Raw genomic sequence first — 72,089 nt, 5'->3', positions numbered from 1 at the left:
TTGAAGAAATCCATTTCCACAACACCATCTTTCCTGAATCCCAGAGCCCTGGTTGGGCCTGTCTGTAGCAGCACCTCCTTGAGTAAACAGTGACACGAGTGCCCGCATTTCCCCCTACAACTGCTGGTCACAAGGAGCACCTGAGCAGAACAAAGAGCAATCTGATCCCCCTTTTGTCTAAGAGCAACACAACCAACAATGACAGGAACCAACTTCCTTCCCAAGGACCAGCTCTGCACCACACGAGCGACCTGGTTTTCTCCTGTGTTAGAGGCAGCGCAGAAAGGATTTTCTGACAAACTTGTCTGAGAGCAACCACATCAACCGCTAAGCACAGAACTGTAACTTTGTTATACGGCTGATGTTTTAATGGATTGGGCTTTTTAGTCCTTGAGAGGGATTCAAGCAGCCTGTCTGCTTCTTCTTGCGTGTTCGCACCTTTCTGTAGGGGTCCACCTAGGCAATGTCACAATGAATCGATTAATCATGATCATTTTAATGAGCTCGATAACTTTTCCAGCCGTGATCATTTCCATGTTTCCTGGTGTCCCTCTATCAAAGAGACTGGAGTACAGGAGTTTCCACTAAGCCTCTCTCTTCCTCAGTGTAATGAGGAGTTAACCCTCATCTGGTGTCGTGTCAGTCACTCGTCAGCAGCACAGCCTCTGTGTGTGGGGAGGTGGACCCCTGGAGTTACCCAGAGTGCAGCAGGAGAGCCCTGTGAGGAGCAGCTTAGAGGACGTGATAGATTTGGAGGTTTAAAAACAAAGATAGAGTTGGTTTCAAAGCCGAACATGTCAGCTGCCTTGTGGGAGCACTTCAGGTTCAAACCCAATGAACTCAGTGATCCCCTTCACCTGAACGAGCCGCTGTGTCGCATTTGTTTAAAAACAGGAGCAACTAAACGCGCTAATGTGTTGAGTGAGAGTCCATTTGATTCATTGTTTTTGGTTGTTTTGTTTATTTATTTTGGATATTTAAAATGTCTTCCAGTTCTAGTGCTAAATATTCTTTAAATAAACATTTACTGATCTTTGAAAGGTTGTACTTGCATTATTTCATCATTTTCAGATCGATTTCATTTTTACACTTTTTTGTTTTGACTATCCCTGTTGCCTCAAAAACATTGTTCCCGATACATCTCATTTGCACTCACTCAGAAGCTCTGCTCAGTCACTTTTTACAGTTCCATACGCTCAAACTATCTGGTAAAGAAAAAGCTTTTCTGTTTAGAGCTCTCTCAAACCCACTCACGTCCGCTTGCTTTCTTCATTTTATGAGTTTAAAATTAATTTGATTTCACACCACGCATATTTTTTCAGTAGCCCATTGTACCATGTCACCGTCACTGTCTCTGCTTATTCTTAATGCAGGTTTATGTTTTACTCATTGATCCCCTTTCTTTTTAATTTTTCTTAATAATAAGTCAGCTGGGATCGGCTCCTGCACCGCCCATCCCCCCGCGACCCGACAGGGACAAGAAGTTGAAGATGAATGAATAAATGATTATTTATCTTAGTCATTATGTCTGTATTATTGTGCTGCTTTTTAGTTGTTTTTATCTTTTGATTGTTGTATCTTTTACTGCTTTTTGTGTTTATTTGTCGTGTGTGGGAACCCTCAAAAACGAGTTGGTGCAACTCAAGGGATCAATGAGTAAAACATAAACCCAACAAATGAATATTTTTCAAATGAATAATAATTATGACATTAGCATGATACCAGAAAACTGTCTCAAAATGACAATATTATCGCTTATCGCAATTATTTCTGGGACAGTTTATGGTCCAGCAAAATTTGTTATGGGGATAGGCCTACACACACACACACACACACACACACACACACACTCTCTGTTTCTTTAATATTACACAAAGATGAATGTGCCAGCCTCTTCGAAGAAATTAATTTTAAAATCCTTCAACTGATTAAACTATTACATTAATCGGTGTTCAACCCTTAAATAGTAGTTTAATATATTAAATTAGACTTTTACATTAGTTTTCACTTCCTTCATACCTTGAAGGTGGTGTCCCTGAGGAACTCTGGTTTAACTAGAGTCATTTTTATTATTAGTGATAGCTAATATTTACTTGATTAATGATACATTTATTGAGAATACTCAATCTCTAATCTAATCTGAACGTGAGTCAAGGCCCTACATAACTTAGGTAAAACTTGTAATACCACACTGTGCAGTGGAGAAGAAGTTTTAACTAGTTGATGAGCTGTCTGAGGTGGAATCCTTTTTTGATTGACAGCTAAATGAGCGAATCAGCGATCTTGAAGAATAAACATCCAGCGGAGCATTTTCCAAGTTTTTCATTCCGTTGTTCTGAACTGATCCGGAGACTTTACCGATCCCCAGAGACTTTGTCTTTGTTAAAAACGACTAGCGTTGTGTTTGGCGACTCTGTTCTGTCACTCTGTGGTTTCTTTCCCCAACGAGCAGCAGCAGCTGTGGAGCTTCTCCCCCCGTCACTCACACTCACAGGTGGTCACACTTCACAGTAGCCTGGCGCAGCAGCTCCAGCTAGGACATGGCTGTATAAGCAGCCTAGCTCTGCTGCCATTGAGAGGACACCGGTCAAGTCCCTGGTAAAGACGCCTAGTTGGTACAAAAAGGTCACAGATCATTTTCTTGAAAAGGAATGAAGGGTAGAATTTACATATAAATAAAAAAACACATTTATGATGTAGGCCGGAAAAATAAGCTTCCCCTTCTTGAAAGACCAGCAGCCACCACTGATCGAGTGCTAGTTTATGAATTCCACCAAGAGTCACACTGAAGAGATCATTCGCACCTTATGGCCTCTGAGAGTGGTTCGATTGCCAGTGAGAGTAATAGAGGGGACAAGAAGACAGCCTTGTCTTGTACCAGGTATCAAATGAAAGGCCTTTGAGGCACAGCCATTGACCAACACTCACCATTAGGGAGTGGTGGTCAACCTTACCCACTTAGTAAATTTGAGATTTTTCCACCCTTAACAGTACTTTCAAGATAAATTGGATTAAACTGTTTCTCTGAAACCTGAATTCAATTTGGAATTTTATTTCCAATTATTTGTTGTCAAAACTTGGAAGCTTAATTGATTTTACTTTGCAGGTACATTGTTGAAAAAGATCAGCTTGTCAATGTCAAAATGTACTGGTCTTTAATTATAAACATATTTTCTACCCTTACACAGGTATTACATCTCAAACAATACATAAACAAATCTTATGCTTGAAAAACTGGAGTGATTAACAAGCTTCTGAATTCTAGCCGTGTTTTGATGCCATACTTGTGAACAAGACAATACAATGCAATCTCTTCTTGGAAGGCATTTTCACTTGATTAGATTTGGAAAAGGACGATTTTCATTAAAAAGCAAAAACCCAAGTACATAAGACACTGCTAGGAAGTGACATTTAGTTACCTTATAGTATTAACATGGTCCACTCACAGTCAATACTATTACAACGCAAACCAGGGTAATGAAAAGCACGGAAGCCTCGGAACGTACTGGTGCGAGCAATGCACAATGCAGAGCGTTGTGTACCAGTTTAAGTCAATTTGTTTATTTTATTGCATGTGACCATTACTGACAGAAGACCAACTAGTAGCTACTAGCTTACCACTGTAGGCTAGTAGAAGCCAACTAACAAGGGTTAGAAGGGAAATCATTTATTATGCCTCTGTAACTGTAATAAGTATAAATTTGTTAGCGGTACAAAATGATTCCAACCAGTGGCTCCCGAACCTGTGAACCGACAAAGGCTCATGGTATGGTGAGACATAAAACAACAGCAAAAAATGAACACAAACAACGTCTTCGAGAAGAACCATCACTGTCATTCGTTGTGACAATATAGGGTAACTACTGTGTACAGTCTTACACACCTGGGGAATTATTAGTGTTCTCTTTTCCCAAACCCCTAAAAGCTAAAGTTTTGAATCGGAAAGGCATCAATGAGTTACACTGAAACTAAACTGTAACTAGAATGTTCTAATGTTTACAGTGATAATATTACTGAAAAAAACTCTTATTTCCAGTGTCATTAACCACTCACAATGACAAGGTTCTGGCTTGGGCTGACACTGTTAAAACTCTTCATCCTCAGCTTATAAAAACATATATATGTAGAATTAGATGACGCATTTCTTCTTTCCTTTAAGCCTCAGAAACGTGCTGAACAGTTGTACTATCATGTATTTAAACATGTGCAGGACTGGGATTATTTTTTATTAGATCAATGTCTGTTTCCGGAACAAAGGTTAACTGGTGGTGGCACAATACCTGGGTATTACAAGTTACGGGAAGACCAGACAACATTAGATACGAGTCGAGTATAAAGGCCAGTACTACCAACAACTTCCAAAAGCACATCATAGTCTGCTGGATTCTTTTAACGTTCTTTCTTTCACATCCAGGCAACCTCTCGTGTCTGTCTTTATTTCTGTAAAAAGCATGAAATTCAACTTGCAAACACAGTGAACATGATGTCTGATTGTGTTGTTATTGTTGTGATCACTCTAAAACATCATAAGCTACTTTGGTAAAGGGTTCGTAGGAATGTGTAGTGGAAGTACACAAGATTAGTATCAAATGAAAAACACTGGATTGGCCTTTTTGATTGGCGAGCTAAATCTGTGTTTTATCAAATATCAAAGACATGAAACATCTGGAAAGTATGAAATACAGAATAAGTGAAGATGGTAACTATTTCACACTTTCTATCGTTGCCTTATCACTATTTAAAGCAATTCTTACCTTTCTTGCAAGTCCCACCCTCTTCCCCTGCCTGACCTCTGACCTTCCCCAACAAATGCTGCATTCAGTGCCATGGGAAGTCTGAAGTTTTGGACCTCCAACTAGGCCAAGTGCACTAGAATGCCTGTCAAAGTGGAACCTCATACTAGCGAATTCGGGGGAGATCTAGCTACCCCAAATACGCTTTCCAGTGCACTTTGCCTAGTTGCCTTCAGACTTCCCATGGAACTCGAACACAGCATAAGTGAAGAAGTGCAACGGATGACAGGCAGGAAGCTCAGCAAATAATTTTATTTGGACCAGTTAAAATGATTGGTCAGACTTTTATCAGAAATATATGAGAACTGAATATCGATGAGTTTCAACACCTGGTGGATTCCTTTTACATTTTACTGTGCCATACACTTATTAGGAGCATTTAAGTACTCATTTAAGTAAACATACAGACTAGAATGTTTTTTTTGTACCAGGCCTTAAATAGGTTTAGTTAGGCTGTGAAAATGGCCTGTTTAACATGGGCGTCAATGAGAAACTGTTCTGTTATGCAAAATACTACTAGTGGACACTCGTAGAGTTGCAGTTTTGGGCGCTTCTGTATTGGATCCACCAGGAAGTCGCTGTGGTGGGGGCTTGGAACAGACGTGATCTAAATGCCCAAGATATGACCCCTTGTTTGGAGTTAAGGATGTCACACTGTCTCCTCCATATGAACAGAATGTTACTATTGGCCATAACACAGGCAGCACTACAATTCTCCTAAACAAATTAGCGAGTGCAGATTGTGCATAAATGTAATTCCTGGGAAGCAGGGTTTAGCACAGAAACTCATCCATGTGCCTCTCTTATTTTGAAAATTCTGTCAGGGAGGAGTGATTGGAATAAAGATCGGCTGGATTTGTGATCTGGACAAATCAGATGACCAGTGTAACCCCTCGTACTCATTTACACGACTGGATGCCATGTCACAAAAGAACGCTGTCTCACCCGGCTACAATTTCAGGTATTTAGCAAAGTGGTCCAGAAAACTCCACTAGAGAACTCAACAACTACTGGTCAGATTGCCATGAAAGTTATTGCAGATTATTTCTAATTTTTTTTGGAGACACCATGGACTTTACTAAAATGTCCACCTTTACACCAGTTTGAGAGTAAACCATGACAATGTTGAACAGTCTTTGAGCTGGTGTGTACTTGATTATCTAGCTCTCAACTCAAAATGATTCCTTGTTTCTGTAGCCAAACAACAGACAACCCTGGCAACCCATGATGCCCAACACTATTGGCTGGTACAATAGAAACAGAACGCAACAGAAAGTCAAAATGTTTTTAAAATATAAATTCAGACTACATATATTTTTTCATGGAAAAGCAATACTTTCACTCTGTACTCCTCAAAACGCCCCGTGGGTGTATTTAATTTAATAAAGATTCTACATATTCAACCTTTAAAATAACTTGTTAAGAAGATATCATCAACACATGGCCGGGTGCAAAATGTTTTTTTGCATATTCATGGTTCTGAAATATCTGAGCCACCTATTTATGATTGAAAACACTTCCAGGTTGTAAAAACAGATTTTTTACAGAAAATAATTTAAGCATTGATGAATACTGCAGTAACACATGAATCAAGAATCAATCAGACTACATACTTTCCAACATATTAGAGATTGATCATGTTGGCTAGTCCAGATCTGAGTATCAATAAAAGGACAAAATCAGACTTTTGCATCTGTAATTCAACATCAACAACATCTGCTAGATTTTCATACATGTATTGACTGATATGTGAAACTACTAAATAATTTAGTTAAAATGGTTAATATCAACATCATGTGCAACACCTCCATGTATTGTTTTTTTTATGGATTTGATAACATTTTCTATCAGACTGTTGGAGCTCTCTTGACCCTTTACCCAGTGCTTTCATATATGCTTTTAAGTGATAAATAAGCATTATTGATTATGACATTATTTCTATTAAACCAAAAAGTGCTTCTTAGTAGCTAACTGGTCCATAAGAAATCCATCAGTCCTTCTATAAAAATTGAGTGATTTTTCTGTCGGTACAGGTTTGCCAAATACTATAAGATGGCGAATGGGACGGACTACCGCACACTGGTCAAAGCCTATGCTATTAGGTTTGATGTTCTGGTCAATGGAAATGTGAGTATATATTTAACATATAAAATTCCCCACTCACACCATACTGGCCGATCTTTCTCCTCCAAGTTTGGGTAAGATGATCACAACTGAAGGGGGACGGGGGGGGGGGGACGGGGGGACTACCAGAAGGCAATATAGCAGATGTTAGGGACAGATATGAATACCTTGGATTGGTAAATATAAATCTTAGGAGGCCACAAGGAAGGCGGCAACAGCCAAGTATCTACACAGAGTAAGGCAGGTCCTGCAGAGTCAGCTGATTGGGAAGAACAAGGTCCGAGCCATCAACACAAACGCACAGACCATGGTTCTGGACCCATGGTCCCATCTCTCAGCAGCTGGTTCAATGGTATGATGTAAACCATTGAGACATAAGAGACAGTGGGAAAGGGAATTACAATAACAGAAGTAATTTCATGTACTACTATTTGTTTAAAGCGTTGTGATACCCAGAGACTGAAACCTACTCAGATTAATTACTATTGTTTCTTCACAGGCGCGGAAGTTCAACATGATTCCTACGCTCATCAACATGGTGGCAGCCTTCACGTCAGTAGGAGTGGTGCGTTGACACTGTGTAGAAGATCATTCTACACAGTCATTATTCATTTAGTAGCTTTGCGATTTTTTTTTTAATCAGAACTGATAAATGGAGCAAAACATACATCTGTCTTATCTTGTATCATCTCAAGTATAATTTGACCTTTGTGGTACTTAAATATATCACAAAAATATCCTTCCATCTTAGTGGGGCTTCTGTGAACTGTGTTGAGCTTTAAAGCATGAATAGAAAGCTTTGAGAACATGTGGAAATGTTGGGATGAATATTTTAAGTTTCATTTCTCCTCTAGCTTTGTTGTTTTATTATTCCTATGTAGGGCACGGTGTTGTGTGACATCATACTACTGAACTTCCTGAAAGGAGCAGAGCAGTACAAGGCCAAGAAGTTTGAAGAGGTAACATACCTGGTTCTTCAGATAATGGATCGCAATCTGATGCACACTTCATTAGATTTTTAGCCATTTGGGGGGCAGTGGAACAAGCTGTAAACCCAACACTGACTATTATCAGTTTGTATTGTTAACTATAGTATCTCTTTTAGCTGGGTTTGGCTTCTCCTGTTGGAAATATCTGTCTTTAGCTGCTAAATGCTCCACTATGTTTCCCAGCTAGTCTCTAAAGGCGTAATTCCCACAGACGCGCGAGAACCGCGTTTCATCAACATCGCGGCTGGGTTGGGTGATAATTCTCTGCAGCTTTGTCACTACGAGCACCACTTTTCATGTTAAATTGAATTATTCGATCACTGTTGATTAAAATAGATTATTGCACCTTTAACCCAGCAAAGAGCAGCTTATTAACTGAAATCGCAACATACGTTTAAGTTTATGAATAAGGTGTGTATGTGTATGATAATAAACTAAAGAGCAACATGTCTCTCTGTCATATGTACTGTAGGTGTCAGACAGCCCGCTGGATTCCAATGGGTTGTACCGCTCCCAGCTCTCACTCAGACACAGCGAGACCATCATGAGGTCCAGTGACTCAGGGGCATTTTCTATCGAACATTACGCCTAAATGGACAGGAGCTATGTTGTAGCAAAATGTATGACGATTAGGAAAAACTACCACTGAGACATGTCAAGATTTTGCACAGTTGAATTGTTCTTTATTGGCTTCCGGGAGCACGGTCACCAAAGCAAACTCAAAAGCAATGGTCCAACAGAAGCCTTGATCTCCTTCCTACATTACCATTTACACCCCTGCACAAACAACTATGACGTTTACTCATACGTCAGCATTTTATAAAGATATCGTTCCTTTTTTGGTATGTGCTTCACATTGTCCAACTATCTGCACCTCTTGAGTTTCCGACAAATTCTATCTGTTCCTGGAAAGATACCTCCTACCACGATCTCCAGCTCCACTCTTGTCCTTCGGGAGGGTATGTTCTTTTGCAGGAAAAACTGTTCCTGGCACACTGTGGCCTATTTATTGGAAACGGCTGGATGGTCAGGTCGAAATGACCTGATACTGCCACGTTCCTTCAACAGTCGAATACGTTTATTATCATTTATAATCTACAGCTACAGCCAATGGTCAGGGAGCAGTTGACTGAGGAAGACAGATGTGGGTTGGGTCCCTCTTAAAATGTTAATACTCTAAATTTATATATAATATATATATATAATCCAGTACCTCAATGTTACCAATATGTTTGTCAATGTCAAAAAAACATATAAAAAAAAAGAACCTTGAATTGTTGCCATGTTATTCTTAAATGTTGCTAAACAATATTTTGTTTTAAAAGTTAAAGTTTTACGTGAAGCCCTTGTTATACATGAAGTCAACTTTAGAATCACCGTTTTATATCGATGCAGAAATTGCCTTACGCATAGAAACTTTCCTCTCAACGTATTCTTCTGATTCTTGACTGTTCTCTCAAAGCATCTAAATCAGACCTTTTTCTGATTAACGCAGCATATAATAGACTCTGCAGATTGGTCCTCGGATGTCCTTTTCTCACTCATCACTGTACAATGTATTATGCACTTAAATGGCCATCTCTAAATGTAAGAAGACCTATTCACTGGCTTTAGCTCATTTAAATGTATTGTATATTGTACCTTTTAGTTAGTCCCTCTGGTCAGGTCTAGTATTTGTTCCTTGTGTCAAGAACAAAATTGGGAAAAGAGCTCTCATGCTCAAAGCCCCAGATCCATTTGGACACTTGGTTGGTTTAAGCATGCCCTATCTTATTTGAGATGGACTCTTTATCTATTATCATTGAAGCTGCCACTATCTGTACTTACTCTTTGTACCTTATGGTTATATCTTTATAACGTACCTTGTTTGGTGATCCACTAACAACTACTGTATATCTATTAGCAGCCACTTTCCTGTCGTTGTTTTCATCAATAATTTGTCTGTAATGGCTGTATTTATAATTGCATTCAAATGTTATGTTTATCCTGTCATGTCTATGTAGTGATTGTGATTCATGTTGGCATGGTACATGTGAAGGGACTTTATGCTAATAAATATATTTGAATACTGTATATGTGTCTTAACATGGTGACACTGTTGGCATGTGACATGTGCTCAGGGTTTCCTGTGCAGAAAGAAAACTTTAGTGTTTCAAAAAGATGTTTGAGCTCTCTTTGCTCTTTTTGCCCCTTGCATTGGAACTACTATGATGCACCACAACTACATGATGAAGGCCTTTGTACCATGAAAACAGGAATAAACAAGATAGCTGTCATGAATGTGTTCACTTGCTTGGCCTTCTTTAAAAGCTCTATTGTTTGTTATTTTCTGATAGATGTACTGTGTATGTGTGTGGATATAAATCAGGACATCCCTCTGCACATCCAAACAATTGTTTTAATTTAACCTGCAGGACCTTTGCTCAGGTTGGTGCAATGTCAGGAACTACATAAGGAAACCCCAAATCCTTGCACTAACTACTAATGCTGAAAGTGTCAGTTGTCCAACTAGCATCAGCTCAAAATGTTTTACATACTTGCAAAGTTCATGTTGCACTTCCTCAGTACAAAATCAGGCAACAACCATGACAAGAGGCTCTATGTGGGTTACTGTACAGGTGCACCTAATTAGTCATCTAGGGCTTGATTGAACACACATGCAGTGCATTGCCAGCAGGACAATTCATTATAAATTAGAGCTGGGGCTATACGTTGGAGCTGGGGCTATACGTTGACACAGCCAATTTCAGAATAGCTTGACTTGCATTGCATCAGCAGTGGGCAAGATAACTGTGCGAGCAAAAATTCCTCTTGAGAACAAACTGCTGCTAAAAGACTTTGCCCACAACACTCTAGACTTGAAGTATTTTAGACAGAGAGCCAACAACGTGGTCCAAGAGGGAAACCCTTGGGGACTTCTAGTACTTCAGAGAGGGCCCAACATATCAGCATTTTAAATGTCATGCTTAATTTATTTCAATGAATAATTATTATCATTTAATTCTAATTTTAGCCTCCTTCTATTGACTTTGCTTCAGAAATAACAGTGTAAGTGTCCTCAAACCTCGAAAATAGGGTTATCCAATCAGATTTAGTTGTTGTTGTCTCTAGGCAGAGAAGGCTTCCAGCTCTCTGCTCATCTAGTGTGATAATGTAGTAAGTGATGAATGAATCAGCCAATCAAATGTTGCTATTAGTAAGTGGGACAAAAACAACATCGGTCTACGCCTTCCAGCAGGCCACTGGCATGAAGCCGGGGGGCTGTTGCACGAAACCTAGATAAGGGATTAAGCCGGGATATTCTGGTTATCCTGGCTTACTATATCAATGAAAACACAGGCACCTAATTTATCATGGAGATTTATTCTAAGCAGGTCCAGACCAGGCTTGATTAATCCTGCTGCTTTATCTGTTCAGTCAGCTGTCACACCAGTCTGTATATAAACATATTTCATAATTTTCTATATTCTCAGAATATAATTAATTATTGATTAATGTTTAAACCTACTTCATTTTTTATTAGCCTGTATGAAAGTTCCAGGAATACATTGTCAATTAAATGGTCTTTTAATATTTTTATTTTAACAGAACCCTTTAGGCATTATTATCAATCATGTGATAGTTTGTTCATATTGCTGTCAGAAGTTTGATAAATAGCTAGGTCTAGACTCTAGGCAGAATACAGAATAGGCTATATGAAGTTGTTGGGATGATTATAAATGACCGTTTAAGTTGCAGATGTGCTTTCAATAAGTCAATGATGAGAGCAATCGGAATGTGATTCAATTCAATTATATTTTATTTATAGTGCCAAATCATAACAAAAGTTATCTCAGGACATTTTACAAACTAGGTATAGACCACACTCTATGACTTATTTATGATTTACATAGACCCAACAATTCCTCTGTAGAGTACGGTGGCGTTGAAAACCTTCCTTATTACAGGCAGGAACATCAGACAGACTGTCTTGACAAAATCAGCTTAAAAATAACAACATAGCTAAGGGCTAATAAGCCCAAACTATGAGCTTTATGAAAGAGGAAAGTTTTGAGCGTACTCTTAAATATGGGGACGGTGTCTGCCTCCTGAATAACACTTGGGAGTTGGTTCCACAGGAGAGGAGCTTGGTAGCTGAAGGCTCTGCCTCCCATTCTACTTTTGGAGACTCTAGGAACGACGAGTAGCCCTGCATTCTCAGAGCGCAGCGATCTAGTCGGGTAATACGGTACTATGAGCTCTCTTGAAGTTGAATATACTTACATTTGATAGTAATGTCATGAATGAGTAACTTTAAGTTAAGTGGACTGAAAATTTTAACTTGGTCATGACCATGCCCCTTAAATTCTCGCTGCATTCAAGTAGTTTAGGAAGGTTTGGTGTTCCTGAGGTAATTTTTCAACACACTCTCGTCAGACCCAGAGCAGAATGGTAATTAACAATTAACAACCACACGGCACACAGCTGATTGGCGACTCATTTCTCGAGGATCTTAGAGAGAAAAGGAAGGTTAGATATAAAAGACTGTGGTACATGACCTGCTGATAAAGACATGTTAATCATATCTAGTACAGGAGTGCTAATTAAAGGTAACACTTCTTTAAGTAACCTAGTTGGAATAGAGTCTAGGAGACAAGTAGAAGGTTTTGATGCTGAAATAGTAGAGGTTAATTTGTTAAGGTCGACTGTAGAAAAGCAGTCCAAGAATACATCAGGTCGTACAGTTGTTTATAAGGTTCCTGGGTTTGATGAAAAATTGGTGCCAAGCGAGTTGATTTTGTCTCTAATAGTTATAATTTTGTCATTAAAGAAGGTCATGAAGTCGTTACTACTGAGGGTTATAGGAATACATGGCTCAATAGAGCTGTGGCTCTCTGTCAGCCTGGCTACAGTGCTGAAAAGAAATCTAGGATTGTTCTTATTCTCCTCTATTAAAGATGAGTAATAGGCTGCTCTGGCATTATGGAGGGCCTTCCTATATGTTTTTAGACTTTCATGCCAAGCTAAGCATTTAGTGGAACACCATTTACTTTCTAATTTTCGCGATATTTGTTTTAATTCACAGGTTTGTGAGTTATACCACGGAGCTAACTTCCTCTGTTTCATTATTTTCTTTTTTAAAGGAGCAACAGAGTCGAGTGTTGTTGGTAGTGAGCCTGCAACACTGTCAACAAGGTGATCAATTTCAGAGAAACTAACGTTAGTGCAGGAGTCTTGAATATTAGGATGAGGCATTAAAGTAAATGCAGATGGAATCGCTTCCTTAAATTTAGTTATAGCACTATCAGATAAACATCTAGTGTAGACACTTTTGCCCAGAGGTGAGTAGTCCTGTAATATGAATTCAAAAGTTATTAAATAATGGTCTGATAAAATAGATTGATTAATTGATTTCCACACCATAAGCTAAAACAAGGTTGAGGGTGTGATTAGGTAATAAAATAATAGTAAAAATAATATTCATCACTCTGTCATTTATCTTGTCAGAAAAATAACAGTTTTGTTTTCACTTAACAGTTAGCCGGTCTTGGTCATCGGTTGTGCCCCATCATGTCTGACAGCCCTGTCAGCTTTTCATATTTTATTAGTTATGTTTGGGTTTTTACTGCACATGATTAACTGATACTTTAGAAGTTTCTGCACTTCCTTGTATGCTGCAATAGTTACTGTATCTACCACATGTGACACAAGAAAAAAATGTACAACAACTGACCAGTAAATGTAGATCTTCAGTGTGTTTCAGAAGACTTCAGAAGGCACTGAAAGGTCTTCTGAGGACAGATCACACAGAGGGGTTATCCGTCAATTTAACCCGTTCCATTACAGCACATATAGGTCCTTTCTTGGGTTTCAAGTTGACATTTTATTGGTGTCTCTTGATGGACAAAGAGGTAGACATGAATATATATATATATTTTTTTCAAGCCTTTTATTATACAGGAAAGACAGGAAATGAGGTGAGGGGGGGGGGGGGGGGGGGGCATGCAGCAAAGGGTCGGAGTCGAACTCGCGCGTCCGCTGCCTCGAGGACCTTCAGCCTCTTTACATGGGGCGACTGCTCCAACCACTCAGTATACTTTTAAAGGGGCAATATGCTGAACCCCAAGACTTTTCTAACATTTCTTTCTTTGTTCCAACTCCCTTACAAATGCAGTCTAGTGTAACAGCCTAGCCCTATAAAGCCTGACCCATGAAAAAATAGTCAGAAAATTCTAATTTTTTGGGACTGAAATGTTTATTAAGCCCTAAAACAAAATCCCATTTTTTTTTTTTTGCCACATCATTTTGTTTATGATATATTTTTTGTATCACATTTGATACATGGGGTTGTTTTGGCAACTTTTTGTTCACAAGTTATGTTAATTTTAGATACAAAAACAGATCTTTCCCACACCATTTTGACAATATAGAACATGCCAGGTAGTTTTTCTCATTGTTTTGTTTACATTCAACTATTTATAGCCTTTTATTTCATGTTGTGGTAGGCACAAATACATTTACGGTCCTTGTTCTGGCAAAGATGCACCTTACATTTCTCACAGAAGACATGTGAGAAATGATTGCCGGTGCAGTGCTTGCATCTCTGACGGGTTTCTCATGTTGGAAAATGATCAATGCCATCCCTTCTCACATCAAGAGGCACACTGCAGCCTGGCCTTTTACGGGGTGGTGTTGGAGTCACTTCTGGAGAAGATAGTGGTCTGAGTTTGGCCTTTCCTGCCCTTGTGAGACCAAGTGCCAACCAAAGCCTGAAACTTTGACAGTGCCATTGGTTTCATCTGGGGCTTTACCACTTTCTGGTCAATTCTGTAGAGTTTCCACGCATTGATGACAGCCACTGTAACAGTGTGCCACCAGATGTACATGTACCATCTTCGTGATCTGTAGCTGAACGTGTAAAGTGCAGACAGCATATCAAGGAGATCAGCATCTCCTATGAACTTGTTGTATGTTTCAACAGTGGCTGGTCTGGGTACCATTATGTAGGTTTTGGAATTGCAATCCCAGCGTTTCACATTTCCCACAGGTTCAATGCCACCAAAAGAGGAAATCAGGTGCACTGCTTTCGTCAATTTTTTTTCGTCCTTCATGGTGCAGCCTTTCATCCTGTTCATCCAGATTGTGCCAACATGGTGAATTCCTCTCTCTTTTAGGTGTTGCACCAGGGGAACTGATTTTAAGTAGTTGTCTGCAAAGACCTTGTGATTCTTTTCCTGCAGGAAGTGTTGATGTCATATTGTCGCACAACTTCTCCTGTAAGACCTACTTCAGAGTTTTCTCTGGCTGGATTTTCTGCACCTTGACAAACATCAAAGTCATAAAGAAAGTTTGTCCAGCATGTCCCCACATCTTAATACCCCATTTGTGAGGTTTTGCAGGCATGTAGACACATAGATGAGATTTCCCTTGATTGGTACCATAATTTCACCAACTGCATGGAATTCTTCTGGTGGTATGCAGAGAAACTGTTCTTGCATGGCCTGAACTTCCACAAATTATTTTTTTTAGCATCATCAGACACACTGAGGTGGTCCAGAAAGTCAATCGGTGTAAGCAATTTCAAAAAACGATCTCCAGACATCACATTACAAACTGTAGGGAGCTTTGTCTCCATCCCATATGCATGTACATGCCTAGAGCCTGCTCTATCTCTTTGAAAGTTGTGTTTACTGACCTGCCCTCTTTTTGTAGTCTGTACAGGTTTGTTTATTCTGTAGTTTCATCAGTGACAAACTGTTTGAAACACATGTACGGTCTCCCGTCACACCTCCCATCTTTGCCTTCCTCAACACATGCAATGAAATCGACTGATTGATATTTATTTTTCTCCAAATCAAATGTAATTTAAGATGGCATTTCAGCCATTAATTAGAATAATAAAATCATCAAGATAGTCTGTGTATTGTAATACATGTATTTATGTAGATTATATTACAAAATTCTGACATGAGTGTTCAGGGATAAATCACCTTATATACCTACAGTATCAAATTTGATACACTCATTTTTAACACGATTTAACTCTAATAAAAATAATAAATAATTATGCATTATTTCAATACAGAAGATATTTATCATGAAAAATGAGTAACAAAAATGTTTTTATTCTTACTGTAAGTTCTTGAAAATGAGTAAATGTTTTCCTAAAAAAGGTGTGTGGCTGATCTGATGACAGCAGCCATTTTGAAAAGGTCAAAAAAAGCCCCTCCAATGACTGCATTGGAATGATAATCCACTAGGGGGCAGAGTACAGGTATCAAGTCGTATACAACAGGTTTTTAAGGAAAGTATTGATAATGTTGATAAAATAGAGCTCTCAGAAATTAGCGTAGCAAATATGATACAAATGGTTTTATAGGGCTAGACTTGCCCTTTGAATAACCTTCTTGTCTTTAACTTGTAAAATCAGTCTAAAAAGTTTCTCTTTGAAATCCAAGTTTAACTTATTTTTCATAACTTTCCTGTATTTCCTATAGTGCCTGCATGCCATGGAGACTCATGTTATCATCAACTTTCTACTCACGGTGTCCATGCAGCTGTTTGGGGTGCTCACAGCAGCGGCTAAAGAAACCCATGTGATTGCTGTCAACAGCAGGTGGCATACTTGCCCATAAAACAGCTCATCATGTCCTCAGAACAGTAGGCGAATGTCTGTCCTCAAGCATGTAGCTGCTTGTCCTGACCTGTTCTCTTTGTGACATATTGGGAAATATCCATAGTGTAGTGGTCTTTTATCCCTTCCTGTAGTACTCCTGGTTCTTCTTTGAAACCGTGGCCAAATCCATGGCCCAGTACCTGCAGTAGGGTACAAGGTTGGTACTGATTTCTTTGATTTAGCAGCTTATCATCGTGTTTTTCCATGTTTGTGGGTTTAACAATGTGAGTCTTTGTTGTGACACGACTCAAAGTCACAAATTGGGTCTACATTTGGCACAGATCTCACAAGCACATTTATATCATGCAAAATATCGCCACATGAAAAAAAAAAACTCACACACTCAAAGACAGGACAGGCCACTCATAATCATTTAGCTGTGTGCAGATACTACAGCCTGATGTCATGGGTCTGTACTGCCAGGTGTCCAGCAGTAAGCAAAGTGATGGTTGTCACTGCTGAATACTTCTGTTCAGCGAAATTGTATATCTATGACTTTATCTATATACTCATCATCTGTCTTTGTGATGCTGAACTTTTTTGTGCCAACCGTTGCAGACAGTTAATTTGTGTCATTTGCTCTATTTCCAGGATCGTCCTCCGACTGCGTCGCTGCTCGCCGCCTCCTGATGCAAGTGACACTATCCTCTTCCTGTCTGCGGCTGAGCGTGCAGGGCACACAGAGACAGACAACCATTCACACCTACGGGCAATTTTAGAGTCATCAATGAACCTAACAACTGAACTGAATCATGTTTGGTATTAAATCGAATCTGCACGTTGGTTCCATCATGTTTCACTTTCCCATCGAAAACCAAACCTCAATGTGGTGCTGCTGTAAAAAAGTGGAAACTGCTTAGACGTAGCTTTGACAAATGTAGAAAGTAACTGTTAATAGGAGGGTATGCGCAAAGCGTTCACATGTATCTGTCCAATGTCGAACTTGTTTTTAATAAAGGGATTTGTGCAGTAATGTTCACAATGTGTGATCAAAATCATGCCAAACGCTAAAACCCCATCAGTGTGACCACTTTAACTGATTCCAATCCTCTGCAAGGATCTTTTTTCCTTTTGTCTTCTCTTTTTCTTTTCTTTTTTTAAAAAATGTAATTTTTATTGCCTTTTCACATCATGGTCAGGGGACTACAGATGAAAACTCGCCTTCTGGCTAATCCTGGCTTTTTTAACCATGTGTAATCATGTGTTTTATGAAATTGCACTGTCCCCTTTTAAATACCTAATACCTAGTCTATTGAGAAAATAATCCCCTGTGTTTAATGATGATCTGTTTTTATAGATAATGAAATCACATATAACAAACTTGTTCAATCGCCACGCTGATTAAAGTAAAACCTCTCCTGTATCGTCTGGAAAGCTGCAGCTTTTCTCAGCCGTCGGTCTTTTGGCTCGTCCCTTTCAGTGCTTATATTGAAACTTTCTTAAGAGCGTAAGTGAAGAAGGGCGTAACACTCCAGCTGTAATCCGACAGGTGTGAGTTCATAGTTGAGACTAGTTTACCTTGAATCTGGGGGGAGACGACATCGAAGGCTGCTGGAGACCTTCAGAGTCAACAGGTAGGTAAAGGGCGTTAAGGACTACTGAAGGAGAAGGTACTACACACAGCACATGCTCTCATTGACCTTTTCTTGTTAAGACAGGTTTGTAACAGTTTAGAGCAACTTAAGGAAAATTACTAGTGTTGGCCAGTTAGGTGTTTTTCCTCCATGGCCTGTACACAGTTATTCATTCAGCTATCATTCTGCTCATTATCTCCATTGTTTACTGGGAAATAATTAAAGCTATGTATAGTTAATTATTACTTAGGCACTGCCAGGATGTTGAATAAAGACTACAGAGTCCTTGAAAATGAGACATTAAGAGAAGCAGTCAGGATATCTAGAGTTGGTTAAGCTGGACAGGATTTCAGTTTGAATGGTAAATCCTACTCATGGTCTTGCAGACATACACAATGTTAAACCTTTGTGAAACATGAAGTTAATTAACAAAATTAAATGTCTATAGTTACTGATTATACACAATTTTGAAGGATGAGAAATCCACAGTACTTTGCCTTGTATTGCTGTTTTGGAAGAGGACCTGCATGAATAAAATATTAAAAAACAATAACGTGATGTCCCTGTTATCTAATGTACTGTCATTAAAACTGTAGGTGGAAGCGTGCACACAAATAAATAGCATCAGTGTTACTGTTTTAAGGCATCGCTTCATTTGAGAATAAAGGTTCTTGCATCTAAACACATGTTCTAATATCTCAGGGAAGAAGACATCACACGGGTGCATTCACAATGTTAATTCAGCATGAACACCTGGAGGGTCATGTGACACTTGTATGTGAAATATGGTTATATTTCAAACACTGCAGGCTGCTGCCTGATGCTGCATACATTCGTTCTGAAACTTACACTGACACACTGAAATGTCTTTGGTTCAAATTTGGACAGGGTCGAGCTTAAAAGTTATAAAAATGAAATCGGTATGATATGAGTTTCAGGGCGGCACAGTGGTGTGGTGGTTAACTCTGTCGCCTCACAGCACTGTCGCCTCACAGCAAGAGGGTTCCCTTCTGTGTGGAGTTTGCATGTTCTCCCCACTTCCTCCCACAGTCCAAAGACATGCATGTGTCAGGTTCATTGATGACTCTAAAATTGCCCGTAGGTGTGAAAGTGAGTATGAATGGTTGTCTGTCTCTGTTTGTCTCTATGTGCCCTGTGATAGACTGGCGTCCTGTCCAGGGTGGACCCCGCCTCACGCCCGATGTCGGCTGGGATTGGCTCCAGCCCCCCGAGACCCCGATAGGGACAAGAGGCTGAAGCAGGATGGATGGATGGATGGATGGATATGAGTTTCAGTGCTTAAACCAGAACAGTACTTTTTTCAACACCTTGAGTTAAATAAACAGCGTTTATCTAGAAATACAATGTTATATATAATATTACACACACATATATGCAGGCCGTTATCGGCATTTTTTATTTATGTTTTATTTTAAAATTTTACAAACCACTTGGCAATAAAATACATTCAATACGTGTTATTTAAGTTACACACACGCTTTCATTTTGTTTGTTTGATCATTTATTCATTCTTTTTTTATGCAGAGTGAACCGGAGCACCCGGTGGAAACTCATGCAGTTAGAGGAAAGAATGAAGGAAAGTTTCAGGAAGAATAGGGGAGTTAAGGTTTCTTGCAGTGGTTTCAAACTGGATCACCCAGAGTGAACCCATGCAGTTGGAGGAAAGAATGAAGGAAAGTTTCAGTTTCCCATGCATTCGGGGAAAGAGCTCATTGCCTTTGCAGGATCCTGTGAGAGAGTGTGGGCAGAGCGCCAATGCGAGCCGATGGTCTTGAGACTCCGGTGCTGTTAGGACTCAGAGTGAGCACCTGAAGTCTTCTATGAAGGACGCCATTCTGTCGGTTCAAGACGCGTTTCTCCAGTCTCAGGAAGTCCTGTGCGTTGTCCAGAGCTGTTTCATCTTGGAGCGTTATGTTGAGCTCCTGAATCCTGAGCAGAAGAGTGCTGTTTTCACTCCTCAGGGCTTCGTTCTCTGACCTTGTCACTGCACTTTGCTCCTCCAGAGTTTGCTGTTTTGAGAACTTCTTCTCCAGCTCTTGAAGTTGTTTTTGCAGAGTGTTATTTTGGTTGATCAGAACTTTTTTATCTCTCTTCGTTATTTTATAACCGGCCTTAATATCACTCAGATTTACGAGCCTGTCATTGGCACTCTGTATGTCGTTAGCCAGTCCGTCCTTCTGTAGCTTCAAGGCGTCTGTCTGTTCCATCAGCACGTTGTGCTTTTGCTCCCAGTCTTGTTCCAGTAGAAGCTTGTTGAGGACGTCAGAATGGTTTTTAGTCAGGACTCTGTTTTCTGCCATCAGGATTTTCTCACCAGCTTCAAGGTGTGCGTGTTGCTCCTTGCAGTGGTTTCTGATCTTGATCTGTTCGTTGACAGCTTGGATTTGCTCTTTCAAGTTGTCTCTTTCGTCCTTCAAGGCGTCCATACGCTCCAGTGTTTCCCTGCAAATGTCAACCCCGCTTTTTATATTGTCCAACTCTGTGTTGAGTCCCCGGAGTTCCTGCTCTAGGATGTCATTTTTGCGTTTCATGTCGTCGTTTACGGCTTCCATTGCGTCTTTCATGTCACACATTACTTCTTCTTCCTCGATCCTTTTGTAGGTCTCCTTGAGCTCATGTTCCAAAACGCAGTTCTTGCGTCTGATCGCCTCATTCTCAGCTTTTGCAGCATTGTAAAGTTCATCCGAAGCTTTGACATGCTCAAGTCCCTCCTTGAGCTGCAGAATGTCATTTTGAAGGGCATTATTTTGCTGGTTCATCGCCTCTGTCTCCTGCTTAATTGCTTCACACATTTTCGCACGAGAGAGCGTCTTTTCGCATTCCTCCTGCAGGTGAAGAACTTCCTTTGTGAGCTCCTCTTTCTCTAGTTTTGCAAATTCATAATTTTCCATCAGCTCATCATAGCTGCCGCTGTTTTCCTTGAGTTTCTGAATTGCTCTTTGGAAAGCCTGACACTGAATACCGAGTGCTTGATTTGTTTCTATAGTTTCTTTGTACAGTGCATCAACAGTGCTGCGATTTTGTATCTTGTCTCTGAGCACCTTCACTTGTGTTTTCAGGGAGGCACAGTTTTCTCTCGCAGCTTTTTCCTCTGCCTTCACTGTGATGAATTCTGCCTTCATATTTCCCCAGCGGTTAAACTGTCTTTGGTGCTTGTAGATTTCGCAGTCCAGGCTTTTAAGCTGTTGGTTGATGGCCTGTAGGCTCACATTCATTTCATCGTAGTTGCAACCCATATCTGCCTGTTCCTGGTGGAGCTTCATAATTTCATCCTCTGAGGATTCCAGAGAAGCAGTGGTGTTTTGGTTGAAACCATCGACGGTATGGTTGAAACTCATGTTTTGCAGGTTTCAGGTTGTTGCAGCAGTGAAAAATCGTGATAAAAATACTCAGTGGAATTGTATCTGTGTACAAGTGAGAGGCTTGTCTGAGTTAAGAACTGTGTTGCTTGGAATGTTGGCATGAGATCAGAGCCTTACCCTGTGACATCAGTAGAATCCTTCGATGACGCATTCTAAAATAGAATCCTCCAGAGACAGCTGTTGCCTTGGTAACCACGAACACGAGTTGCATCATTTGTAATGTAGTCAAGAAGGAGAATACATAGAATAAAAATGACAATCTGATTGCTGCATCCATTTTGAAGTATAGCAGTTTTGAAAAGTTCAAAACTGTTGCTCTTAATGCATTTTGGTAAACAGGAAGTGGATTTGTTTTGAATGCTGTCTATGAAAATAATAGGGAATTACAATTAACTGTAACTAAATAAAACTAAACTAAAAGTTTCTTGATTTTGACAACTGCACCAACGATGGTGATGTGACTGTAACACCCATTTGTTTCTACACCTTTTTGCAATGTTTATTATAATCAGGGATGTTTTTCTGGCCACGAGTCCAGACTGACTTTATTTGGTTATAGTTTTTTAGTCTTGGAGTCACTATGTTTGAAGAAAGAGACAGAGTTCAAATAAATCTTTAAACACATATATAGTGCGTGGCCATTATTTCATTGCACCGGTGTAATTACACTGGATCCTCATCAAACAGCGATCCTATTGTTCTGCTCTTAGATTGAAATATAAATCGGTTAAAAGTTTTACACACTGGGAAAAAAATCACCCTGAACAAGAATATTGTATTTTGCATGACAAACTGATAAAAGTTTGGAAAGTTCAGCCGTCAGTCTTTTGGCTCGTCCCCTTCAGTGCTAATATTGAAACTTTCTTAAGAGCGTAAGTGAAGGAGGGCGTAAAGCTCCAGCCTTAATGCGCCAGGTGAGATTTCATAGTTAAGACTAGTTTACTTTGAATCTGGAGGGAGACGACATCCAGAAGAAGATGTTAGAAAGCCAAAGGCGGTGCTATCAAGAGGCTAGGGGAGGCTTAGCTTTCCCAACATTGTTACAAGAAAAATAACTCCCCAAATAAAATCAGGTTGTTTTTTTTTTTTCAAATTTTACAATGAGGTTAAAAAACGCGCACTTTTAAGGTATGTTTGATCTATCTTTTTAAATTAATATATAAAAGATGTTATTTAATAGGCGCATGCTACCTGCGTCATTCCGTACGTAGCATAGAAGCTAGCGGAGAGACAGAAAGCTTTTTTGCCTCGCTAGTAGCTAGCTATTCACGGACAACAAGAAGAGAAAGCAGCCGGCGAAAAGTGTCATTAGACATTTTTTTAATGTAAAGCTGAAAAAATGACCGACTGGATTTTAAATGTATTTTAAAGTGGCCAACAGAGTCATAGGTTTTTTATCCAAAACAAACAAAAGTATTTTTTCACAGCCCCCATGACTGTACAAAATGACTTCCAGTGGCCCTGACTGTATGTGAAGATTGATTGAGTAAAAAGTGTAAGTATCATAAATGTGAGTCACATTTCTTACTTTCTGACATAATCCCTTTGGATTAAGGAACCAGTGCGATGCTAAACTCCCGGGTTTTGGCGTCAGCCCTGGCACACTTACAGCTCACAAATAATAACAATAAAAATAGGGAACTGTTTTGGTTCGTGGGCTGTGGGTGACACAGTTGTATGAATGAGAAAGGTCAGGTGGATGTGGTTTTGTGCACATAACGTTAGTTCAGTATTCAGTGGCTGGGCACTTCATGCACATGTTACTTGAAATTTTTGTGGTTCATGTGCATGCACGAGAGCCGAAACGTGCGCGCACATGTACCTCAAACCTTTTGCTCCCCTGCCGCCTCGGCCCAAATTTTGGCCAGAAAAACCCTGAACTCTGAGAATTCAGATAGAAATTCAGAGTACGGACCAGGAGCACGGTACACTATAACAAGTATAATTGGCTGCACAGTTTTCCAGGTTGAATGTGAAAGACAAAGAACAAGACTTTCAAATGAATTAAAATTGAGGTTTAGGTTTAATTACAGTTTTTTTGGATTGCTTTGACCGGGTTGAAACCAGGTAACCTCTCAGTCTTCATCATCACTCTCTCAGCAGAGCAAAAGACACCTCTTGCAAATGAGTTAACCCATTGTCATTGACACACTTCCCGCACCCTTTTGCAAATCAGTTAACGCAGATGTCATTCAAGCAGACCAAACTCCACTGCTTTAGCTGTGGTAACCAAACAGAACATATACTGTATGTCCCAATCTCTTAGACACTTCTTGACCAATATGAAATCACTGAAGCACCTGTTTGACACTGCTTCACAAAACTTTTCAATTTGCAATCAGTCTGCAGGCTTCCTCCATACTCTCCATTTTTAAATCCTATAGAGGAATTCTTCAGTGCATGGAGATGGAAGGTTTACAATCATCGCCCCTATGACCAGATGCCCTTGATCGATGCAATGACCGCTGCTGCCCAAGATGCAGAGGCATGCCAAGGCTGGGTCAGGCATGCAAGAAAATGTTTCCCTAGGTGCATCGCAAGAGAAAATATTGAGTGCGATGTAGATGAGGCCATGTGGCCTATTCTTCAAGAGAGAATTGACTAGAAGAGATTTTTTTTCTTTATTGTACAGAATTTTTATTTTCATTTTCCTTATGTCTTACACAGTGATGGATTTTTATACTATATATGTGGTTTCTGTTGGAATATTTCATTTCTTAGCCACAATCTCAAAAAAAAGAATAAATACTGCATTCAATAAAATTAGAAAAATCATTGGATATGATTCTGATCTATTTTTTGCAAGAAAGCAAATTGGCACTGATATGTGAGCTGCTGACCAGTAACACAGCACTGATTCACATTGAGAGCTGAATTCTGTATTTTGATGCCCCTTGTCTAATGACTGATTGGAAGCGCTTATGCACTGTCCATATTTTAAATGTTTTGGCGGAGTTTGAGCCTTTTGCAGGCAAAATGAGTCATTTTGACCATTGGTGCCACTGTTTAGGCCTTTACATTACCAGTTTTGAAAAATGTGGATTTTGAGTCGACTACTGCGTCAAAGCAATCAAAAAAAACTGTAATAGGTCTGAGTCATAAATAGCTGCAACGCCTCCTCCTCGACCACTGCCTCGAGGAATATGAGTATTAATATGACTGGGAGGAGTGGATTCATTTAGGCTAACATATTCTTCATGACGCAGCCAGGTTTCAGTCAGACAGAGAACATCAATATGGTTATCTGATATCTGATCATTTACTAATACAGCTTCAGATGACTGAGATCTGATGTTTAAAAGTCCACATTTGATTTTCTGATTTTGTTGCATTATCGCAGATTTGGTGTTGATTTGTATCAAGTTTTTCTGTATAGCTGAACAAAGAGCAATCTGATCCCTCTTTTGTCTAAGAGCAACACAACCAACAATGACAGGAACCAACTTCCTTCCCAAGGACCAGCTCTGCACCACACGAGCGACCTGGTTTTCTCCTGTGTTAGAGGCAGCGCAGAAAGGATTTTCTGACAAACTTGTCTGAGAGCAACCACATCAACCGCTAAGCACAGAACTGTAACTTTGTTATACGGCTGATGTTTTAATGGATTGGGCTTTTTAGTCCTTGAGAGGGATTCAAGCAGCCTGTCTGCTTCTTCTTGCGTGTTCGCAGCTTTCTGTAGGGGTCCACCTAGGCAATGTCACAATGAATCGATTAATCATGATCATTTTAATGAGCTCGATAACTTTTCCAGCCGTGATCATTTCCATGTTTCCTGGTGTCCCTCTATCAAAGAGACTGGAGTACAGGAGTTTCCACTAAGCCTCTCTCTTCCTCAGTGTAATGAGGAGTTAACCCTCATCTGGTGTCGTGTCAGTCACTCGTCAGCAGCACAGCCTCTGTGTGTGGGGAGGTGGACCCCTGGAGTTACCCAGAGTGCAGCAGGAGAGCCCTGTGAGGAGCAGCTTAGAGGACGTGATAGATTTGGAGGTTTAAAAACAAAGATAGAGTTGGTTTCAAAGCCGAACATGTCAGCTGCCTTGTGGGAGCACTTCAGGTTCAAACCCAATGAACTCAGTGATCCCCTTCACCTGAACGAGCCGCTGTGTCGCATTTGTTTAAAAACAGGAGCAACTAAACGCGCTAATGTGTTGAGTGAGAGTCCATTTGATTCATTGTTTTTGGTTGTTTTGTTTATTTATTTTGGATATTTAAAATGTCTTCCAGTTCTAGTGCTAAATATTCTTTAAATAAACATTTACTGATCTTTGAAAGGTTGTACTTGCATTATTTCATCATTTTCAGATCAATTTCATTTTTACACTTTTTTGTTTTGACTATCCCTGTTGCCTCAAAAACATTGTTCCCGATACATCTCATTTGCACTCACTCAGAAGCTCTGCTCAGTCACTTTTTACAGTTCCATACGCTCAAACTATCTGGTAAAGAAAAAGCTTTTCTGTTTAGAGCTCTCTCAAACCCACTCACGTCCGCTTGCTTTCTTCATTTTATGAGTTTAAAATTAATTTGATTTCACACCACGCATATTTTTTCAGTAGCCCATTGTACCATGTCACCGTCACTGTCTCTGCTTATTCTTAATGCAGGTTTATGTTTTACTCATTGATCCCCTTTCTTTTTCATTTTTCTTAATAATAAGTCAGCTGGGATCGGCTCCTGCACCGCCCATCCCCCCGCGACCCGACAGGGACAAGAAGTTGAAGATGAATGAATAAATGATTATTTATCTTAGTCATTATGTCTGTATTATTGTGCTGCTTTTTAGTTGTTTTTATCTTTTGATTGTTGTATCTTTTACTGCTTTTTGTGTTTATTTGTCGTGTGTGGGAACCCTCAAAAACGAGTTGGTGCAACTCAAGGGATCAATGAGTAAAACATAAACCCAACAAATGAATATTTTTCAAATGAATAATAATTATGACATTAGCATGATACCAGAAAACTGTCTCAAAATGACAATATTATCGCTTATCGCAATTATTTCTGGGACAGTTTATGGTCCAGCAAAATTTGTTATGGGGATAGGCCTACACACACACACACACACACACACACTCTCTGTTTCTTTAATATTACACAAAGATGAATGTGCCAGCCTCTTCGAAGAAAATAATTTTAAAATCCTTCAACTGATTAAACTATTACATTAATCGGTGTTCAACCCTTAAATAGTAGTTTAATATATTAAATTAGACTTTTACATTAGTTTTCACTTCCTTCATACCTTGAAGGTGGTGTCCCTGAGGAACTCTGGTTTAACTAGAGTCATTTTTATTATTAGTGATAGCTAGTATTTACTTGATTAATGATACATTTATTGAGAATACTCAATCTCTAATCTAATCTGAACGTGAGTCAAGGCCCTACATAACTTAGGTAAAACTTGTAATACCACACTGTGCAGTGGAGAAGAAGTTTTAACTAGTTGATGAGCTGTCTGAGGTGGAATCCTTTTTTGATTGACAGCTAAATGAGCGAATCAGCGATCTTGAAGAATAAACATCCAGCGGAGCATTTTCCAAGTTTTTCATTCCGTTGTTCTGAACTGATCCGGAGACTTTACCGATCCCCAGAGACTTTGTCTTTGTTAAAAACGACTAGCGTTGTGTTTGGCGACTCTGTTCTGTCACTCTGTGGTTTCTTTCCCCAACGAGCAGCAGCAGCTGTGGAGCTTCTCCCCCCGTCACTCACACTCACAGGTGGTCACACTTCACAGTAGCCTGGCGCAGCAGCTCCAGCTAGGACATGGCTGTATAAGCAGCCTAGCTCTGCTGCCATTGAGAGGACACCGGTCAAGTCCCTGGTAAAGACGCCTAGTTGGTACAAAAAGGTCACAGATCATTTTCTTGAAAAGGAATGAAGGGTAGAATTTACATATAAATAAAAAAACACATTTATGATGTAGGCCGGAAAAATGAGCTTCCCCTTCTTGAAAGACCAGCAGCCACCACTGATCGAGTGCTAGTTTATGAATTCCACCAAGAGTCACACTGAAGAGATCATTCGCACCTTATGGCCTCTGAGAGTGGTTCGATTGCCAGTGAGAGTAATAGAGGGGACAAGAAGACAGCCTTGTCTTGTACCAGGTATCAAATGAAAGGCCTTTGAGGCACAGCCATTGACCAACACTCACCATTAGGGAGTGGTGGTCAACCTTACCCACTTAGTAAATTTGAGATTTTTCCACCCTTAACAGTACTTTCAAAATAAATTGGATTAAACTGTTTCTTTGAAACCTGAATTCAATTTGGAATTTTATTTCCAATTATTTGTTGTCAAAACTTGGAAGCTTAATTGATTTTACTTTGCAGGTACATTGTTGAAAAAGATCAGCTTGTCAATGTCAAAATGTACTGGTCTTTAATTATAAACATATTTTTTACCCTTACACAGGTATTACATCTCAAACAATACATAAACAAATCTTATGCTTGAAAAACTGGAGTGATTAACAAGCTTCTGAATTCTAGCCGTGTTTTGATGCCATACTTGTGAACAAGACAATACAATGCAATCTCTTCTTGGAAGGCATTTTCACTTGATTAGATTTGGAAAAGGACGATTTTCATTAAAAAGCAAAAACCCAAGTACATAAGACACTGCTAGGAAGTGACATTTAGTTACCTTATAGTATTAACATGGTCCACTCACAGCCAATACTATTACAACGCAAACCAGGGTAATGAAAAGCACGGAAGCCTCGGAACGTACTGGTGCGAGCAATGCACAATGCAGAGCGTTGTGTACCAGTTTAAGTCAATTTGTTTATTTTATTGCATGTGACCATTACTGACAGAAGACCAACTAGTAGCTACTAGCTTACCACTGTAGGCTAGTAGAAGCCAACTAACAAGGGTTAGAAGGGAAATCATTTATTATGCCTCTGTAACTGTAATAAGTATAAATTTGTTAGCGGTACAAAATCATTCCAACCAGTGGCTCCCGAACCTGTGAACCGACAAAGGCTCATGGTATGGTGAGACATAAAACAGCAAAAAATGAACACAAACAACGTCTTCGAGAAGAACCATCACTGTCATTCGTTGTGACAATATAGGGTAACTACTGTGTACAGTCTTACACACCTGGGGAATTATTAGTGTTCTCTTTTCCCAAACCCCTAAAAGCTAAAGTTTTGAATTGGAAAGGCATCAATGAGTTACACTGAAACTAAACTGTAACTAGAATGTTCTAATGTTTACAGTGATAATATTACTGAAAAAAACTCTTATTTCCAGTGTCATTAACCACTCACAATGACAAGGTTCTGGCTTGGGCTGACACTGTTAAAACTCTTCATCCTCAGCTTATAAAAACATATATATGTAGAATTAGATGACGCATTTCTTCTTTCCTTTAAGCCTCAGAAACGTGCTGAACAGTTGTACTATCATGTATTTAAACATGTGCAGGACTGGGATTATTTTTTATTAGATCAATGTCTGTTTCCGGAACAAAGGTTAACTGGTGGTGGCACAATACCTGGGTATTACAAGTTACGGGAAGACCAGACAACATTAGACACGAGTCGAGTATAAAGGCCAGTACTACCAACAACTTCCAAAAGCACATCATAGTCTGCTGGATTCTTTTAACGTTCTTTCTTTCACATCCAGGCAACCTCTCGTGTCTGTCTTTATTTCTGTAAAAAGCATGAAATTCAACTTGCAAACACAGTGAACATGATGTCTGATTGTGTTGTTATTGTTGTGATCACTCTAAAACATCATAAGCTACTTTGGTAAAGGGTTCGTAGGAATGTGTAGTGGAAGTACACAAGATTAGTATCAAATGAAAAACACTGGATTGGCCTTTTTGATTGGCGAGCTAAATCTGTGTTTTATCAAATATCAAAGACATGAAACATCTGGAAAGTATGAAATACAGAATAAGTGAAGATGGTAACTATTTCACACTTTCTATCGTTGCCTTATCACTATTTAAAGCAATTCTTACCTTTCTTGCAAGTCCCACCCTCTTCCCCTGCCTGACCTCTGACCTTCCCCAACAAATGCTGCATTCAGTGCCATGGGAAGTCTGAAGTTTTGGACCTCCAACTAGGCCAAGTGCACTAGAATGCCTGTCAAAGTGGAACCTCATACTAGCGAATTCGGGGGAGATCTAGCTACCCCAAATACGCTTTCCAGTGCACTTTGCCTAGTTGCCTTCAGACTTCCCATGGCACTCGAACACAGCATAAGTGAAGAAGTGCAACGGATGACAGGCAGGAAGCTCAGCAAATAATTTTATTTGGACCAGTTAAAATGATTGGTCAGACTTTTATCAGAAATATATGAGAACTGAATATCGATGAGTTTCAACACCTGGTGGATTCCTTTTACATTTTACTGTGCCATACACTTATTAGGAGCATTTAAGTTTACAAAAGAAAAGTGTAGAAATGAAAGACAGGTAGGAATTGCTTTAAGATTGAAGAAAGGGCAATATGCCTCTGTGGGTGAATAAAATAAAATTCTACTGGCATTAACAGTCCCCCACAGTCTACGGATCTGATCAGCCCAGTTCTAGCCCTCCCCCGACCTGAAGACCGCAACCTGTGGCAGATTGCTGGTGTGTCCTAAGGTTGCAGATCCAAGCGAACCTCTTCCCACACTGGTCGCATCTGAAGGGTTTCTCCCCAGTGTGAACTCTCTGATGCTTTTTTAGGTTCCCAGCCTCTGAGAAGCGTTTTCCGCAGGTGTCACAGCGGAAAGGTTTCTCCCCTGTGTGGACTCTTTCATGGGCCTCCAGGTTGGACAGACCGGAGAAAGCCTTGCCACAGGCTCGGCATATGTAGCTCTTCCTGCGGCGCTCAATACTGGCAGCGTGGCTTTTATTGTTGTGAGCCAGACGGCTGGATCCATGTTGTGCAGCAATGGCCACTTCAATGGAGCTCATGGTCCTTCTGGTTGAGCTGATACCAGAGACACTTTTAGTGCCCCTGTGAGTGATACTGACAGCAGCTGTGGTGGAGGACCGTGTGGTCTGTGTAGAGGGAGTGTGGTGCTGTTGTTGAGAGAGCCTGTTGCTGTCACCGTGCTGCTGCAGCAGTTGAGCCTGTGCACCTCTGATCATGACTGGCTTTCTACTCCATGGATGCTGGGAAGATGGAGCCTGTAACCTTAGAGGTATGGGCACAGAAGTTTCTGCTAATGGGGAACAGAAAAAGAACAAGGAGTCAGCACACACATTCATTACATCACTTTCTTTGTATGACTTAAACATGATACTGGGATTTTCTGCAGGGCTAAGTCATAATCCGTAAGATTCAAGATAAGTTTCTAGCGGCCTCTTTGGTGGAAAGATGTAACTGCAGGTGAGCCTGTTCTTTCAGAGCCTCCATCTTGTCACATCTAGGGTTGCTATGTGTGTTAACTTTATTTTTATTTTTTGCTCTTTTGTAAACTTTATTGAAACACATTTACCTCTTGGTTTCCGGTCCATCCCCTATATGTTCCCCCCCTTGAATCAACACACACACATGCCTATAACACTTCTGCCCTTACTACAAGCCTGAATCAGAAGTTGGAATCTACAGATTTACGATTACAAGTGAATGCAGCATAACGTATCGAGCTGGGCCAGCAGACCAACCGCTGTCAGCAGCATCACTAACATCTAGGGAGGCCACAGACACACATTTTGGAAAACTCAGCAAAAAGGCAAGTACAAGTACTTAAACAATCAACTAGATGAAAATATTACAGATTATAACTTTAAAGCCGAAGTCGGCCATTCTCTATGAATAATATATTTTTTTGTATTTGCAGAAAGCGACACTATCCAGACAGCACTAAGAGACAAACTGTGAAAAAGTAATGTATCTCTGCTTCCACCTGCTGCTCCCTGCGTTTTCCTTATAGCATCTGCTAGATCCCATTGTGACTGACCTAATCTTCATCTCCTATCCACATCGACCCACATCTCTGAACCTGACATATGCAGTCAAGCAAACATCTGAGCAAGGACAAGGCTAAAAACAGATGCTAATGTTTGCCCTAACATCCGCCTTTAGTCTAGTGTTTTCCTGTTTGGAACCTGAGCTGGACACAATCCACTCCAAAGTAGAGGACCACACACAAATGCCAACACAGCCAGCGATCGCATTGAGGCCTTGGAACAGACGCCAAGCTCAATATTTTGAGCTGGAACGTGAGAGGATTGGGCAGTGTGGTGAAGAGAATCAAAGTGTTGGTACAAGAAACAAACAGCCCCAAATCCCTTACCTTGTGACACAGACGGCTGGATCTGAACTGAGGAGAAGCCCTGCTGTCCACTCGCCCTCCTGGCTGAGGAAACAGAGCCTTGAGGCGGATGAAGCACAGGTTTAGCTTGTTGTTCAGTCTCTACAATAATAACTCCATCCGGGTCACACTCTCCTGAGTCATCAGTGTTGAAAGGACACGGAGGGCCACTGTGGGCCGATACAGAGTCATCATCAGGGGCCCAGCGGGTGAAGAATGTCTCCAGCTCAAACAGAGAGTATTCGGAGCTGAGAGGGTTATTGTCACTGGATCTCTGCTGTTGTGTTTTGGGGTTGGTTGGTGTGTTGGTGTCTGGTACCCTCAGCTGGACTGCAACTATACTGCTGGGGTCTTCCAATATCACAGGTGTCGAGTGAGGTGCTGCAGACTGGGGAGCATGAGCAGAAGAGAGGTGCATAAGACCAGTTGTTAATTACCTACATCAGGACTGGATAGAGAGCTGAACACATTCCTCTTCTTAAAGTTTTGTTGGTTAGATTCTATTTGTGGTGGTAGCTGACCGGTTAGCAAGCAAGCAAGCAAGTTTACTTAGCTACAATAGTAAATAATAAAAATAATAATCCAGCTTAAGTCAAACAACTGCTCCACTCTAATCTGTTGATTTTTTTTAATGCTGATGTAGCTGTAATACTTCTACTAGTGATCTGATTGGAGCCGAAACAGCCGATCTGAATTGAGCTTCTCCAAGTTTGGTTTTCTGATTGGTTTATATTGTGGCACATTTGTAACGCTGTGCCAAGTTGAGCAAGAGTAAAGGCAAAGTTAAGCGCGCACAGAAGGGAGAGATTGAAAGTGTGCATGCTCCTTCGTCTCACGCAATATAACGTGAAGCTCTCATAGCTCACGTCTTTCAACATTATCTTACTGGCTGTTTTATCCAGTTGCTCTTTTTTGATGTTGCTTGAGCGAGACGTTGTTTGAGCGAGATGTTGTTTGAGCGAGACGTTGCTTGAGCGGGACTTGCTTGAGCGGGACTTGCTTGAGCGAGACGTTCGTTTGAGCGAGACGTTGCTTGAGCGAGACGTTGTTTGAGCGAGACGTTGTTTGAGCGAGACGTTGTTTGAGCGAGACGTTGTTTGAGCGAGACGTTGCTTTAGCGAGACGTTGCTTTAGCGAGACGTTGCTTTAGCGAGACGTTGCTTTAGCGAGACGTTGCTTGAGCGGGACGTTGCTTGAGCGGGACGTTGCTTGAGACGTTGCTTGAGCGGGACGTTGCTTGAGCTGGACGTTGCTTGAGCGAGACGGTGCTTGAGCGAGACGGTGCTTGAGCGAGACGGTGCTTGAGCGAGACGTTGCTTGAGCGAGACGTTGCTAGAGCGAGACGTTGCTAGAGCGAGACGTTGCTAGAGTGAGACGTTGCTTGAGCGAGACGTTGCTTGAGCGAGACGTTGCTTGAGCGAGACGTTGCTTGAGCGAGACGTTGCTTTAGCGAGACGTTGCTTGAGCGAGACGTTGCTTGAGCGGGACGTTGCTTGAGCGGGACGTTGCTTGAGCGGGACGTTGCTTGAGCGGGACGTTGCTTGAGCGGGACGTTGCTTGAGCGGGACGTTGCTTGAGCTGGACGTTGCTTGAGCGAGACGGTGCTTGAGCGAGACGTTGCTTGAGCGAGACTTTGCTTGAGCGAGACGTTGCTAGAGCGAGACGTTGCTAGAGCGAGACGTTGCTAGAGCGAGACGTTGCTTGAGCGAGACGTTGCTTGAGCGAGACGTTGCTTGAGCGAGACGTTGCTTGAGCGAGACGTTGCTTGAGCGAAACGTTGCTTGAGCGAGACGGTGCTTGAGCGAGACGTTGCTTTAGCGAGACGTTGCTTGAGCGAGACGTTGCTAGAGCGAGACGTTGCTAGAGCGAGACGTTGCTAGAGCGAGACGTTGCTAGAGCGAGACGTTGCTAGAGCGAGACGTTGCTTGAGCGAGACGTTGCTTGAGCGAGTTGTTGCTTGAGCGAGTTGTTGCTTGAGCGAGATGTTGTTTGAGCGAGACGTTGCTTGAGCGGGACTTGCTTGAGCGGGACTTGCTTGAGCGAGACGTTCGTTTGAGCGAGACGTTGCTTGAGCGAGACGTTGTTTGAGCGAGACGTTGTTTGAGCGAGACGTTGTTTGAGCGAGACGTTGTTTGAGCGAGACGTTGCTTTAGCGAGACGTTGCTTTAGCGAGACGTTGCTTTAGCGAGACGTTGCTTTAGCGAGACGTTGCTTTAGCGAGACGTTGCTTGAGCGGGACGTTGCTTGAGCGGGACGTTGCTTGAGACGTTGCTTGAGCGGGACGTTGCTTGAGCTGGACGTTGCTTGAGCGAGACGGTGCTTGAGCGAGACGGTGCTTGAGCGAGACGGTGCTTGAGCGAGACGTTGCTTGAGCGAGACGTTGCTAGAGCGAGACGTTGCTAGAGCGAGACGTTGCTAGAGCGAGACGTTGCTAGAGCGAGACGTTGCTTGAGCGAGACGTTGCTTGAGCGAGACGTTGCTTGAGCGAGACGTTGCTTGAGCGAGACGTTGCTTTAGCGAGACGTTGCTTGAGCGAGACGTTGCTTGAGCGGGACGTTGCTTGAGCGGGACGTTGCTTGAGCGGGACGTTGCTTGAGCGGGACGTTGCTTGAGCGGGACGTTGCTTGAGCTGGACGTTGCTTGAGCGAGACGGTGCTTGAGCGAGACGTTGCTTGAGCGAGACTTTGCTTGAGCGAGACGTTGCTAGAGCGAGACGTTGCTAGAGCGAGACGTTGCTAGAGCGAGACGTTGCTTGAGCGAGACGTTGCTTGAGCGAGACGTTGCTTGAGCGAGACGTTGCTTGAGCGAGACGTTGCTTGAGCGAAACGTTGCTTGAGCGAGACGGTGCTTGAGCGAGACGTTGCTTTAGCGAGACGTTGCTTGAGCGAGACGTTGCTAGAGCGAGACGTTGCTAGAGCGAGACGTTGCTAGAGCGAGACGTTGCTAGAGCGAGACGTTGCTAGAGCGAGACGTTGCTAGAGCGAGACGTTGCTTGAGCGAGACGTTGCTTGAGCGAGTTGTTGCTTGAGCGAGTTGTTGCTTGAGCGAGTTGTTGCTTGAGCGAGACGTTGCTTGAGCGAGACGTTGCTTGAGCGAGACGTTGCTTGAGCGAGACGTTGCTTTAGCGAGACGTTGAGCGAGACGTTATTTGAGCGAGACGTTATTTGAGCGAGACGTTGCTAGAGCGAGACGTTGCTTGAGCAGGACGTTGCTTGAGCTGGACGTTGCTTGAGCGAGACGTTGTTTGAGCGAGACGTTGCTTGAGCGAGACGTTGCTTGAGCGAGACGTTGTTTTAGCGAGACGTTGTTTTAGCGAAACATTGCTTGAGCGAAACGTTGCTTGAGCGAGACGTTGCTTGAGCGAGACGTTGCTTGAGCGAGACGTTGCTTGAGCGGGACGTTGCTTGCGCGGGACGTTGCTTGCGCGGGACGTTGTTGGCGCAACGTCAATGTGACTCTGTGCTTTTGAAATATTCTGGACGTCTTAATTACTGAATGACTAACATTTAATCAGCACGTCACCTCTAAAACTTTAAAACCATAGAAACAAATACAAAAATAGCTTGCACTGCTCTCCACTACATCTCAGAAGGCCTCCAGTCACCTAAAGTATCTTGCAACGTACTTCTCCTCACATTTTGGCAGGAAAATTTCTACTAACTAAAAGACTTAAGTTGCAAAGCCCAGCTGGTGGTTAACAACAACGTCCCACATGCCACAACACTAGCTGAAGCTCCGTCGTGAGGGTGGTCCTTACAGTCCAAAGTGTAAATCTGAGAAAGGCATGTATGTGTTTGTGTCAATTTGGTGGAATCTAATTCTGGAAGCACTTAGACTTTTAAAGTTATCTGTACATAGTTATAGTATAAATGAGAATATTGTGTCACAATTTTGAAATTTATGATTTAGAATAAAAACACAAATTCGCATGTTGAGTTTTTATAATGTTTTAATGATTGACATAATTAACTTGACATTGATTTTTACAAAATTGTGACACAATAGAAAAAGCTAGCGTTACATTTACAGTATGTTGATGCTACAATGGCTTTAATTTTAGTCACAAATTCAGTCACACTTATAAAGGACATTCCTGAAGAAGAGAATTATTATATGTCGATAAAACAACGAAAAATATGTACAGTATCAGAGCTCCTATATTATTAAGACAAAGTGAATGCACTCCCACTGGATGAACATGATTTAAGTATGATTAAAAAATGCACACAATATTATCTCTGAACGTTTCTCCACTGGTCACCAATCTGTCCTGCCATGTCATAAATGTTTCGTGACCTCAGTGACTGTGTATCAAATACAGCCCTGGCCCTCTAACACTTGAATTACTGTAAATTCTCAACGGACTGCGCCTTTTATTTACCTCCATTTCAGAAGGATCCAAACCTTTATGTGCAGAAGGCTCATAGTAGCAACGAGCCTATATTACTAATGTTTAAGGTTTTAAAATATATGATCATATACATCACATTCAACAACAGGGTCATGTCATATTCACTACCAGGCTGTCCTCACTCACCGTGCATACACAGACCTATGGAAGATACTGTAATTGGTATACAGCCCACATATTTATTAAGACCCATATCGATGCTTGTCGTTAGGTAGTGACCTAGTGGCTGTAGTAATAATGAAGGGAGCCGGAGTAGTATAAGTCTGTGCAGACAGGAGTTCAGAGCGGTGGAGGGGTCTTAAAACATTTAGATTTAGCGAGAAACTCTCCGGTGTTTGTATTCTACACAGCGTCTCGTCACAGCTCCCAGTTACAGCTCCACATATAAGCCTAGCATGTGTATTACAGCATGTGTATTACAGCATGTGTTTTACAGCGTTAGGAGTCGGTTTCACTGGTTTAGTGGATGCAAGACCATTTGGATGGAAAACTTTTTGAGAACACCAGAGGAAAAGAAAGACTGTTTTTGATCGTGTGGATGTACCCTAAAGGGACACGGTCCTAATTTGGATCCACCTCTGTGTCATGGCAGTGTAAGCAGATGAACAGTGTTTGGCTTTCATCCATGTTGCAGAAATACCAGCTGAGCATAGCAGCGTAGCTCATGTCTTTGGGCAGATTTCAGGAGATCGTGATAACATCCAGTTGATCTTGATTTGACTTTTATCGGACCTCTGATGCTCCGAGCTCCGTGCAGCCATGGAGGGAAGCCGAACACCTTTCATCTGCGCACACTGCCCACAATGCCATGACAACGAGCTGGATTTAAATCAGCAAATATCTCTTTAGCTCACGCTAGAGTATAATGGTTACGTCATCGTCACGTACCAGTGGCGGTTTCACAGCATAAAATAGAATGGTCATATTTTGTAAAATAGCATAGGAAAAGGCTGTATACATTGTCACCACTCTGCTACTCCTCTTTTTTTCTTTTTTTTACGAATAATCACAGACTCTTTCAGTTGTCCTCCACTTTGGCATTTTTTTTTATTGCCATGAGCAGGAGGGGCTAAAATGTAGCCCCTCCTGCTCAATGTGAAACATCTGTCCATGAGGAATTGAGGTTCATAAGAGAGCAGCTTAAGAGCAATCAAAAAGATGAAGTAGAAGCAACCGGAATCCATTTTTTTTATAAAAACAGTATTTCTGTAAGAAAGAGAAAGTATTCTCAGCAGAGTGGTGGCATGACTGCTGAAGTGTGCCAGCTTTTATTTGACTATCTAATTAGCATTTTTATATTTGAGAATTCACAGTAAAAGTATAGAGATATTTAGGATGTATGGCACTTTTAAAAGATGGTTGATCTTTAAACTTGTACAGAGCTTTGACTGACGCCTGGGGCATATTATTATTATTATTATTATTATTATTATCTTGCTGTTGCCTGTAAATTTCAATAGGGGCTTGATTTTAAAATCTAAGTTATTTATGACTCTCGAAGGGATTTTGAGACTTAATCATTTTCTCTGACAGAAAAAACACTGGTAGAATTCTGCTGAGTGCTTCATCCCAGCACTATGACAATGGTGTTAAAGTGAGCTAGGTAGTTCACCTTACTGTTGACTACATAGCTGCATTAAGTGTCCGGCCGATCTGCTCCCACAAATGGGCTTTTCGGTCTTTGTTGTGATGGAGCAACAGTAATTCACCAGCACTTTGCTAAAGAGAGTCCAGCACCTTTTCTCAATCTCCCCTCATTGGGAACAACTGAAAAAATATGATGGTCTAAAATGCTTTGTTTAAAATGTCCCTGACAGCCTATGTTTGTGGGTGGTGTCTCTTTTGGTGTTTTTTCAGGTTGCTAGGGTCAGAGAACCTCTCTGGGCAAAGGAAGCACTGGTATGGTCTCTCCCCAGTGTGGATATTCCTGTGGATCTTCAGGTTCCAGAACTGGGAGAATTTTTTGCCACAGATGCTGCAGCCATACGGCTTCTCGCCCGTGTGAGTCCTGAGGTGGGATTCTAAATTTGCCGGGGAGCTGAACCCTTTACCACAGAACCTACAGATGCAGACCCTCTTCTTGGGGAGTTTGTGCTGTATATCAGCACTGCTATAACTGACCTGACCCCGACTTTGACCTGGGTCCAGGAACGGTTGGACCCCCTGTATCTGACTTAAAACCTGAATGGAGCTGGGTTCCTCCGACAGGTCGATAACAGGAGTCTGCTCCTGGGAGGACACAGAGGTGTGGAAGCCTCTAGAGCTTTCCACAGCCAACCCCCTTCCTGTTGAATTCTCACCAGCCAATCCCCTCGCAGAGCTACCAGGCTCTGCTCCAATGAGTGTGTTGGGCAGGTATGAGAGGGGAGCACAGTGTGAGGATGTCCCTGGGAGGCTGCCATCATGACAATAACTACCCCCCGTATTAGTCCACGGCGAAACACGCCCATAGCTGACCTCTGAAAAGCCCCGCCCAGACTCCTGCAGGTCAGACAGATGACTGCTTGAAGTTTGTGTGATTTCATCAAATGGCAGAACAGCTCTGTAGTCATCGGTGCTCGACTCCACCAACCCTGGAAACAAAGACAAAGAGACTGAGGATCATGAGGATACATAGAATTTATGTATGTAGCCTTTTAAGACTTTCACAGGACGGTCTACCACTCCTCGCCTGGAAACCAGACAAAACTTGCCAAACTCATGTTTCATCTGTTACGGCAGATAGGTCTGACCACTCTCCAAAACAGACAGCTGACATGGCCGCGGGTGGACCAATCACTGTTGTTTAGAACTTGTTGGACGGGTTTAAGACATTGACTGGCTGCATCACCGTCCAATCTGCAGGTCCGTTGAGTGCAGTTTTTAAGGCTCACCGAACTCCGTTCAAACTGTCAAACTAGGCACTAATATGACTCGATGTTCTGTCACTGTATTGCCTATTTCTCACATAAAATGTTTCCAGAAACATACAATAGTGTACTGTTTTGCTGTAATTGAGAAGGTTTGTGACCCAGCTGCCATTACTCTCTAATGAACAAGCTCAGCAATTTCATTGCTGTGATTGATTGTAGTTCCTGTTTAGCGGATGAGACATGGGCCAAGCTAAAAAGTCAAAGTTCACCTCAAATACATTTTCCCCAAAGATGGTTTGTGTCAATGTGTGTAGTTCTGATCTGAGTTAAATTTAATAACTTTATAAGTTTGGTTTTAATTAGGATCCCAATTGACAGCTGTGACTGACTTGTGATTGGTCGGATGGGTGTATGTGCAGGATTTTGATGATGCGACTCCAGCGTTTGATCCGTACTGCACAGACTCTGAGTCCAAAATTATAAGATGGCGGCGTCTCTATCCAAGATATTTTACCTTCACTTTTGTACATTGGGAGGAAGTGAAGAAACATTGTTGATCTTTAGTTTATAGTTTAAAACAATGGCTGAGAAATCATCATGTTTTTTTAATCTTCTCCCAAGAAATGAGTAGAGGCATTGGTGTCCATAGTTCTGGTGTGAGAGGTTGTTGTTTTTTGTCTCATAGCATCTGTTTTGGCTCGAGTGTAGTGTTTGATTTCTATATGAGAAATAAATGAACAAAAGTGATACACAGGCATCTTGTTTCTGATATAGTGCACATGATGCAGTTCAAGTTGCTGTTCAAATGTTTAATATCCTTTGCAAGGAGGGAGGACTTTTATTTTGAAACGGATAACAAGTACTTACAAGTGGCTTGAACCCATGTGTCTATACCAGCATATGTACTTTGTATCATAGGGTGGGTCAGAGAGGTGTGCTAACCAACCCCCCACAGTGAGGACACGGTTTCAGGTGAAAGATGGATGTGTCCACTCACCCTCTTGTATGCTGAGGCCCGTCTGGCTCGGAGTTCTCGTCTCCACCTCCTCCACCTTCACCAGCATCACATCTGACTCCTCCGCCTTCTGCACACACAGTAAAGAGAGGAAATGTCTGTTACTACACCGCAAACACGCTACATAATTACAAAATGTGCACAGTGTGGGTGGCATTGAAAGAAGCAACTTGATGATTTTTGACAAGATAAAAAGACTGTTGTGTGTCTCTAGCAGAGATTAGTCTAGTGGAAAACACACCGGCTCCGGGCATATGACCTATGATTTAAACTGATAATTCAGCACAGCACCATGCTCAGACTGTAAAACACCGACCCTCACGGCCACAATCCTCCCGATGCTCCACATTAGCATCTAGTGTATGTGCTATTAATAGTTGGCTAACTTATATTGCAAGTCATGGTGCAAATATAGCTATTTAATTAGCATAACGGAGCTATCTCATGTTCCTAAATCATCTGTTAGTACAGTTGATCAAAGAGAAAACCATCTTGTCACTATAGTAACACCACCACATGAATGACGACAGTCCAGGTCGAGACGACAGAGTTAGCATGCTAATGAGCTAATGAAACTTTAACCTCCAATAAAATAAAAACTAGCCTGGTACAAAAATATTAGGCTGAATTAACTTAATAATGGTTCCGTCCCACTTTAAACCCTGGTTGAATGATTAAGAATACAGATTTCTAAACACTGGGCTGTTGCGTCTTTATTACGCCCGCCCTTCTGTGTGAAAGGTATGGACACAAATTGGAGGTCAGATCTCTATGTCAAGGCACAAAAAGCCGGCATTGCGGCGTTCCTTCATTGAAGAGCAGTTGTGTAACCTGTGTGTGAAGGGGGCTTTAGTTATAAAAGACTTCAGATTGTGTCCACTCTTCTCTGCTGATCTTTTTTCATAGCAGCAATGCATGAAAATCTGATTACATGCATCGGAGATTCAATGTCATGATAACGAAAAAAGAGGGCTGTTAAATCAGTCTTCAAAGCGGTTTGAGAAACATTTTATTACATTAATGAAATGTTGCATACAGTGTTTAAAATATTTCAACTACACACGTGAAATGTTTTACATTTAGAATGACAATGACCTCAAACAATAACTGGTAGTACATCGATACCGTGTCCAGACCCAATAAGTGTCTGAACACTGGCCAAGACTGAATTCCAACACGATATAAAGGAGTTAGTATTAATACCAAACATTTGACCAATGAAAATAACACAATGTGTAAAACATAAACAAACCACATTTTATATTCTCCTACATACACTCGCCGGCCACACCGGGGCACCTGTCCAATCGCTCGTTAACGCAAATTTCTAATCAGCCAATCACACGGCAGCAACTCAATGCATTTAGGCATGTAGACATGGTGAAGAGGATGTGCTGCAGTTCAAAGCAGCATCAGAACGGGGAAGAAAGGTGATTGAAGTGACTTTGAACGTGGCATGGTTGTTGGTGCCAGACGGGCTGCTTTGAGTGTTTCACAAACTGCTGATCTACTGGGATTTTCACGCACAACCATCTCTAGGGTTTACAGAGAATACTCCCAAAAATAGAAAAGAGCCAGTGAGCAGCAGTTCTGTGGGCACAAATGCCTTGTTTTAGCCAGAGGTCACAGGAGAATGGGCAGACTGGTTGGAGCTGATAGAAAGGCAACAGTAACTCAAATATCCACTGGTTCCAACAGAGGAATGCAGGAGAGCATCTGTGAACACACAACACCACCTACTTTCTACAGAGAGGGAACAGCAGCAGCAGGACCTTGACGCTTTATGAAGCACCAGGTGCACCTAATAAAGTGGCCGCTGAGTGTATAATAGAAATGGAACCAGTTTTTCCACTATTGGGGGTTTTCCTTTGACACTTTCGTCCGCGCTGACTTGCATTGCCATTACCATGTCTAACAGTCAGGTCAAAGTCCGTCTGACCCGCATCTAAGTTTGTTGGGGTGACTCCTCACCAACCGCAGCCAATCCGTGCTAATATGTGATGTGCAACTAAACTCATGTCTGTGCAGGAGACCAGAGAGAAAGACTTTTTTAAAGTATCTGTGTTCAGTAGTGTTGAACTGATACTGAACATTCAAAGCCATTTTCTGCAGAATCGATACACGGGTGTCAGCTGCGCTTTCTTCTTTCTCTCCTCTCCCACAGTGAGTCCGAAAACCGCTGCGGTGCCCACGTAGCCCCTCCTCTTCGCACTTAGTCCCATTGTGAATAAAAGAACTGTAAAAACTACAAATCCGTAAATTCAGCTACATTTTATTAACCTAAAAATGTAAGGGTTTTGTGCACCGACAGCACAGAGAGGTTTCTGGGGATCACTGACCACTGCCAGTCAGAATCAGAGATGATGGAGAACCAGAGATGTGATCCTGCTTCCCTGAGTCACATAAAACACACAATAAATGATATTGTGGGCTTTGACGGGACTTCATGGTGCATTCCGGTGCATTTTTTTGTGAACTAGCACTCTAAGTTTGGCATATAACAGTCAGTACTGAAAAATAAAGGTTCAAATTGAATCAAATCAGGACCTGAAAATCAAGTCAAATTTAACTGTGGCGACCCTAGTGTTTCGATATGAAAAAAATATATAATTATTTTACTATTTTAATTTTAACCGGAAATAACTAACACAAGTCCTCCAATGCATTTAAAATATGCAACTCAAATGTATACTTCTTTTCTACTAAGCCCTTTCCATTGGATCACAGTTGTAAATTAGTCTTCAATCCATTTGAGAGTGATTGGAACAAAAAAACAAACAGATTAGGACTGGTATTTGCATTGAAGGCTGAAAAAAGGTTGTTTTCTTTTTTTGAAAAGGTGAAAATAGCACAGACAATGTCAAAAGTGTGTTTCTTGCCCCAAACTGGATTATCCTAAAGTGGGCATGTCTGTAAAGGGGAGACTGGTTTCATTCAGAGGTAAAGGGACCCCTCTTTAATGGCTATGGATTTTTCCCTCACCAAGAGTAAGTAGCCTTCTAGCTAACGGACCACAGGGATACAACCTGCAGCCTCACATTTTAAATCAAAATTATGTGAACTCTAAACATAGTTTAAGTGTGGAATTATATTTACTACAAACAGGCTACCTGCATCCCTCATAAATGAAAAAGGAAATATGACTACATTGTGAAGGAAATGTCTTCATTCGTGGATATTTGCAGGAAATGATAAATAATTCCAGATTCCTGTGAGTTGAGGACATCTCTGACAATAAACACGGAATCAAGGGGTTTTTACTGGATCAATTTAATAATATTCCAAGGTTAATGTCCCATATTTGTACCTTAAAAAAGCTACATTTTTGATCACTTTGAGGTGCTATAAAAACACACTGCTCCATAATTCCTGACAATGACTGATTCTGGAGATCACATGCATGCTGAAAAATCAGACATTTTCACTGTATCGATTTACAGATTTCTGTAGAAATCTCTGGTAGATTATTTAACTTTCTCCCATGGTCTAGAGGGAAAACCGTAATATACAATCAGGGGTGTAAAGATTCAACGATACGAATCAGAAACCCATTTTTTCATTAACGATACGAGCGCATCTCGCATCATGCATATGTGGACCCATGTATCGGTAAGAATGTATCATTAACTGGTCGAATGGCCAGATTATGAAGTTATGAATTGGTTAACTGAGGCTCTGCTGCTTCTACACAGCGTCTCCCCTCTGCTGAGCTGGGTCTGCTGCACTCATCTTCTTTGGCTTTTAAAGGCGCTTTCATACCAGCCTTATTTAGTTCAGTTGAATCAAAGTTGAGTGCACTTCCTCATCTGCTACGGTTCGTTTGTGCAGGTGGGAATGCAGTGAAAACGGGTGCGCACCAGAAGTGGACCAAATTTTCGGACTGAGACCTGGTAGAAGAGTTGATCTTGGTCCACTTCCAAACAAAGTCTGGAGCAGTTCGTTGAACACTGGAGATGGGTTCGCACTAATCTCAGAAAGCACTGCGCATTTTTGGACCAACCCAGCTCCTGTAGGAAGCTACGTGATTTACGTAATGATTAAGTACCTCCCCTGTCACCACGACAACATGCGTCACCGTGGACTAACCTGGAGTAGTAATGTAATAACCAAGGACCAACGCCAAAATCAACCCCAGCAGTTGTCTCTACATTATGACATCACACTTTACACAAACATAACTATCTCGAAATAACCTTCTCCAACTAAACAATTCCAAATCAGAAAAATTACCGTTTAACCCGCCAAACACCATCCCAGTAACATTAAGCCCACTGCCAGAAACCTCAGTATCATCTTTGACTTGGACTTCACCTTTATCCCTTACATCAACAAAGTGGTTCAGTCCTGTTTCCTCCACATCTCAACCATCTCAAAAATCATTTCATATCCTCTCAGTCTGATCTAGAAAAGGTAGTCCACGCAATCATATTCTCCCGTTAAGATTACTGTAGCTCCCTCCTAACTGGCATCAATCATAAATCCCATCCATCATCAAACTTTTCACTTCAATTCAAAAAATTAAAGAAACAACGGTTTGGCATAGGGCCCCCAAGGAGCTATAATCAGCTCTACTCGTTGGTGCGTCTCACGTTGGAGGAGCTGCTGGACAAGATGCACCTGTCCTGATGAGAGACGCAGCATGTTGCCAAGGACAAAATGTGGTCCCATAGGGGAAGAAGAGGTGTAACATTAAGTGGTAAGTATTGGTAACATGCTTTGAGCTGTGGCAGAGTTTGAATGAGTTGCTTAATTAACCAGCAGAACGTGGCATTTAACATGCCCTAGGCAATCCTTATTGTTGAGCTCTGTGAAAAGACTATCATTCTTGAAGTACAAGTACTGAGAAAATGGGCTAAGTACTGTTATAACAGAAGGGTATTGCCATACAATTTCTAGAATCAGTATACCGTGCAAAACTAATGCAGTTTAATCCTGGGTGAATGACACTACATGTTTCATGTCTGACTATATGATACACAAAGAATCATGCAAAACACCACAAGCTGCACTTTAAATGTGTTTAGCAGAGATGTGCTCATAAGTGTCTGAAAAACAGCTTCTAGCTCACAGGTAGAGTGTGCTCCTTATATAGACTCAGTGCTCGCCAGCGTCCCTCTCTTTTCCCACTTTCCTGTCACTCTTTCGCTGCTCAAATATAAAGGAAATAGAAAACCTAAAAAATAATCTTAATCTTACAAAAAAAAAAAACATTTTCCTAACATCTGTGCAAAACATTTAGTGATCTGTTCAGAAAGTTCTTACAAAGGTCCTTTGTACACATTATTTCCATTGTGTTGAACAGGGAGTCATTTTTACAGAGTCTTTGCTGGGCATTATATCCTACAGCAGAAGACAGTTCAGCTATGTTCCCAGGTCACCTCTTCAGTAGAAATTTCAGGGTGGCTCTTTTGCTGGTGGGTTTTCAGGTTCCTTATCCAGGCGAATCCCCTCCCACACATCCCACAGCTGTATGGTTTCTCTCCAGTGTGAACTCTCTGGTGCTTCCTAAGGTTCCCGGCCTCAGAGAACATCTTCCCACACGTGGAGCAGCTGAAAGGCTTTTCCCCGGTGTGGACGCGTTGATGGATCTCCACCTTCTTGGGACGGTTAAAAGCCTTGCCGCAGTAGCTGCACACAAACAGTCTTTCCTTGGTGCCGGTTCGATGGGGCACTTTACTGCTGTCCCTGAGGGGCTGGGACATGGGGAGACCGGGGCCATAACGAACCCAGCCGTTGGAAGAGGTGGATGGGAAATCGGTCGCTGCCATTGAGTATGAACAAGATGGCCTCCCTTCCACTTCAACCCCAGAGTGCTCGTTTAAAAACTCTTCAACCAATGCGTTAGCGCTTTTATTGTCGCGCAAAACGTCAAATTGCGAGTCACTGCCGCCGTCACCAATATACTGATGTGGATTTATCATTTCCTGCAGTGAGTCTCTGCCCTCAACAGAGGTACCGGGTTCACATTTAAGGAGAGGAGAGGAGTCACTGACCTCCGCTCCTCTGCTGCTGCGCCTTGTCCTGCTGCTCTGGATCTGGGACCGGGACTGACAGGAAGATGACTGGGTGCCCTGCTGTTCCAGGCTGGGTCTCTGTCCTGCAGGTCCACGAGGGACACACTCCACCACTCCTTTAGAGAGATGATGCAGGGCAAAGAATGGAGAGAAAACAGAAAAGTTAATACGCTCAACTATTGATGCAGGCAAAATGTCTTAGATACAAAATATTCATGCAGTGTTTCCCCTACCATTATTTTAGGGGTGCGCTGTGCCTTCCCCAACGGCACCCCCCGCCCCCTTGAACGTCAAGTAAATTCTATGTAACTTTATTTTCTGAATAGTGTCAGATCCCAACAGGAGTCATTTAAGGACCCCTTTCCTATAGAACAAATCTGTCCTTTTAGTAAACAAACTTAACAGACTTAAGTTATTTATCTTATTTACACGACAGCATGTGTCTTTACATTGTTGTGTGTTTACAATTTTCAGAATTCAGAAAGCATTGAGAGTCACTTATTCAAAGATCGTTTGTTAAATTGTTTGGGAAGAGGCTCCAGTCCTCACGGGAAAGGATGATTCACTCCTACAAAAAACAACTAAAACAGACACTCTTTATTTTGTTGTGCTTCAAACCATAAAGTGATTTATGATTTAACTTTGTTCTGGTTCTAAACATTATTTGGACCCATTATTTTGGAGAGGCAAAGTCAGCATTGGACTAGCAAAGGTTAGGACTAATTTAAAACAGCAGGGGACGCGTTGAGCTATTTTCAACCCATGAAATGCAGATTTTTAGTGATTTTGGTGAGAACTGTCAATATTAACACATTGGCATGGCATTGGTGTGTTTCATCACAGTACAGCCTAACATTTAGATTACAGCTCAAAAACACAGTTAAGTATGCAGTGCCTCTTTAATTGTTTTCAATCAGCCATTCCTTCCATCTCAGTTAATTTCCCTCCTACGATAAGTGCAACACTCTCTACAGGTGTTTCACATTGAGAGCCCACAGACACCCAAATGGCATAATCCCTGCAAGACGTCTATTTGTTGTGTTAAAAAGACAACCAAAGATAAACCGAGTTGTCTAAAATACACTAAAGGCCTGTTGTAGGCATCCAGTGATTTAGTGTTGCACTTCCACATTAGGGTTTTAGTCGAATTAATAAATAAATGGCCTAAAGATATCCTGACAAAGGCCTGTATACACATGCAGCAGTCTTCTGTCTACACTCACCATCATCTCCTATAAGCGACATGTCTTCCTCGGTTTCTTCAACTTGTGACATGTTTGCCTCCACCTTCTCCTCCTTCACCAGCACTGCCTCGGGCTCCACCAGCTCCACGTCTGGAGACTGCACAACAAGGCAGGGATGTCAGCAAACACCAGTTTCATATTCATGCAGCTACAGTACATGCACTCCCCTGGAACCGTTACAAAAACAGCATTCTGCTGTTTACAGATGACCTCCGGGTTAAGTTTCGATGTAGCATTGCTCAGCAGCAGATTGACTCCCTTGTGGAGCGCTTACCTTATTCTGCATGCGTTCAGAATCTATCGGCTCGTCGCCTGTGTCCCCCGCAGCAGCTCTACCAGACCACAAAGCCACCTCCATCCGACGCTCAAACACACCACCTACAGAAAAACAAGAAACTGTCTATTTAGAACCAATCACGTTTCATTGGTAATGAAAAACATGGGGAAATACACAACAGAATGTGTTTCATCCTAACACAGTTGTCTGTTAATATTTTACATAATGTTAGTGGTTAACCAGACTCCCTTTCTACTCTACTCTGACATCACCAGCCCCATTAACCAATGCCACTGAAGCCTCTTCCAAGCCAGGAGTTTAGAAAAATGCTCAAAACTCACAAATTGTGTGGCTGTGAATCCTGTTCACCAGCATACATATACATACTGTACATAACGCATCAATATTAAAATACAAAACAAAACTAAAACATATCACACAACATTGACCACACATTTACGGAAGCCCTGAAGGGTCATACACTACATACATTTTATTTCCTCTGTTTTCCTATGACAACAACAAGATAATACCTCTGTTTTCACATGAAAATAGGGTCATTAATTTGAGGTCTGGAGAAAACAAAATGATAGTCTAGTCTATTAAATCATTGCAGGAAACATTCAGCGTAGAAATGTCCGAGGAGCAGGAGATTATCAATCACCATCACATAAGTCTTCAATCGAGGCCTGACACAGGCTGAAATAACTTTATGCTTTACTATTACAGATAATGTTCACATTAGTGTGCGTCATCTAAGAAGACGGTAGCAAGGCACCATCTTTATCGGAGGTGTGAGTGAGCCTGAAGTCCTCATAAGGCGGGTATTCATTAGGGTAAAATGTGGCTGCTCAGAAAGTGAGAAATACAAAGTAGTTTTAGTTTGATTTATGGTGGCCCGTATGATTCACAACGTCAACCGTCAACGCCAAGTAACATGAAAGAAAACACTCCACCTTAGAAATTCTGGGCACTGTAAAAGAGTTGACAGACAGGCTGTCACCACGCTGCAGTACAGTGTGTGTGTGTGTGTGTGTGTGTGTGTGTGTGTGTTACATTTTATTGCGCGTGTGTGTTACATTTTATTGCGCGTGTAAGAAAAGACCAATTTCAATGCGTGTCAAATCGACTGGTGAAATTAGTTGTTATAACATTCTAAATAAATGATACATCCTGAACATTCGGAGGCCGTGGTGAATAAAGGCCAAAAATATGCAAACTGCTCGCCTGCCAATATTCATACTGGTTATGTGCTCGACCTGCCAGATTGGCTCAACATGTGCATTTACATCTGACTACCGGACTTACCCATGGTTGTTTTGTTTTAATCCTCATGCCTTTTTTCACGGTGCGTTAACTTAGAAAATTTAAAAATTGTGTCCCTTTATTGCTATGTTATATTTGCGCTCTGCGTGACTTCACAAATACAACTGTTCTAAACAACAGGGTGTAATGGCCTTTAGTGTGGTGAATATCATTCAACTAAAATATGGCAGCTATATTACATTTGATACCATGTAGCCTATATTTTTAAAGAATAACTGTTCTCAGTGCGTAAAACAACTGATCTTTACTAATCAAGACTCAATAGTCTAAAATGGAACCGGGACCTTAAAATCAAGTCAAATAGAGGCCTCTCAAGTGTCAGGTATGTCAGTCACTTTTCGGTCTTTTGTGTCTGTCTTTGTCTCTCTCTGTCCATCTGTCTGTCTTTTCTCTCTCCTTCTCTCCCTCTCTCAGTGCAGACAGATGTCCGTCCTCCACAGAGCTGGGTCTGTCTGACGTTCCTGTCTGTTAAAGTGAAGGTTTTCGTTGCCACCGTACTCTACGGGGGAATTGTTGGGTCTCTGTAAATCATAAATAAGTCATAGAGTGTTGTCTTTATCTAGTTTGTAAAGTGTCCTGAGATAACTTTTGTTATGATTTGGCACTATAAATAAAATTGAACTCCCGCCATACATTGTAATTTTTCACATGATTCTGCTACAGCCGTCTTGGAGCTCCAAGCATCAACAAAAGACAACTTGTTTGACACATCATGACACCTTGACTGCTGTTAGAGAATGTTGGCCAGATAATTAGCATCAGTTTTTCACTGCTGACTGAAACACCCCCATTCCCTCGAGGCGACAACGGGAGAACGTCACTATCGCCTGTCTTAAAAACATAAGAGGTCTGCAAATGTGTGACACCAGTAAGTAGTGATTTTTCAGTCCCCTAGATGGAGCTCTCTATTCAACAAAGAAGTGTAAACACAGAATTACCATCATTGGGCCTTTCTCTTTAAACCATCGGTTGGATCGGGGAAAAAACTTATCTGTGATCTCTAGTTTCAGCAGTCATGAGAAAACGGAAGAAAACTGTAATTTCTTGCCGATATTGTTTGACGTCACGCTGTGCGACGGTAAACAGTACATCGTATCCGTGGAGACTTGTGGAGCAATCTAGACGTGACCGGCCTTCTGACTGGCTAAAACAGCCTTCCTGTTAGGAGTGCTGTCGCCACCTACTTGGCATGTGCGTGACATTGTTTGAGGCGGATTTTGCGAGTACATGTGGACGGAGATATGTTTATCACACCGGTGGTGTGGACAGGATTTTGTTTTAACTGGACGGCTATAAAAGTTTGGCTTCAAAAATACCTGTGTTCATGTGGACTGGGCTTTAATACGAATTGGTGCGTATGCACGGACAGTATAAATTTGTATGCAACACATTTGCTGTGTCCCAAATTGCGCACTGCAGTGAGTGTACTGACATTTGTGCACCATGTGCCCTTTGTACTGACACGAACCGTACACTCAATTCCAGGTGCGTCTTTTGACCTGGGCATTCTGGGCTATAGACCCGGATCTCTTGGAAATAGCCCAGGACCTCTGTGCCATCATCAAAAACAACATAATGATGATGAAAATAGCCCAGTACAGTAGACTTTTATGTGGTTACATTACCAGCAGCCACAGATGCAACATTGTAGCAGTGAAAACCGCAAAATTCTTACGCGTCCACACACTGACAAGTGATAACTTCAGAATCAAACTTTAAGCAGACTGAGTAACGGTGTATGGGTTTAACAGTGACCCTGTTAACTGGAGACTTTCAGCTGGGTGCCTATGTGGTTGCCGTAGTGACTGCAGATGATGAAAACATGATTATGTTTTTAAGAGAGATACTCATAGACTGTATACAAAGGAGATCTTTTAGACACTACACCAGGGTGACATGGCTGGTTGCGCATCGAGTAAATCTCTTAACTTTAATTTATTTTCCTACGACAGCATGAATACAAATCTTCTAAAAAGGTTTTGTTTTTTTAAGTGGTGGATAAAATTCTACGCACACATGTTTACACAGGCAGGTTTCAAAGACAAATAGATTTGTTTAGAAAATAAATTAGACAGATATTATTAGGAAGAACAACTCTCTCTCCTCCTGATGTAACAACAAGCAACATATAAACACCACTGACACATTTACTCAAACAAAACTATAAAGACTGAACAGAGGCATTCACAAGAACAGCTACGCATCTGCCGTCACTATGGCAACCGCAGACACTTTCAGCTGAAAGGGTTAACGGGTTAAACCCAAACACCGGGTCAGAAGAGAAAAAGTCCGTCGGAGCAGTGATGTCTTCCAGATTGCAGTTTCAGGAGACCTGCAGTGGATTCAGCCCGGTCCACTTGACATCGGGTCGGTGCATGTCAGGGCGCACTCACACTGTCCGTCCGCACCGGGCCAAAACAGGTCTTTCGGGGAGAGCCTAGTTCGTTTGACCAGTGTGAGTGCAACCGCTCCGCGTCTAGCTGTGGCCAGTTGGCCGCCCACAGCCCGTTTGAGAGAGGTGGGCTTTTGTAAAGCGCGTTTGCACATGTACGAACACGAGCGTGCGCACGTGTACAAGCACGAGCACGACGCCTACCGCGGCTCCACATCATTTTATGTGTGCCTGTTCGGACACAGAAAAAAAAAATGAAGACGGACCATGCGTGGCCATTTAACAACAACAACAATGGTGGCGAAAGGTTCACGTTGGTGTGATGCAGAGGCAGAGTGTTTACTGCAGATTTGGGCGGATGAAAATGTTTAAAAACAGTCGTCAAGACGCACAAAACTCCAAGGTCTACGGAAAGATTTGTAAACAAAGCGACGCATCGCGATGAGGTCAATCAATGCTTGTGGCGTGTTACGGCGTGATGACGTATGGACAGGCAAGAAGCATTTGCGCGAGGCCCAGGCAGTGTGAGTTCAAACAGGCTGGCCAGCAGGGGGAGAGGGAGGGGGGACAAGTACCCTAAAGCACGGGCACGGTGCGGATGGACAGTGTGAGTCCTCAGTGTTTCTGAGGCTGTAGGCTGTTCTTATGTCTCATTCTGGCTGCTGGTGTCTGTGCTGACCTAAACATTAACCTCCTCAGTTCAGTAGACCTGCCCCGACACATGACCAGGTCTTTCCTTTTATTCCCAAACTACGTCACAATTGCATGTTTATCAGCCCAACTTCAAACCCCCCCCCCCCCCAACCCCGTTTGGAAAGGACTCTGACTTCCAAACGAGCTAGTGACACGCCTGCTCAATTCCCCAGTAAGTGCTGTCTCAATTTCACACATTCAGTTGTTTTGAAAGTTGGGGGGGGGGAGGAGAACTAGAAACAAGCTGAAAATGGTCTTTTCAAACAAATTTATATTAATCAGAGAGCATTAAAATGATGAGGGTATTTCTTTATGTTTATTTTTCCAAAAGCTTTTTAACAACTCTTCTGACTCAGCACAACGTCAAAAATCCTTGTGATCCTCCGTTTACATTTAAAAAAAAGTGAGTTTAGTTGTTACTGCTCGGTTGCGCTGTTTCGACATTTTCCGGTAAGCCCCACCTCTTCCGCTACGTAGACAAAATGGCGGCGATTGAGGGTGTTGAGTGACCGATGATCCACTCAGCGGTCTGGTTTTTGAGTGCGCGGCTGGAGAAATATATATAGTATACGCTGCATTTTACTTTACTTCCATACTCAAAAGACAGTCTAATGGTGGAAGAGGCGATTTGGGACACAGCACTGGTTTAATAAACTGTAATATCTTAACATTTTTCTATGCTCCTAAAAAAAAGTGTATTTTTTCCCCTTTTCTTTAGGAACATAATGTAGCCTTCTCCTTGGGGAAAGCGTAAGCATAGAGCCCTGTTATCAGCATTAACTAATTCACACTTAAATGAGGTGAGGTTGTGGCCATGTCTCTCTTGTGAATGTTGACGTTAAGCTTTAGTAGTATGTTACATAGTTATGTTGGCTGAGCCACAATGTAACCGTTGTGTTTAGCTTTGAAATGAAAAGACAGAGGAAAGGCATTAAAAGCGACAGTGGCACGGTTCTATACTTAAGTGTTGCTCTACTGAATTATTATTGTCATACCGGTGGAAGGCGAGGACTCTCGGAGCCTGTCGCTGGTGTGTATCTGCACCCTCCCTCGGCTGCTGTTCATGGCGCTCTCCCGGAGCCTCCTCTCGGCGTTTCCCCGGGCCATCTTCAGCTCAAGCAAATGCAGCTTCCTCTTCAGGGCTTTGTTCTCTCTCTGGCACTGGGACATCTGTAAACTCACCACCGCATAGTCGTCGTCCACCAGCTTACAAATCTCCGCCACGGCTGCGTTAGCCAGGACCTCCATGATGGAGGCCAGCTGGGTCTGGAAGGCCAGGCGGTTGGACATCTTCTACAGTCGGCGGCTCGCCGGTCTGAAAATACAATTGAACTCCTCTCACACGATGTGGTGAAGCGAGGGCTGTTCGGTCAAACCATTACAGCTAACGCCACAGAGGGAAGTATACGTGTTTTAAACGCTGAGCGGGTAAAAGACAGCTACGCTAAAGTAGCTCCTCTGTGCGCAACAATCTCCGACCGCAACATACGGCGTCAGTTCCGGTGCTGTGTGATTTCTCTTCCGTTTTACGGCTCTCGGCATCCGGAATGTTGCGTTGCTGCCACCGTCTGGGGCTATTCTATCACAGGACCTGTACCGTCCATTACACCCTTTCATTCATCTTTATATGTCTATGCTTTCATTAGTCCAGTCTCACATCAGCCATTTTGCTCATTTCCCTTTAGCTGTCCGTGCAGAATTCCCCGACAGGACCCGGAGCGTTTTGGAGCCCTGTGCGCGAACGGCCTGTTTGGCTCAACTGAATTGAACGGAATGGAGGACGTCATAAACTCTCTTTTTACAACTAAACAGTACACTGAAATGTGTTTATTATGTTCTCTTAACATAAACTTAAACGTCATACTGTTTCTCCTTTTACAACTAAACAGTACACTGAAATATGTTTATTATGTTATCTTAACATCAACTTAAACGTCATACTGTTTCTCCTTTTACAACTAAACAGTACACTGAAATGTGTTTCTTTATATCTTAACATAAACTTAAACGTCATAAACTCTCTTTTTACAACTAAACAGTACACTGAAATATGTTTCTTTATATCTTAACATAAACTTAAACGTCATAAACTCTCTTTTTACAACTAAACAGTACACTGAAATGTGTTTCTTTATATATATATCTTAACAAACACACAGTTGGCAGAGAATAAAAAAACAATTCAGGAAACAAAAACTAAACAAAATGACAAAAACCTCCAAAACATCGACACGCAAGAAAAAAAGATGAGTGGAGGGAAGCCAGAGCCTCGGAGTGCAAGATCAAAGTTGATTTTCGAGCGTAACAAAAAATAGCCGGATTACAATCTGGCGGATCATTTATTTGACATTGTCTGTAAAAATAGTTAAATACGTCGCTCCAGAAACGACTTAATACGGGACAGTGGCAGAATAAATGTGATGGTGATCTTGCTGCAGTACCACAGCTGTTACACATGGAGGAGACCGGTTCAAAAAGCTTGTTACATTTGGTTTTGGAATAATGTAGTCTATGCAAGACTTTAAATTGAATGAATGTGTATCAGCTCTGTATAGCAGACAAACCTTCCTCCCACAGGTCATCTGACACAGGAGAGCCCAGTTCTGCAGCCCAGGCCTCCCTCAGGTGACCCTCTACAACTGGTGTAGGAAAGGCAGTGACAAATCAGGGGTTTCAGACCGTGAGAGAGGTAAATCATTAAAAATGTGAGTTTTTCATTTGACTGATTCTGGAATACACTCCCGTACCAAATGCCTGACTTGTGAAAATAGTGATAGAAGTGTTGTTGAGGAAGGCAAGGTTTTGTTCGTGGCTGAAAAATTGAAGCACATTTATTATTTATGCAGAGATCCTCATTACAACACAGCCTCTTCCCCCTCCAGTCCAGGAACTCCATATCCACCAGTGTCTGCTGGAACAAGTGTTTGCGTACTATAGGGGTGTACAATGTTATTGGATATTTACCAATCCAAAGAATATATTGCTTTGATACAGAATCCTTAGGGAATTTCTGAGAGTGAGGTCATGGCCAACTCATTTGTAGGGAACCTGTGCTCTGAAAAAGAGAAACCCTGGGAGAGAGGACTCTGAAACTAACACGGAATCATGTTGTTTCACCTCTCATCCAAGAGACTTCATCAGTTTATGTACGCATCTGACCAGGCTGGGACTGGACCAACTAACTGGTGTGGAGATCCAGGTATTTAACTTTTCATAAAGGCGATGATGTCACTGAAACCCTTTGTGCTCCAAGTGCCAACGACCATAGTTAGAGTGATAGTCGTTGGTGGGAAGTTGGTTTGGACTTTGTTAGTGCTCTTTTGAGTCTGAACGACAGTCGTTGGAGTCACAGAAGGCCATTTGTGAACAGTTGTTCTTTGAGGTTAGATTGTTGAATTTCCTGAAGGGATGAAAGGGCAGCATTGTAAACTGGAGTTAAGTGGTGTCTCATCCCTCTCTCTATTGAGTCGTTAAGACACTATCGAAGTCCAAACCAACTTCTAACCAACGACTGTCACTCTAACAACGGTCGTTGGCACTTGGAGCACAAAGGGTTCCAGTGACATCATCGGCCTTGTGAGAGGTTAAATACCTGGATCCCCACACCAGTTAGTTGGACCAGTCCCAGCCTGGTCCTGGTCCTGGTCCAGTCCCAGCCTGGTCAGATGCGTACATGAACTGATGAAGCCTCTTGGATGAGAGGTGAAACATCTTCCCCTGAAAAGCCCCATTGCCAGAAAGTAAGACCCCTTGTTTTGCAGCCCGGTAATACTGCTCAAGTACCTGGAAGGCCCAGACCACCCTGATCCACATTCTTCTGTAGGTGGGCTTCAGCAACGCAAGGGGTTAGTCTGCCCAGACAAATGAGAGGATAATCAAATCCAGCTGTTTGAACAAAGACAATGGTAAATAGACAGGAAGGCTTTGGGAAAGATACAACTATAGAATACAAGAATTTAAAGTATTTCCCCTCTGGGATGAATAAAGTAGAATTGATTGATTGATTGATTTAATGTTGGAAGTGCAACCTTTTTATTAGCATCGATGCGGCCAGTCATTGAGAGGGGAAGCAGCTTCCAGCACCTAATGCTAGCTTTTAATTTGTATACCATGTCAAAAATGTGTTTTCAAAATGTGTAACCATGACAACTGTTTCTCTTTCACCTGACTGTTCAAATACTTCAATCTTCCATCCATCAAAATCAGTTATCAATACAAGCCACAGTTCACCGAAACATTTTATTTACCACAGAGTAGTAATGCCACACTGTAGAAATACTCCGTTACAAGTAAAAGTACTACATTCAAGATGTTGCTTAACTTAAAGTACAAAATAATAGCATAAAAATGTACTGAAAGTAGGAAAAAGTGGAGAGTGGCTTATTTCAGAATATTGCATTATTTTATCTTAATTATTGACAGATGAATGAAAGTATCACTTTAAAGTTGCAGCTGATCGAGGTGGGGCTCATTTTAATTGCTTTATATTTTTCTGTGTAGATTAATGTATAACAATACATGCTATTTCATTAGTTGATAATATTTTATATTGATAGTTTTAAACTGTTAAGTAACTAGTAACTTAAGTTCCCAACGCTAGTAGAGTAAAAAGTACAATATATACTCTGAAATGGAGTGGAGTTGAAGTATAAAGTATATTCAAATGGTATTATTCAAGTGAAGTAAATGCATTACTTGAGTAAATTTAGTTAGTTACATTTCACCACTGTACATTTGTTTGGTTTGGACGTGTATGCCCATTTCTTTTCATTTATTTTTTCATTTTGTTCTTCTCTGAAAAGAGCATCTGAATTTCAAACGACTCCCAGAGAGAACTTTAGACGACAGAGACGTTCATGTGAGAGATCCAACCCTAGAAATGATGCAAGCAGCAAGCCAAGTTCATTGCAAACCTGTTACATGTTTAATGATACCCATACATTTTTAAACACTGGGACATGTCCTACAGCTATTGCCAATTACATCCAAACACCTACACACACAAACATGACTCTCTGATCTATATATATATATATATATTTATATAAATATATATATATATATATAGATATATGCTTTTACTTTACATCTTTTTACAGTCCTTTGTTCATTGATTTTTAATTGATAAAAAAGAAGGATTTACACTAAAAAGACCGTTACAGCATAGGCTTTATCTTGTGAGAGGTTAAGGAAGGTGAATTCAAACATTGCAGGCCTACATCAATGGATTTTGTATCTAAAAATTATAATATTCTGATTTTGCTGTTCAGTTCTGAAAACAAACCAACAGAGGTCAATCTTTAGGACATTTTCCCTTCCCTAGTCTTAAGAAATGAGGAGGGAAGACACTGAACACCACCATACATGAAAGGGTGCAGGCCTGTAATGCTCAAATTATCCAATAAGTGCCAACATTTAGGATTCAGCAGCAGGCTGCCTCGAGAAGGCTACTCATGGATACTGTAGCAATATGGGTGACAGAGTGGACTATGTGTCATAAATACATCATGACAAACAAATTGTGCACCAGCACTGCCTCCATGTTTTGGCTGCGGATTCAAAAGGTGCAATGTGTAGTTCTCCAACAGAAAGGGGACAGCATTTCTCCTTGTGCAAAAAATGTCATGATTTACTGACACTGTTCCAGGCTGTGTGCAGTCAGACACACAATAAACCTGCAATGTCTTCAAAATGTTACTTTGCCGGGATGAAGCTCCAGGGAACAGTTTCTTAAATGCAGAATCTCAATTCAGTTGTAGATGGTTTTAGTTTTGGTTTTAGGTGTAAAGCTGCAAACTGTCACTGCTAACAGTGTAGCTGCTTCTGTGAGGCGGCTGCTCTACTTCATCATCCTCTCATGCTGGCAGACTGGACGCTACAGAGAGTCACTACTGCCTCTCGAGGTACAAGGGGTAGAGGTAGAGGTTTTTTAAAACTTTAATGTCTCTTGGAACTGAATAGTCAGGATCCCATTTAAACTTTACAGTGTGATGGGGCTGACATTTATGTGATTAAGACATCTATTAGGCTATACTTGTATATATTTATGTGGGACACATTAGAGCCACCCAGTCCCTTTGATCTGCATAAATACCTTTTATTTGACTGAAATATCTTTTTGGCACCATGACGGAAATGACAGAGCTTTTCTTTACTTTTTTATCGTGTTTGTTTGGACAATCTTTAACAAGGCCAGGTGCCTGACAACAGTAACAGTAACACCGATAACAATACTGCAGCTGGACCAGACGGCAGTTATTAAACACAGTTTAAGGAGACTGATCAGTACGGGTGGAAGGATACACTGACTCAACTTACAATTGGATTCAATCAAAATACCGAGACTACAAAATATATCGGCTATTCTCTTCTTTTTTTTCAGATTTAAGAATGATTATCTCTGAGGTATAAACTGCAAAACAGTGCACAACTCCTTTTCTTTCTAAAAGTTAAAGTGAACGTATGTATTTTTAAATAACAAAAGCAATAATTGAATTATAAAACAAAGACACTTAGGCTTTGCCTGTGTTCTCCCGTACACATGCTGAATACAGTTCTGTTAGCAGAGGCGCTGTTTACAGAAACGGACCAGCGTCAGGAAATATGAACCATTTACGAATACTTAACTGCTCATTTCTTCTCTGCTCCGACCATCAGCAGCTCCAGCTGTCTGCTCTGAGTTCATCCCTTGTCTCTCCACACACACACACACACACACACACACACACACACACACACACACACACACACACACACACACACACACACACACACACACACACACACACACACACACACACACACACACACACACACACACACACACACACACACACACACACACACACACACACACACACACACACACACACACACACACACACACACACACACACACACACACACACACACACACACACACACACACACACACACACACACACACACACACACACACACACACACACACACACACACACACACACACACACACACACACACACACACACACACACAAGTGTGTGCACCGTTTGGCTTTAACTTCTGGTTGGTGCTGACAGAGTGACAGGGAGAAGGAGTGCTCTGCGAAGATGAATAAACGGAACAATATTTCAAAAGCGCGTTAAAAAATAGCAAAAAAAACCCGCAGTTAATTTGTGGCACTCTGTGTTGATTGTGTGGCGCTGGTCTATGTTTGGGAAACACTGACCGTTACTTCCTCACACTCTGTTGATAACGTTGGTTCAGTTTGTTATATTTTAAAGTTGTACTCCATAAGATTTGAGATACCTTGTTTCTCGTGGCCTCTGTGGCAGTAAGATATAAGTGGAAGCCTGTTCTTTCAGAGCCTCCATCTTGACACGATAATGGTCACTATGAGTGTTGACAATTTTTTATTTTTTTTGCTCTTTTGTAAACTTTATTGAAACAAATTCACCTCTCTACCTCCAGTCAGTCCGATATACTGTAGTCTACCCTCTTAAATCCATACACACACACACACACACATGTTCCTATTACACTTCTGTCCTTACAAGCCTGACTCAGAAGTTGAGATTCCCGATTACAAGTGAAGGCAGCATAACCGTTAGTGACGATCTGGGCCGCATGCCAACCGCTGTCCGCAGAGTCACCAACATGGCGGATTATTTAGGTCTTGAGAGGGAATTTCTCCACAGACACTCAGATTGGAATACTCAGCAAAAAAGGCAACAAGTGCTTTCATTAGTGGGTCACATGATCAATCACCGTTGGTTTAACTCACTCTGTGATAGATATTTACTTAAAAGACAATTAAACAGATGGAAATCTTACAGAGTACATCTTTAAATAAAAAATAAAAAATCTGTCCATATCTTACACATTGCACCTTTAATGAATAGTTATGGTACTATATAATATGCTTTAAAGGGAAAAGTCGGATAATTTGTACTTTTCTAACCCACAGTCAGAAAAGAAGAAGATATGGTCATTGCTGAACACACAGTACAGATGGGTCCAGGGTGGGGTTAGCCTAGATTAGCACATAGATTAGAGGCAGGCGGACACAGTTAGCTTGTTAGCTAGCGCCGTCATGAATTTAATAAACAACTCCCAACAACTCCAGCGCTGCCTTGTTTTTGTGTTGTCTTATTGGTTAGAAATTCACCAACACATGTCATGCTGGGATTCAATGACAGTAAAGCCACTTCTTAAAAAAGGCGTCCCCATATGAAGACAGCTGGTGTTGTCGTTTCTTCGAAATAGTTTTTTCTTGTATGATGTGTCTCTGTGTGGATGTGCAGTACTACAAATAGCTTCTCTGAGGAAACTACAGTTTTTTAAACTAAAACTAATAGATACTATGGGCCGTCATTGTTTAGCTCCGTAACAGCTATCTGCTCTTAAAATCACATTTTATACTTTTCATCACTACATATGATGATTGAATATTACAACACAGCATGCCGCCAAGACATCTTTGGAGTTGTTGGAAAGTGTAGCTGCCTGGTTACGTTTTGACTGAGGCTGGCTAACTAAGCTAGCACGTTCCTCCTGCTTCCAGTCGGAAAACATAAATACTTGTGTGTACCTGTGCGTGAAATAAAATGTTGTTGTTGCAGCACTCCTAAAAAAAACAAACAACTGAAAGTGGCTTTAGAAATCACAGTAGGAAACGGCGAGAATAAATGTTTGTTGTAGTTAACGTCTGATGAATTTTAAATGCATTTTAAATACATTTTTTTTAAGTTACCTCATTACATAAATACTACAGAGCTTAAAATATCATTCTGTTTGTCCTGTTTCACAAGGCGGTCCATGGACAGTGCAGGTACAATGATGACTGCTGTCTACCAAGAGAAGCACAACCCTCTTCTCCTGGAGTCCATGTCTTAGCTCTGTGAACTCAAACGGCGATTTAATCGCAAATTGATGGATGAAGTGTTATCAACAATGTCTCAGGCACTCTTTTACAGTCCACTCTGTGATCGCCTAAGAACAGAATTCACATATTACTGCTATGATCTAGGACAAGTATTAACTGTACGTGCCATGATATCACAGGATACAGCCTGGCTTCTTTGTTCGTGTTCACATAAGATGCTAAAATCCCATGTAAAGGATTTCAATCATTCACCCTCCGGAGCCCAAAGTGCACAAGGAGACGTTCCAGATGCTATCAACACCCTCCAGCGGTCAGTCTACAGGCCACACTGGGACTGCTGCCGGTGCCTGCGAACGCTACACATTTGGCTGAAGGACTGTCCGCATCGTGAGCAGCTGTAGGGCTTCTCCTGCGTGTGGACTGTGCGGTGCCTCTTCAGGTGGCTGGACGAGATGAAGCTTTTCCCACACAGCGTACAACGATAACGCCTCTCCCCAGTGTGGATGAGGAGATGGACGCGCAAGTTGTTGGGCTGGGCAAAGCCCTTCCCACAGTGAGGGCAGGTGTAGGGCCTCTCCCCCGTGTGCACCCGTTGGTGCAGCTCCAGGGCGGCTGCGTTGGGAAAGACACGCCCACACACAGCGCACACCATAGGCTCTTGAGCAGCACCGGCGCCGCTCCTGTAAGGCCGTCTCTGGCTGGTTGTAGTGGTAGACGAAGCTGTAGGAGGAGGGGGCGGCGGGGGCGATGCAGCCACGACAGCAGCGGCTGCAGCCATGTCGAAGGAGGCAGCGAATGCAGCCATTTCATGAGCGCCACCTGTGAAGAGCATGGTTGGAGGGCCATCTAGACTGTCTCCTCCTCCCTGCGAGGGGAAGGTGGCAGAGGGGTGGCCAGTTTCTGTGTTTCCCAGACCCAGCTGTGCTACTGCATACGCTGCACCGAGATGGCTGACCCTCTCCTGCATCCAGGCCAGGTCCAGGCCCAGACTATTGAGGCGGTCGGGGCTGGGCTCATCTGAGGCTACAGGGGCTGACAGCTGAGAGCGAGGCAGTTCATCTTCTGTAGCATCATCTGTCTGGACCTCTGGCTTCAGAGCACCATCTGTTAGGCTCCCTCCGATGTCCCTGCAAGTGGCCTCAGGGACCACGACCCCCCCACTGCTGACTGTCAAAATGTTGCAAGGAGGTATGGTAGCTTTACGTTTAGCTCGAGGCCTGCAGGTCAAGTCCATTGTGGTATCAGTTGGGGAAGAGGAGGTCTGGGTGGTGGAGAAGGTGATGTTGGTATCACTGGTGTCAAGAACAATATCACTGGGAGGGGGTTCCTCACTGGGCTCCATGGCTGAAGAGGCAGACAGGCACAGGGGAATAGGGTGAGTGGAGTTAACCTAGTATAAAGAAAGACAGCTTCACAGCTCCCTGAAAGCAAAGCCCAAACATCTGGATCTCCCCCTGGTGGCTGACTGCAATATACAGTATGTCATAAACCCCACCCCCTCTATGTTAGTGGATGGGACATGGGCCAGAAAGTCAAAGTATACCTTTAAGAGGACCTATTATGCTTCTCCGTCTTTTCTGAGTACTTGCGTATAGACATGAGCCTTGCCCTTCATCTGGGTCAGTTGTGCTCAGCTCTGAACGCTAGGGTGTCGGTCGCTATTAGAGATTTCTTCGAATTTCCGTAAATTTCTCTCTGTAGAAGAATCCTGGCTTCCCTGTTGGTCATGCTGCTACACACAGGCTCAAACTTTAATCTGTGAGTACGGACACTTTATTTTGGGAGTTAACCTGTTAAAGCTAATGTTAGCATGTTACGCAGCTAACGTGGCTAGCTTCCATAAAAACGGTGTTGTCAGCTGCTGAGGTAACTGATTCCGTATATGGTAAGGGGCGTAACATTTCCCAGCATGCATCATAAACAGTTGACCAATCACAGCAGAGCAGACCAGCCGACCACACAGAGGGGCTGAAGTAATGGACAATATGAGCAATATAATGTGTTATTTAAATATCAAAGCATGTAAACTTATTGGAATTGACCCGAATAATACAAATATGACCCTGAAAACTAGCATAATAGGGCATCTTTAAAGTCCCGATTCAGACATATTTTAAAGTATTTAAAAACTACTCTGCTATAATTAATATTTTGTTTTGCATGCTTTTCCTAATCTTCGGTTACTACATTGTAGCTTCTCCCCAAGGTTGACCTCTGATGGCTAAACATCAGAGTGCTTCAGCCATAGACCTACATGTTTGACTCTGTTTCAGACAGCAGGCGGCAGGGCAGTGGAGCCCCCTGCGCAGACAGACATCTCGTGGAGCCAGACAAACACAGAGCCCGGGCTGCCCGCCATCCACAGTCAATCTGCAACTATAGTTGAGTGTCCTGAATCCGGCATCAGTCAGACCCAGACTCAGATGAGGAGTCTGTTTTCACTAACAGACCTATCAGAATTGTAAGTGTGGTTAGCACCTTCTATTAGTTCCTGTTGTTTTTTAATCTTGTTAGCTTTTAACTGTCAGTGGCTGACAGCTATGACGGCAGTGTGTTTTCTCTCTGTTCTGACTGTCCACTCTGAGCTGGAGGTTTATTTGCCGGTGTGAAGTTGTTCTTGGATGACAACTGGCGGTTGATTATGCATTGTGGAGATATTTGAAATCAGCAAACTTATTTTTTTTTCTGTTATCATTTTAAGCTGTAACTGTGAAGTTTAAAGATCTTCTCCAGATATGTATTCCAACATATCCAAATAGTCTGTTTGGAACAATAAGATGCAAGTACAATTTCCACATTAAAATCCTTAAAAGGCATCTACTCCTTCTACCTCATTAAAAATTCCGGAATCTATGAATTTGTGTTCATTTCTAACATTTTCCTGCTAGACAAAAGAAATGCCCGCCTTTACTTTAGAGCCCATTCTCAGTGTATGTGCACTGACAGCTTCAGGTTTCCACATCACACTTGTATATATATTGAATATTGGACCAGAATTGACTTCCAAACTAGTTGTGATGTCACAAATCATGCTCAAAATCAGATCTTCAATGAGCACAGAGAAACTTCCACTTTCAGCGGGTAAATGTGAAAACAGCCTTCTCTTGTTAACTCTGCACAGACATCCTTCTACACAGTGGAGCTAAAACATACAACAGGAGGAACAAGAAGAGAAAAAAAAGATTTGACTGGAGGGGGACTTTAAAGATATATGGTTAAAGATGACTGTCCGACCTGTCTGAGGTTTCTGCTGTTCTTGAGTTTAAAAATGCTATCACAAAGATGTATGCTGTGGCGAGGTGTATTCATTTAGAAATACTGACAGATCTTCTAGTTTATCTTCATATCCTGCTTTTTTTGGATTAAAACCTGAGTAGACATTGAAACCATAACAACAATCAATGGTTTTAGCAAGTACAGAGGCACACTCACCAGTAGACAGGCCACACTCTGCCCTGATGTTGACCTCCACCTTGAGGTCCAGGTTGCAATCATCTTTCTCCACCTTCTCCTGCTTCACGAGCGCCAGCACCTTGGTTTCCTCCTGCTGTGACACAATGAAAAGCAGCTGGGACATGACATTTCTGCATTTGTCAGAAGTCATCCAGTCATCATAAAGTTCTGGCAAACCTTGAACTCAGACCAGTGACCATGTTTCATGTAGGCAACTAGACGGCGTCAAGTTAGAAATCATCCACTACAGGCAGTGAAGGAAGCGAAAGAAAGCAATGTGAGAACTTTTCAGTTTGTGTGTTTGATACGATGTCACTTTTGTAAACATGGGGTCTTCAGAGGTTTGTGTGAACAGGATACCACTGGTTAAAGTTTCCAGGTCATCCGTGTGGGTGTGTGTCATCTTACTGCCTTCCTTTCTATGTTCTCAGAAGGAAGATGAAGGGATGCCTTGTATGCCATGTAACCCTTTAATTAATGGCATGATAACTTTTAATGAGCCGGATAACTTTTCCAGCCATGATCATTTCCATGTTTCCTATGTTTTCCTGGTGTCCCTCTATCAAAGAGACTGGAGGACAAGAGTTTTCACTGTGGTGCATCTGTTTCCTCTGAGCCCTCTCTCTTCCTCAGCGTAAAGAGGAGTTACCCTCGTCTGGTGTCAGTCACTTGTCAACAGAAGCTTTGAAAATCCACACATACTGCACAATCAACCAACACAAGCATTTCACAGACACCCGGCACAATCAAACAACACACATCAACATTCAACATACAGCAACACAGCAAAAGTGTTCCTTCCTTAGTGCTTTAGTTAAACGTGCGTATAAAGGTAATTCCAAGAGTAAGTGATCAGCATTATGAAGCTGGACAGCCCTGGGGATGAAGTTTGCCTTTCTCCTCTGTGTCCGGCAACCCGGACAGCGGAGTCTGCGTCCTGAGGGGAGTCACTCAAGCCCAGGAAACAGGATGTGAGAGGGGTCCTGAAGAATCATGTGTGATAATTTCACAGTCTGTTGGTCACATAGGGCAGTAAGGGCAGGGTGGTGGAGTGGAACCAGCTAGTGAAAGAGAAAGTTATTACATTTTCAATGAATGCCTAGAAGAATGTGGTGAGAATGTCTTTGTTAATCCAAAATGACTTCATCTTCCTGAGTAGGTACTGTCTCTCATTGCACTTTTTAAGGATTTCCTCCATGGTAAAGGAGAACCTTAGCACATTGTCGAAGGCTGTTCTCAGGTATTTGTAGCTGTGATGTTGTGTATAGCTGGGAAGCAGAGACGGGAGAACTGTGTTATCAGCAAATTTTACAAAGTGGCAGTTTGGCTGGGTGGATCTGCAGTCATCAGTGTAGAGAATGCAGAGAAGTGGGGAGAGGACACATCCTTGTGGAGAGCCAGTTGAGTTGAAGAGGGTGTCGGAGAAGGTGTGGTTCACCAACACCCTCTGTGATCTGTTAGTGAGGAAGTCTATGATCCACAGAGTGAGGTGGTGGTTGAGGTGGAAGCAGGTGATGAGCTTCTCAGCCAAAATACGTGGCTGCATGGTGTCAAATGCTGATGAGTCTGCCAACAGGAGTCTTGTCATGGTCTTGGGGATTTCCAAATGCTTATGGATGGTGTTTAAGAAAGGCAAGATAAGCAAACTGCAATGGATCCATCATCGAGCCAGTTGCCTTGGTGATGTGCTCCTTGATGATCCTCTCCATGGCCTTCATTACCAGAAAGGTGAGAGCCACCGGTCTATGGTCGTTCAGGACCTTGGTGGAGCCCTTCTTTGGGATGGGAATCACTGTTGAGTTTTTCCACATCGCAGGGACTGTGCTGCTGGTCAAAGAGCCCTGGAACAGATGCTGGAACACACCTCCTAGCTGCTCAGCATAGTGCCAGAGGGTCCGCCCACAGATGTTGTCTGGCCACGGAGCTTTGTTCTTTTTAGTCCTTTTGAGGGCTCACACCATCTCTGATATGTTGATGTTGAGGCCAGAGTCATCAGGTCTAAGTGTGGAGACGATTGATTCTAGCTGGGTGCTGTTGTCAATCTGGTGTAGAAGGAGTTGAGATCATTCGGGGGTGAAGTGAAGCTGCTTCTTGCTACCTGGATGGACTTGCTGCTGGTATAGACAGAGTTCATTACTGCCATGTTCTTGAGGCCCTGCCAAGCCGCATGGAGGTTCCCCTTTTCAAAGGTCTGCTCCACTTTGTTCTTGTTTTTCAGCTTGGCATTTTTTATGGCCCCCTTGACCTTTTGTTTACCTCCTTCTTCTGGGCCTCAGATCTGGTAAAAAATGTTCTCGTTTTCTTATTCAATAGGTTTTTTAGATCTTTAGTCACAGCAGGTTTGTTGTTAGGGAAGATTGTGACTTTCTTGAAGGGGACAATATTGTCTACACAGAAAGTGATGTATGCTGAGACTGTGTCAGCTTGTTCATTGGTGTTGGTAGAGGAGGATGTGAGGGTATTTGAATCTGTGGCTTCAAAACACCTTTGAAGCCTGTCAATACTGTCCGGTAACCACTGTTTGATGTCTTTGTTGACTTTCTCTGTTCTCTTAACCACAGAGGTGTAGGTAGGAGCGAGCAGTATGTTGCTAGACAGGAGGGGCAGGTGACATACTGGTAGAATCCCTTATTTGATAGTTCGAACAGTGATTGAAGTCACCTATGATCAGGGGCAGAGTGGGACACAAAAATCCACCGGGACAATTCTGACTGCACCCGCCCACAACGGGCCCACAATTTGCCCAACCCATAGCCTCCACCAGGACTTAACGGTAATATGACCACTACATGGCAGAAGCAAAAATCACACAACTGAAAAACTGACAAGCTTTTATGTGTTTCAGAGCCCACTGATCCACTGTTGTTATTCTGACACAAGTTGAAGGACAGCCGTGCATGTGTGTGTGTGTGTGTGTGTGTGTGTGTGTGTGTGTGTGTGTGTGTGTGTGTGTGTGTGTGTGTGTGTGTGTGTGTGTGTGTGGGGGGGGTCTGTGTGTTTGTAAAACTTGCTGTGCAGACCGTGATATGACGACACCGCCCCCGTGACAGGCCTACCTGTAATAGCTGTGCAACAATCGATAGACCTTATTTAAAAACATTCTGCTGATTAACCTCTACCTTTGAAATGTGATGGAAGGCTTTGTCTTCAGAGGCGGCAGCAAGAGGCAGCACCACAGGCTGATGGTCGTCAGTTCCTGAAAAAAATAGCACAGAACACTGAGCAAGTGCTGACTACAGGGGCATATGTAGCTCAAAGGCAGAGCCACTAATCGGAAGATCTGCATGCCTGAGTGCCTTTGGGCAAGGACCTCAGATTGCTGCTGAGGGCTGTGCAATTGCTGTGTCAAAGCGTGTCTACATGATGAGATTAGATCCTGTTGAGCCGCTGGCAACTTGTATTGCATCCTCTGAAATCAGTGTATGACTGTCTGTGTGAATGGTTGAATGTGTCAAGTAGGCAAATGTAAAAGCACCTTGAGTGGTCGGAGGACTAGAAAGGCACTTTATAATTGCTAATCCATTTACCATTTAATGATACAATATTTGCTCATATCACAAAGTCTGCAACGATACCTTTGCAAATGGATTAAATACAGGGGCCTGCGGTCCATATGATCCCGATCGGTTCAATTTAGATCAACTCCCAAAAAGAAACAAAAAAAAAACCTGTGCATTTAAGTAAAGAGTATAAAAATAATGTGCAAATTTCTAAATAAAGGTGCATTGTAAAGAAGACTATGTGTATGCATGTAAGGTGATCAATTTACTGATCCAGATCAATGTATCACATGAAATTCATAGTTTGAGGGAAAGTAGTTTGCTGATGGAAAGTAGTTTGCTTTAAACATTTAGGATAAGTACATAACTGAAATCAATTCTTACCTTTCTTGGTATGTCTCGTGAGCCCATCCTGATCTCTGAGCTCCATTGTATTTTACTCTCAGATCAGTCTGGTAATGTGTGGCCGAGAAAATTTGGAGAAGTTTGCCAAGCGACCGAACCAATCAGTGTTGGTTTAGAGGCTGATTTAAGTGACGAAACGAGAAGCGACTGTCAACAACAACATGAGATGAGCAGCTATGGAGCAAGCCGCTCACTAACTCTTTTTTTTCTCTGGATCCTTCTGTTGAATATGGACCGGACACCTGAAATCGGGCCTTTAATCCGTAAATTCACGTTACACAAACTGAAAATAAACTTTACCCACATGTTGTTTCCTTTCTGCCTCCACGCTGTTAGTACGTCATACACTTCATTGATCTGATTGGTTGATTTGGCCTGTATGTTAGTTACAGATAGATGGTTTATCCAATCAGCGACAAGTATTTTCACCCCTTCCCAATAGTTCTCCAAAGGAGAGTTCCCAGATGGATCTGCTGAGACAATGAGAATCTATCCATCTGGCGGAGTCAGGTTAATGTCGCACAGCACTTTGAACTTTTTAAAATTTGAACATGAACAACTCCGCCTCCCTCCAAAGTCCCACCCTCTTCCCCCTTCCTGACCTCTGGCTCCCTCCTCGCCCGACTCAAAAACAGCGACAGCGGTCAGCAACTGGAAGGGACACTGCGACGATGACGATGACAGGCAGGAAGCTTGGCAAATCATCTTGTCAGTTGTTAAAATGATTGGTCAGACTTTTATCAGGAAAATATGAGAATTAAATATTGATGAGTTTCAACCAAGCCCCCACCAAAGCAGCTTCCTGGCTGATCCTATCAGGAAGTGCCAAAAACTGCAGTTCTCTGAGTGTCCACTAGGGGCAGGTTTCATAACAGAGCAGTTTCTCATTGACAGCATCATTAAACCTGTTTATGGCCTGGGACAAAAAAAAACACTCTAGTCTGTATGTTGAGGTCATGACAACACTTAGGAGGGTGAATATTTTTGTACCAGGCTAGTTTTATTTTTTTGGAGGTTAAAGTTAATGAATAATTAGGGGTGTGGTCTCTTGGGTGACAGTTAGCCTCTGGCCCTCACTTCTCCTCCGAGGCTAGTTGTCAGGATTAGCATCATTAGCATGCTAACTCCGTCATCTCCACCTGGATTTGGTCATTCGTGTGGTGGTGTTACCATAAGTTACAAGACGTTTTTCTCTTTGATCGACTGTACAAACACATGTTTTAGGAACACACGTGTTAACGTTAGCCCTGTTATGCTAATTAAATAGCCGCACTTGCACCATGACTTACACTATAGCCTGCTCTCTATGACTCATACACTAAATGCTAATCTGGAGCAGCAGGAGGATTGTGGCCGTGAGGGTCGGTGTTTTACAGTCTATGAGCATGGGACTGTGTTGAATATCAGTTTAAATCATAGATCATAAATGCTGCCTGCATTTCACTACTAGAGCTGGTGTAATCTCCACTGGAAACACAGAGTGCTGTGCGAGTCTCTACCGTCTGAAAAGTCCTGTTCCTGTTACGAAATTTTAAAAAATGACTCCCATTCCCTCCCAGTCCCTTAAAAAAAGCTCAACATTGACTCCCGCTCCTATTTATCTAGCAGCGTGTGCTGTTAGCCTAGCTCCCAGTGGTAAGAGGAAATGAGGCGGAGTCAAAGTCTGACAAGATGGCGGCTCCCAGAGGCGAATATGATTGGATCAAGTTGAGAGAACGGGCCCGGGCAGAGAGGCTTCGTCCATTTTTGATACAGTCTATGGTTTGAACACCTTGTGGGTTTCTTTTACATTTTAGTGTGCCATACGCTTATTAGGGGCATTTTAAGATTACAAAACGAAAACCATGTGACAAAGATCTAGTTGTCAATTTAATGCAGAAAAGTTACATTTTATACTTTAAAAAAGGGTCCCCTTATCAAACTCTAGTTTACAACCTTATTTTAGTTTTGTGCTTAAATATGTTACATAGTCCCACATTAGTGCGTTCAATCTAATCACCATAAGACAAACTGAGGCATGTTACTCTAGAGTGGAAGGATATAACTGAAGCATAAGTGCCATTATAGCCAGCCTGCCACATGGTGCATTGACATGTGATATAATGTGTGCCTGTATGCTGAGGTCGACGGTGCAGGAGCCACTGGAGCACAGCAGTGTGTGCGCTCTGTCATGGCCGCAGGGCCGGAGAAGTTCGAGCAGTATGGACAGAGGCGGATCAATGCACAACCTAGGGGCCCCAGGTGTGCAGGGGCCCAGGATGAGCCAAACTATTTGAATTGTTTTAAATGTATCTCACTGGGGGAAAAAAAAATACTCCTATTAGGGCCCTTAGAAACATTTAAAAAAAATTAAGTTGCTGATTGGATAGATATGTGACACATTTAACCAATCAGCTGTCATCATGTGGCCGGGTTCCTCACTCACTGTTACTAGACAGTATCCGGCTGTTGAGTCCTGACGTGACGTCCTTTCAAAATATGATTTTGAAACGCAGCAGTGCCGTGTTCCCCGTTGTTTGAACAGATCTGAGTTTAAAAACAACATAATTGTCATTTTACCTCGTTATACGGCTGAAAAACTTGTCTAACTGACGGAAGAGGGGATGTAATTGTTCACTTGTCCGGCCTTGTTTCTGTTTTGTATCAACGGAGCGCTTGGACCCAGAAATTGTATTTTGAAAGGGTGTTAGGTCAGACTGAACAGATGGATGGCTGCAAACTGTCAAAAGGGAAATGTGGAGCATAAAAAAGAAAAGCACAATGACTGATGGAAGAACGGGACCCAGATCTACTAAAGAAAATTCCTAAACTGAAACGACTCTTCTTCTCTTTTTCTGTTCTAGCGTTCCTTTTTTCTGATAGAGCATGCTTAATAATGTGGGGGGCCCAAACCAACAGTAGCCTAGAGGCCCCCGACCACCATAATCCGCCCCTGAGTATGGAAACAGACTGACAGCCGGTGTCATATGGATGAAGGGCTGGATGCATGGGCTCATCCAGCCTCAGCATCCTCCTGCACGGGGACGTGTCTGTGCCATGACTCCCTCACGCGTCATGCAGCGGTGATGGTGCAGCGCAGCGGCGAGCCAGCTGCAGCCCTGCCTCTTCGTCTATTTACCTTCGGGGGGCCTAAAATGAACGGCGTGCATTTCCTCCCGCTGACTCCGTCTCCTCATCTTCCTCTCGCAGCTCCGCATCTTCACGTCGATTTCTCGCAGTTTCTGCCGCAGCGCATCGTTCTCCTTCTCGCTCTTGTCTCGCTCCTGCTCCATCTGGGAGCGCAGAGCCGCGAAACCGTCGTCCACCAGTTTGCAGATCTCCGCCACAGCCGAATTGGCCAATATCTCTATAATCGAGGCGATCTGCGCCTGAAAGCCGACGCAGTCCGCCATGGTCGCGGGTCCGCGGGTCTGATCCTGCACGGACAGATGCGCGCGGCAGGCGGCTGCTGCTGCTGCTGCTGCTGCTGCTGCTGCTGTGCACGGGCGTCAACACACTGATACGATCACACTGGTGTTCACTGTCTTCTTTTTATGTGCTCGAGAATGTTGTGGCTCTTTTAGCGTGTCTTTGAGGTGTGAAGAGTCGCCTTCTGATGACGTCAGTTTGTTGTTCAGCATCACAGGCAGCTGAGCAAAACTAGAGCCAACATGAACAAGAGGAAGAGGACGTTTATCTGGGACAATAGAAGTGTTTTCGTACTCTTTAAAGAATGCATATATTTTGAATTAATAATATCGTATTGTTAAGACAGTTTTTCAAGCAACACTGTTTCAACAAAGGATTTCTAAATATTCTAAACTGTCCTTTGGGTATTGTCTCGCTTGTTAAAGGGACATGTCTGTTTAACACCCCCCCCC

General features: G+C 42.2%; 2 protein-coding genes across 2 annotated transcripts; both read right to left on the bottom strand.

Moving 5' to 3' along the window:
- Nucleotides 1–28,914: 28,914 nt before the first annotated feature.
- Nucleotides 28,915–53,466, bottom strand: LOC310954465 (uncharacterized protein). The gene is made up of 8 exons (XM_083923915.1): nucleotides 53,001–53,466; nucleotides 47,592–47,695; nucleotides 47,297–47,414; nucleotides 46,053–46,189; nucleotides 40,042–40,129; nucleotides 38,650–38,765; nucleotides 31,764–32,169; nucleotides 28,915–30,686 (listed from the first exon to the last, which is right to left on the bottom strand). Exons 1-8 carry the CDS (start codon nucleotides 53,293–53,295, stop codon nucleotides 30,052–30,054), a joined length of 1,899 nt encoding a protein of 632 aa, XP_083780041.1. The 5' UTR covers nucleotides 53,296–53,466; the 3' UTR covers nucleotides 28,915–30,051.
- Nucleotides 53,467–61,153: 7,687 nt separating this feature from the next.
- LOC310959198 (uncharacterized protein) lies at nucleotides 61,154–71,621 on the bottom strand (the record flags this gene model as incomplete). Its single annotated transcript, XM_083930459.1, has 4 exons — nucleotides 61,154–62,215; nucleotides 64,304–64,418; nucleotides 67,444–67,520; nucleotides 71,348–71,621. 4 exons carry the CDS (start codon nucleotides 71,619–71,621, stop codon nucleotides 61,188–61,190), a joined length of 1,494 nt encoding a protein of 497 aa, XP_083786585.1. The 3' UTR covers nucleotides 61,154–61,187.
- Between the last annotated feature and the right edge of the window lie 468 nt (nucleotides 71,622–72,089).

The sequence above is a fragment of the Echiichthys vipera genome, assembly GCF_963691815.1.
Source record: "Echiichthys vipera genome assembly, chromosome: 2".
Taxonomy (NCBI): Eukaryota; Metazoa; Chordata; class Actinopteri; order Perciformes; family Trachinidae; genus Echiichthys; species Echiichthys vipera.
Note: the sequence above shows the minus strand (reverse complement) of the source record. Positions and strands in the feature narration are given on the sequence as shown.

Excerpts from the sequence above, each read along its gene's own strand:
- LOC310954465 (XM_083923915.1), bottom strand. The coding sequence starts at position 53,295 with ATGTCCAACCGCCTGGCCTTCCAGACCCAGCTGGCCTCCATCATGGAG. Across the intron at positions 46,190-47,296 it reads GTCGCTTATAGGAGATGATG|GAGTGGTGGAGTGTGTCCCT; the intron begins GTGAGTGTAGAC and ends ATCTCTCTAAAG. Across the intron at positions 30,687-31,763 it reads CCAGCCGTCTGTGTCACAAG|CAGAAACTTCTGTGCCCATA; the intron begins GTAAGGGATTTG and ends GTTCCCCATTAG.